Below are 72,089 nucleotides of genomic sequence, written 5' to 3' on the forward strand. Positions count from 1 at the left end.
TAGGGATAACGTTTCTATTAACAATATCTTTCAGGACCCTTTCCTCCGTTTTATGAGCTGTGGAAAAGAAGTTCCTGTAAAATAGTCTAATAGAGGGTTCAGGTGTTGTGTTAGTTGTCTCTTCAGAGGTTGCATGGCGTTTGACTCCTTCTGAAGATTAATATACGAAAGTACTTAAGGATATTCCTGTTTCAATTTTCCTCCGTGGTCTGACACTGTCCCACTTTTAATCACGTGTTTATTTTCGTGATATATACACATACACACACACACATATACATATGTATATATATATATATATATATATATATATATATATATATATATATATATATATATATATATATATATACCCACATATATAAATTTGTGGGGGTACCACCTCTGGTGCCAATGTGGGGACCCATAGCCTCGGAGAAGAAAATAAAAAGTATTCAGAGGAGACCTTGTGGTTTCTCACTGAACACTAATATTATCTATCTATATATATATATATATATATATATATATATATATATATATATATATATATATATATATGTTTATATATATATATATATATATATATATATATATATATATATATATATATATATATACATATATATAAACTGTTGTGAACCAGTTACATATCCATGAACCTCACACCCATCCAATGGGCGAGGGTGTTAAGTTTATAATTTACCTGTAGGTAGACAAAGCGTTCCCATCATTTCCATGGAGCCAAATATGATTGGATGAATGCGTCCAATTTGTAATTTTAATTGCACTATATAGGCGTTTTTCTGAGTGGTCAGAGATGTTCATCCTTGAGGGCGTTATCATATCCCTTCCAAGAGCATCGTTATTTTATTTTATATATTTATACATGCAAGAGTTTTCTTACATTCGTGTCAAGCCACCAACATTCGGACAGGTCCTTACTCGTAATCTTCCCCAGAATACGACCCGCCAAATCGTTTAACAACAAGGTACTCATTCACTGGTGGGTGAACAGAGCCGTATAGTTAAGGATTGGCGCCTAGTCAATCCTCTCCGGTCAGGATACGAACCCAGGCATAATCCCTCGCGAAGCGTGAGGTGAGTGTGTTACCACTGTGCTACAACAACCAATTAGACAGTGATTTCCCGTCTAGTTGACTGCAGCTTAACACAGTTGTGGGGAATGTACTTTAGTACTGTACTAGTCTTAAGCCAAATACAAATATTCTGATTAGTCTGCGGTTAACACACACTCAGAGCCTCAGCACCCTCCCCAAACTGCTCCCCCTCTCCCACCTACATTCCACCCTCCCCCTTCCTCCATTTATATTATAATCCCGTACTCTCACCCACTACCAATTGTACTGCCAATCTGCCCATTGTACTCTCAACTCCTATCCATTGTACTATCCACCTCTCCATTGTACTTTTACCCCCTGTCAATTGTGTTACCTCTCAATCACAAGAACATTCCTTGGGATTCCCGCTGAAAAAATACGGATAGGGTTCCTCGCCATCCATGCCCAACCACTTGGGCTGGACCGTAGAGCGACGGTCTCGCTTCATGCAGGTCGGCGTTCATTCCCCGACTGTCACCATGGTTGGGCACCATTCCTTCCCCCGTCCCATCCCAAATCCTGATCGCTTCCCAGTGCTATATAGTCGTAATGGCTTGGCGCTTTCCCCTGATGCTTCCCTCCCTCCCTAGCGGAGGAAGCTCTGTAGCCCTCATCTGGCACCCACACTTTACGTCTGGTCCTGCTACCCACATTTAATGCACTTACTTTATATAGCAGGTTACTTTGTTTTGCCAGAAACGCTATATGTGTGCTAGTGGCTTTACAAGGCTTTACAAACTTCAAGTCTCTGTACTCTAATACACCCAATGTACCTTCTTGTATATATATAAATAAATAAATAAATTGTACATTATAGTTCCCTATATAGTTCATTATTATCTAATTTATAGCTGGTCGCCGGTGAGAGGAGATTATAGCGTTGTGACAACTATAAAATAGAATAGTCGCTTGCTTTACTCTGGGACAGAGGTGGCGTGGTTTGAGAAACATTTGAAGCTGTAGGAAAATCATCTATTTTATGCGAGTACAGGCAAATTATGGGTGGCAGGAAACTTCTGTTAATTTTTCCGAGATCACTAAGGAATGTTGTATATTACTATAAGATTTTGTTTTGTAATCTTTCATATAGAATAAGGTAGCAGGACAGTGCTGTGTATACCTAGTCTTCTTAATAAAATAATAACCATTATATATATATATATATATATATATATATATATATATATATGTGTGTATATCACGAAAATAAACACGTGATTTAGAATGTGACAATGTCAGACCACGGAGGAAAATTGAAACAGGAAATTTCCTTAAGTACTTTCGTATATTAAATACATCTTCAGAAGGACCTTCTGAAGATGTATTTAATATACGAAAGTACTTAAGGAAATTTCCTGTTTCAATTTTCCTCCGTGGTCTGACATTGTCATATATATATATATATATATTATTAAATATGACCGAAAAAGTAAGATTAATAATTCTAACACGAATTTTCTCAATCTTTCGTACATTACGCTTCACTGTTGGAGGTAAATCAAAAATCACTTCTCCAAAATTCATTTTTATTTCTAGTCTGACGCGACACGGGCGCGTTTCGTAAAACTTATTACATTTTCAAAGACTTCACAAATACACAACTGATTAGAACTTACGTCTCTCTGATATTATATCTACATTTGAGTGAGGTGGGAAGGATGATGTGGCATTAACACAAGACAGAACAGGGGATATTAATAGGGTATTAAAAGTATCAACACAAGACAGAACAGAAACAATGGGTATTGAATAGAAGTGTTTGTAGAAAGCCTATTGGTCCATATTTCTTGATGCTTCTATATTGGAGCGGAGTCTTGAGGTGGGTAGAATATAGTTGTGCAATAATTGGCTGTTGATTGCTGGTGTTGACTTCTTGATGTGTAGTGCCTCGCAAACGTCAAGCCGCCTGCTATCGCTGTATCTATCGATGATTTCTGTGTTGTTTACTAGGATTTCTCTGGCGATGGTTTGGTTATGGGAAGAGATTATATGTTCCTTAATGGAGCCCTGTTGCTTATGCATCGTTAAACGCCTAGAAAGAGATGTTGTTGTCTTGCCTATATACTGGGTTTTTTGGAGCTTACAGTCCCCAAGTGGGCATTTGAAGGCATAGACGACGTTAGTCTCTTTTAAAGCGTTCTGTTTTGTGTCTGGAGAGTTTCTCATGAGTAGGCTGGCCGTTTTTCTGGTTTTATAGTAAATCGTCAGTTGTATCCTCTGATTTTTGTCTGTAGGGATAACGTTTCTATTAACAATATCTTTCAGGACCCTTTCCTCCGTTTTATGAGCTGTGGAAAAGAAGTTCCTGTAAAATAGTCTAATAGGGGGTATAGGTGTTGTGTTAGTTGTCTCTTCAGAGGTTGCATGGCTTTTCACTTTCCTTCTTATGATGTCTTCGATGAAACCATTGGAGAAGCCGTTATTGACTAGAACCTGCCTTACCCTACAGAGTTCTTCGTCGACTTGCTTCCATTCTGAGCTGTGGCTGAGAGCACGGTCGACGTATGCGTTAACAACACTCCTCTTGTACCTGTCGGGGCAGTCGCTGTTGGCATTTAGGCACATTCCTATGTTTGTTTCCTTAGTGTAGACTGCAGTGTGGAAACCTCCGCCCTTTTCCATGACTGTTACATCTAGAAAAGGCAGCTTCCCATCCTTTTCCGTCTCGTAAGTGAAACGCAGCACGGAACTCTGCTCAAATGCCTCCTTCAGCTCCTGCAGATGTCTGACATCAGGTACCTGTGTAAAAATGTCGTCAACATACCTGCAGTATATGGCCGGTTTCAAGTTCATGTCGACTAAGACTTTTTGCTCGATGGTACCCATGTAGAAGTTTGTAAACAGGACACCTAGGGGAGAACCCATGGCGACCCCATCTACTTGCTTATACATGTGCCCATCCGGGCTCAAGAAGGGTGCCTCTTTAGTACAAGCTTGGAGTAGTTTCCTCAGAATACTTTCTGGCATGTCAAGAGGAGTACAGGCTGGATCACGATACACTCTGTCGGCTATCATTCCGATTGTCTCGTCCACAGGTACGTTGGTAAACAGCGATTCTACGTCCAACGAGGCTCTTATCCCTGTGGCCCGTGTGCCCCGCAGTAAGTCCACAAATTCCTTTGGAGACTTCAGGCTGAAGGCGCAAGGAACATAAGGAGTCAGCAGGCCGTTGAGTCGCTTCGCCAGTCTGGCCAATCATTAGCCAGATACCCACACCCACGTACAGACTGGCGAAGCGACTCAACGGCCTGCTGACTCCTTATGTTCCTTGCGCCTTCAGCCTGAAGTCTCCAAAGGAATTTGTGGACTTACTGCGGGGCACACGGGCCACAGGGATAAGAGCCTCGTTGGACGTAGAATCGCTGTTTACCAACGTACCTGTGGACGAGACAATCGGAATGATAGCCGACAGAGTGTATCGTGATCCAGCCTGTACTCCTCTTGACATGCCAGAAAGTATTCTGAGGAAACTACTCCAAGCTTGTACTAAAGAGGCACCCTTCTTGAGCCCGGATGGGCACATGTATAAGCAAGTAGATGGGGTCGCCATGGGTTCTCCCCTAGGTGTCCTGTTTACAAACTTCTACATGGGTACCATCGAGCAAAAAGTCTTAGTCGACATGAACTTGAAACCGGCCATATACTGCAGGTATGTTGACGACATTTTTACACAGGTACCTGATGTCAGACATCTGCAGGAGCTGAAGGAGGCATTTGAGCAGAGTTCCGTGCTGCGTTTCACTTACGAGACGGAAAAGGATGGGAAGCTGCCTTTTCTAGATGTAACAGTCATGGAAAAGGGCGGAGGTTTCCACACTGCAGTCTACACTAAGGAAACAAACATAGGAATGTGCCTAAATGCCAACAGCGACTGCCCCGACAGGTACAAGAGGAGTGTTGTTAACGCATACGTCGACCGTGCTCTCAGCCACAGCTCAGAATGGAAGCAAGTCGACGAAGAACTCTGTAGGGTAAGGCAGGTTCTAGTCAATAACGGCTTCTCCAATGGTTTCATCGAAGACATCATAAGAAGGAAAGTGAAAAGCCATGCAACCTCTGAAGAGACAACTAACACAACACCTATACCCCCTATTAGACTATTTTACAGGAACTTCTTTTCCACAGCTCATAAAACGGAGGAAAGGGTCCTGAAAGATATTGTTAATAGAAACGTTATCCCTACAGACAAAAATCAGAGGATACAACTGACGATTTACTATAAAACCAGAAAAACGGCCAGCCTACTCATGAGAAACTCTCCAGACACAAAACAGAACGCTTTAAAAGAGACTAACGTCGTCTATGCCTTCAAATGCCCACTTGGGGACTGTAAGCTCCAAAAAACCCAGTATATAGGCAAGACAACAACATGAGTTGCGAAAGACAGGGGCCTTAAGAAGACTTTGATAAAGCCGCCTTCAAACGCCATAGCAACTTCAAATTCATTTGACGTTTTGGAGGACGAGTGCTGTGGAGAGACTGTGGATCGCGCAAAAGGGAAAGCAACGAAGAGAAAGGAAGCGCAGGCCCCTCAGAAAGTAAAGGAAGTACCTAAGCAAACATTAGTTGTGGGAGATTCCCAGATAAGGTATTTGGATAGAACGTTTTGTGCTAGAGATAGGGGGAACAGGTTAAGGGTTTGCTATCCCGGAGCTGGCATTGGTGATATTATAAACAACATGAATGATATTATGGCTGGTAATGGGAACAATCCCATTATTTGCATTAGCGTGGGAGGAAATGATGTTGGTCGAGTCAGGAGTGAGGAACTGATTCAGAGGTATAAAACAGCCATAGAGTTAGTTAGGAGCAAGGGAGGAATCCCGATCATATGTGGCATTCTTCCAAGAAAGGGAGTGGGAAATGAATGGATATCGAGGGCACTTGGTGTCAATTGCCGGCTGGAAAGATATTGCAAATCAAATGCAATATCTTTCATAGACAACTGGGAACACTTCTATGGAAGAAATGAAATGTATGCTCGTGATGGGGTGCATCTATCGAGAGCTGGGGTTGTTGCTGTTGCGAACTCGCTAGAAGAAGTGGTTAGAGGTGTTTGTTTGGGTTTAAACTGTTAGTAGATAGAGGTATGGGAATTGATTTGGAGGAAGGAGGTAATAAAAGTATGTGTTTGTGGGAGAAAGGAATTGGCAAAACGATCAGGGAAAGAGAAGGTCCGCAAAATAACAATTCACTTAGGGTATATTACACTAACAGTAGAAGTCTAAGAAATAAAATTAACGAATTAAATGCTCTTGTCTGCACAGAAAAAATAGATATTATTGCACTTACCGAAACGTGGATGAATGTAGAAAATAGAGAACTATTAGCTGAATATCAAATATATGGATTTAAACTATTTCACACAGATAGATATATTAGACGAGGAGGTGGAGTAGCCATATATGTTAGGGACAATTTGAAATGTAGTCTCAAAGAGGGAATCAAAACAGAGCCACACACAGAAACTATTTGGATTGAATTAAACGAAAAAGCTAATAATATTATAATAGGAGTAATATATAGGCCACCAAATTTAGACAGAATGGAAGCAAAGCATCTATGGGATGAAATATCTAGAGCATCTAGATCTAACAGTATTTATGTCATGGGTGACTTTAATTTTAGCGGAATAAACTGGTTGAACAAAACAGGGAATAGTGAAGCAGAAGATTTTCTAGAATTAATTGACGATTGCTTTCTTACGCAACACATTAAGGAACCAACACGGGAAAATAATATTTTAGATTTAGTGTTAACTAACAGGGAAACGCAAATTAATGACATCGAAATAGGGAGTGAGCTAGGGAGCAGTGATCACAAAGAAATCAGATTTAGCATAGAATGGAATAGACCAGTAGGAGAAAATTCTGTTAAAGTGCCAGATTTTCGAAAAGCTGATTTTAATAGCCTAAGAAATTTTTTGGGTCAAATTGATTGGAAAGGCTTGGGTATGGGGTGTGGGCCGGTCTTGGAGCGAGACATGAACCCAGCGATAGGTGACTTAAATGGGGATTTCGATGAGGATTCAATATATAACTTATTTAAGAATATTCTAAACAAAGCACAGGAACGTAGTATACCATACAAATTGAATAGATCGTATACTAATGACCCAAAGTGGATAACAAAGAATTTGAAGAACCTTATAGGTAAAAAGAGAGCTTGGTACAAAAGGATTAAAAATGGGGAGGTCACTTTAGAACAGGAATTCGTACAACTGGTTAGAAATGTTAAAAAAGAGATAAGGAAAGCAAAAAGAAACTATGAAGTTCGCATAGCAGGGCAAGCAAAGACAAATCCTAAAGGGTTTTTTCAGTTATATCGTACTAAGACTAGGGAAAGGATAGGTCCATTAAAAACTGAGACAGGTCAAATAACAGATAGTGATGAAGAGATGAGTAGTATTTTTAATAAATATTTTGTATCTGTATTTACTAAAGAGGAACTTAACAATATGCCTTCAGCCGAACAAGTCTATGTGGGTGGGGACGAGGACAGGTTGACGAGTTTAGCAGTTACCAGGGAGGATGTTCTTAAACAAATAGTAAAACTCAAACCAAACAAATCCCCAGGGCCGGATGAAGTGTTTGCTAGGGTGCTTAAAGAATGCAAAGAGGAGCTTTGTGACCCACTGTCAACCATATTTAATAAATCAATAGAGTCAGGCAGAGTGCCAGAGTTTTGGAAAGTTGCTAATGTGATACCAGTTTTTAAGAAAGGAGATAGATCACTTGCGTCTAACTATCGACCAATTAGCCTAACGTCTATTGTGGGAAAGTTACTCGAATCTATAATAGCAAATAAAATTCGTCTTCATCTTGAAAAACATAAATTAATAATTGAGTCGCAACATGGTTTTATAAATGGCCGTTCATGTTTAACAAATTTGTTATCTTTTTATTTTAGCATTGTTGAGGCAGTTGATAGTGGTAAGGATTGCGATGTTGTATACCTTGACTTTAGCAAAGCTTTTGATACAGTGCCACATGAAAGACTGATTAAAAAAATAGAGTCTCATGGTATTGGGGGTGCTATATTAAGCTGGATTAGGGCATGGCTATACCAAAGGAAACAGAGAGTTAGTATAAATGGAATCAAGTCAGAGTGGGAAAATGTTGTAAGTGGAGTGCCTCAAGGCTCTGTCCTGGGACCTCTGTTGTTTATAATATATATAAATGATTTAGATTCAGGTTTGAGTAGCAACATTTGCAAATTTGCCGATGATACGAAAATCGGTAGGGAAATTAATTCGGAGGAGGACTCACTATCACTTCAAGTTGATCTAGATAGGGTTTTGAAATGGTCAAAGGATTGGCAGATGCAGTTTAATGCTGATAAATGTAAAGTTCTAAGGTTAGGTAATGATGATAGAGTTACAAGATACGAGCTAGATGGTGTTACATAAGAACATAAGAACATAAGAACAAAGGTAACTGCAGAAGGCCTATTGGCCCATACGAGGCAGCTCCTATTCTATAACCACCCAATCCCACTCATATACTTGTCCAACCCGTGCTTGAAACAATCGAGGGACCCCACCTCCACAATGTTACGCGGCAATTGGTTCCACAAATCAACAACCCTGTTACTGAACCAATATTTACCCAAGTCTTTCCTAAATCTAAACTTATCCAATTTATATCCATTGTTTCGTGTTCTGTCCTGTGTTGATACTTTTAATACCCTATTAATATCCCCCCGGTTATGTCCATTCATCCACTTGTAAACCTCTATCATGTCACCCCTAACTCTTCGCCTTTCCAGTGAATGCAACTTAAGCTTTGTTAATCTTTCTTCATATGAAAGATTTCTAATTTGGGGAATTAACTTAGTCATCCTACGCTGGACACGTTCAAGTGAATTTATATCCATTCTATAATATGGCGACCAAAACTGAACTGCATAATCTAAATGGGGCCTAACTAGAGCAAGATATAGCTTGAGAACCACACCAGGTGTCTTGTTACTAACGCTGCGATTAATAAATCCAAGTGTCCGATTTGCCTTATTACGAACATTTATGCATTGATCCTTTTGTTTTAAATTCTTACTAATCATAACTCCCAGATCCCTTTCGCAATCCGACTTCGCAATCACAACACCATCTAGCTCGTATCTTGTAACTCTATCATCATTACCTAACCTCAGAACTTTACATTTATCAGCATTAAACTGCATCTTAACAAATTTGTTATCTTTTTATTCTAGCATTGTTGAGGCAGTTGATAGTGGTAAGGATTGCGATGTTGTATACCTTGACTTTAGCAAAGCTTTTGATACAGTGCCACATGAAAGACTGATTAAAAAAATAGAGTCTCATGGTATTGGGGGTGCTATATTAAGCTGGATTAGGGCATGGCTATACCAAAGGAAACAGAGAGTTAGTATAAATGGAATCAAGTCAGAGTGGGAAAATGTTGTAAGTGGAGTGCCTCAAGGCTCTGTCCTGGGACCTCTGTTGTTTATAATATATATAAATGATTTAGATTCAGGTTTGAGTAGCAACATTTGCAAATTTGCCGATGATACGAAAATCGGTAGGGAAATTAATTCGGAGGAGGACTCACTATCACTTCAAGTTGATCTAGATAGGGTTTTGAAATGGTCAAAGGATTGGCAGATGCAGTTTAATGCTGATAAATGTAAAGTTCTGAGGTTAGGTAATGATGATAGAGTTACTAGATACGAGCTAGATGGTGTTGTGATTGCGAAGTCGGATTGCGAAAGGGATCTGGGAGTTATGATTAGTAAGAATTTAAAACAAAAGGATCAATGCATAAATGTTCGTAATAAGGCAAATCGGACACTTGGATTTATTAATCGCAGCGTTAGTAACAAGACACCTGGTGTGGTTCTCAAGCTATATCTTGCTCTAGTTAGGCCCCATTTAGATTATGCAGTTCAGTTTTGGTCGCCATATTATAGAATGGATATAAATTCACTTGAACGTGTCCAGCGTAGGATGACTAAGTTAATTCCCCAAATTAGAAATCTTTCATATGAAGAAAGATTAACAAAGCTTAAGTTGCATTCACTGGAAAGGCGAAGAGTTAGGGGCGACATGATAGAGGTTTACAAGTGGGTGAATGGACATAACAAGGGGGATATTAATAGGGTATTAAAAGTATCAACACAGGACAGAACACGAAACAATGGGTATAAATTGGATAAGTTTAGATTTAGGAAAGACTTGGGTAAATACTGGTTCAGTAACAGGGTTGTAGATTTGTGGAACCAATTGCCGCGTAATGTGGTGGAGGTGGGGTCCCTCGATTGTTTCAAGCGCGGGTTGGACAAGTATATGAGTGGGATTGGGTGGTTATAGAATAGGAGCTGCCTCGTATGGGCCAATAGGCCTTCTGCAGTTACCTTTGTTCTTATGTTCTTATGTTCTTATGTTCATCTGCCAATCCTTTGACCATTTCAAAACCCTATCTAGATCAACTTGAAGTGATAGTGAGTCCTCCTCCGAATTAATTTCCCTACCGATTTTCGTATCATCGGCAAATTTGCAAATGTTGCTACTCAAACCTGAATCTAAATCATTTATATATATTATAAACAACAGAGGTCCCAGGACAGAGCCTTGAGGCACTCCACTTACAACATTTTCCCACTCTGACTTGATTCCATTTATACTAACTCTCTGTTTCCTTTGGTATAGCCATGCCCTAATCCAGCTTAATATAGCACCCCCAATACCATGAGACTCTATTTTTTTAATCAGTCTTTCATGTGGCACTGTATCAAAAGCTTTGCTAAAGTCAAGGTATACAACATCGCAATCCTTACCACTATCAACTGCCTCAACAATGCTAGAATAAAAAGATAACAAATTTGTTAAACATGAACGGCCATTTATAAAACCATGTTGCGACTCAATTATTAATTTATGTTTTTCAAGATGAAGACGAATTTTATTTGCTATTATAGATTCGAGTAACTTTCCCACAATAGACGTTAGGCTAATTGGTCGATAGTTAGACGCAAGTGATCTATCTCCTTTTTTAAAAACTGGTATCACATTAGCAACTTTCCAAAACTCTGGCACTCTGCCTGACTCTATTGATTTATTAAATATGGTTGACAGTGGGTCACAAAGCTCCTCTTTGCATTCTTTAAGCACCCTGGCAAACACTTCATCCGGCCCTGGGGATTTGTTTGGTTTGAGTTTTACTATTTGTTTAAGAACATCCTCCCTGGTAACTGCTAAACTCGTCAACCTGTCCTCGTCCCCACCCACATAGACTTGTTCGGCTGAAGGCATATTGTTAAGTTCCTCTTTAGTAAATACAGATACAAAATATTTATTAAAAATACTACTCATCTCTTCATCACTATCTGTTATTTGACCTGTCACAGTTTTTAATGGACCTATCCTTTCCCTAGTCTTAGTACGATATAACTGAAAAAACCCTTTAGGATTTGTCTTTGCTTGCCCTGCTATGCGGACTTCATAGTTTCTTTTTGCTTTCCTTATCTCTTTTTTAACATTTCTAACCAGTTGTACGAATTCCTGTTCTAAAGTGACCTCCCCATTTTTAATCCTTTTGTACCAAGCTCTCTTTTTACCTATAAGGTTCTTCAAATTCTTTGTTATCCACTTTGGGTCATTAGTATTCGATCTATTCAATTTGTATGGTATACTACGTTCCTGTGCTATGTTTAGAATATTCTTAAATAAGTTATATATTGAATCCACATCGAAATCCCCATTTAAGTCACCTATCGCTGGGTTCATGTCTCGCTCCAAGACCGGCCCACACCCCATACCCAAGACTTTCCAATCAATTTGACCCAAAAAATTTCTTAGGCTATTAAAATCAGCTTTTCGAAAATCTGGCACTTTAACAGAATTTTCTCCTACTGGTCTATTCCATTCTATGCTAAATCTGATTTCTTTGTGATCACTGCTCCCTAGCTCACTCCCTATTTCGATGTCATTAATTTGCGTTTCCCTGTTTGTTAACACTAAATCTAAAATATTATTTTCCCGTGTTGGTTCCTTAATGTGTTGCGTAAGAAAGCAATCGTCAATTAATTCTAGAAAATCTTCTGCTTCACTATTCCCTGTTTTGTTCAACCAGTTTATTCCGCTAAAATTAAAGTCACCCATGACATGATTGCGTTGTGTTGTGATTGCGAAGTCGGATTGCGAAAGGGATCTGGGAGTTATGATTAGTAAGAATTTAAAACAAAAGGATCAATGCATAAATGTTCGTAATAAGGCAAATCGGACACTTGGATTTATTAATCGCAGCGTTAGTAACAAGACACCTGGTGTGGTTCTCAAGCTATATCTTGCTCTAGTTAGGCCCCATTTAGATTATGCAGTTCAGTTTTGGTCGCCATATTATAGAATGGATATAAATTCACTTGAACGTGTCCAGCGTAGGATGACTAAGTTAATTCCCCAAATTAGAAATCTTTCATATGAAGAAAGATTAACAAAGCTTAAGTTGCATTCACTGGAAAGGCGAAGAGTTAGGGGTGACATGATAGAGGTTACAAGTGGATGAATGGACATAACCGGGGGGATATTAATAGGGTATTAAAAGTATCAACACAGGACAGAACACGAAACAATGGATATAAATTGGATAAGTTTAGATTTAGGAAAGACTTGGGTAAATACTGGTTCAGTAACAGGGTTGTTGATTTGTGGAACCAATTGCCGCGTAACATTGTGGAGGTGGGGTCCCTCGATTGTTTCAAGCACGGGTTGGACAAGTATATGAGTGGGATTGGGTGGTTATAGAATAGGAGCTGCCTCGTATGGGCCAATAGGCCTTCTGCAGTTACCTTTGTTCTTATGTTCTTATGTTCTTATGTTCTCTTTCTAGGCGTTTAACGATGCATAAGCAACAGGGCTCCATTAAGGAACATATAATCTCTTCCCATAACCAAACCATCGCCAGAGAAATCCTAGTAAACAACACAGAAATCATCGATAGATACAGCGATAGCAGGCGGCTTGACGTTTGCGAGGCACTACACATCAAGAAGTCAACACCAGCAATCAACAGCCAATTATTGCACAACTATATTCTACCCACCTCAAGACTCCGCTCCAATATAGAAGCATCAAGAAATATGGACCAATAGGCTTTCTACAAACACTTCTATTCAATACCCATTGTTTCTGTTCTGTCTTGTGTTGATACTTTTAATACCCTATTAATATCTCCTCCTGTTCTGTCTTGTGTTAATGCCACATCACCCTTCCCACCTCACTCAAATGTAGATATAAAATCAGAGATACGTTCTAATCAGTTGTGTATTTGTGAAGTCTTTGAAAATGTAATAAGTTTTACGAAACGCGCCCGTGTCGCGTCAGACTAGAAATAAAAATGAATTTTGGAGAAGTGATTTTTGATTTACCTCCAACAGTGAAGCGTAATGTACGAAAGATTGAGAAAATTCGTGTTAGAATTATTAATCTTACTTTTTCGGTCATATTTAATAATATATGTATATATATATATATATATATATATATATATATATATATATATATATATATATATATATATATATATATATATATATACATATATATACATATATATATATATATATACATATATATATATACATATATATATATATATATATATATATATATATATATATATATATATATATATATATATATATATTATCAGTCTCTCTTGTAAACATATGTTGTTAAATATGACCGAAAAGGTAAGATTAATAATTCTAACAAAGGTCTTAGTTGACATGGATTTGAAACCCGTCATATACAGCAGGTATGTTGACATTTTTACACAGGTACGTACCTGATGCCAGACGTCTGCAGGAGCTGAAGCAAGCATTTGAGCAGAATTCTGTGTTGAGTTTCACTTACGAGATATAGAGGGATGGGAAGCTGCCCTTTCTAGACGTAACATTCACGGAAAGTAGCGGAGGCTTCCTCACTGCAGTCTACACTAAGGAAACAAACATAGGAATGTACCTCAATGCCAATAGTGACTGCCCAGACAGGTACAATAGGAGTGTTGTCAACGCTTATGTCGACCGTGCTCTCAGCCACAGCTCCGGATGGAAGCAAGTCGATGAAGAACTCTGTAGGGTGAAGCAGGTTCTAGTCATCAACGACTTTTCTAATAGTTTTGTTGAAGACATCATAAAAAGAAAGGTGAAACGCCATGCAACCTCTGAAGAGTCAACTAACATAACACATGTACCCCCTATTAGACTATTTTACAGGAACTTCTTTTCAACGGCTCATAAAACGGAGGAATGGGGCCTGAAAGATATTGTTGATAGGAACGTTATCCCTACAGTCAAAAATCAGAAAATACAATTGACGATTTACTATAAAAAAAAAAGGTCAACCTTCTTATGAAGAACTCTCCAGACACAAAGCAGAACACTTTAAAAGAGACCAACGTCGTCTTTGCCTTTAAATGCACATTTGGGGACTGTAAGCCCCAAAGAACTAAGTATATAGGCAAGACAACAACATCTCTTTCCAGGCGATTAACAATGCATAAGCAACAGGGCTCCATTAAGGAACATATAATCTCTTCCCACAACTAGACCATCACCAGAGAAGTCTTAACAAACAACACAGAAATCATCGATAGATACAGCGATAGCAGGCGGCTTGACATCTGCGAGGCACTACACATCAAGAAGTCAACACCAGCAATCAACAGCCAATTAATGCACAACTATATTCTACCGACTTCAAGACTCCGTACCAATATAGAAGCATCAAGAGGAAATATGGGCCAATAGGCCCTTTGCAGTTACTTCCATTCTTCCCTTTCATCTATACCCATTGAACCGTGTTCTGTCTTGTGTTGAAAGTTTGTTCATCTCATCCAAAACTGTTGTAACATATCACCTCACCCAAATGCGAGTATATAAGACAAAAGCTGTTTAAATATTAGCATAGTAAAACTCTGTTTAGTGTTTGCAGGTTATAGTTGTGTGTATGTAAACTAAAGTCTTTGAAAATGTAATAAATTATTATGAAATGTGTTCAAATGTCGCATCAGACTAAAAATTAAAATTAATTTTGGAGAATTGATTTTTCAATTACCATCAGCAGTAAAAAGAAACATAAGAAATATTGAGAAAATTTGTGTTAGAATTATTAATCTTACTTTTTCGGCCATATTTAACATGTGTTTACAGGAAAGACTGCTACCAAAATATACTAATATATATATATATATGTAAATATATGTTGTTGAATATGACCGAAAGGGTAAGATTAATAATTCTAACACGAATCTTCTTAAAAAATTTTTGTTTTCCTCACTGTCGAGAGTAGTTGAAAAATTAACTCTCCAAAGTTCATTTTCACACTTTATGGTCTGACACGTAGAAGCATTTTGCAAGATACTTCTTACATTTTCAAAAACAATTTTACATACTCCGTTAATGTTTATATTCGTTTTTGGAGTGAGGTGATAGGACATGAATCAATGGGTACATTGCGTGTTTTATCTTCTTGCTTCTGTGTTGGTTCGACTATCTTGAAATTGGATATGAAAACATAAGTAACTCTGCAGTTACTTCCGTTCTTATGTTTTCATATCCAATTTATACCCAATGTTTCGTGTTTTGTCTTGTGTTTGTCACCTCACCCAAAACTTTTGTACCATATCACCTAACCCAAAACGAGCATAAGTACAATGAATTTTTATGCGTAAACTAAGTCTTTGAAAATGTAATAAGAATTACGAAACGCGTTCAGGCGTCAGACCATAAATAAAAATGAATTTTGGAGAATTGATATTTCAATTACCATCGACAGTGAAGAAAACATAAGAAATAATGAGAAATTTCGTGTTAGCATTATTAATCTTACCTTCTCGGTCATATAGATATATATATAAAGCCAGCTCTTTAGTCCTACCTCTGAACCTTATGTATATATATATTTATTATAATTATTAGTTGAGATGATAGGTGGTGGAGGAGGGCGTGGGTAGGATGAGGAGCGTGCGTGTGTGCGCGCGTGTGCGCGGGGAGCGGCCGGGGCCACCATCGCCACATAAACAGATGGTTGCTCCTGAGAGCCAGGGACCTGCGACGCTACCTCCTGTTGAAGGAACCACGCCCTTACTGACGGTGAGACATGGCCTGTCCCTGGCGGTGGGCAGGGACCGCTGGTGGGCCTGGCAGGCCCCGTGGTCACCCTCAGGTGCGGGGCCGGCCTGCCAGCACACGCAAAACTGGGGAAGGAACGAGTCCCTGGAGGTGGGCTGACCTGGCCTGCTAGGTGACTGCTCGCAGGAGAGACCAGGCACTAACGGTGGTTGGCTGTCAGGTTTTCAGCAACTGCTGGCACTAATATTCGATGCTTGTCAAATTGTGAGGACGTGTAGGGGATCAGAACCACTCCCTCTTAGTTGTCTGACCTGACCTCAAGGACTACTGAGGTTTGTTTGTTACACGTTTTGGTGTGTGACCTCGACCCCCTCTCCCAGAGGCTAAGACAAGCGGGTCATACACACTCTGGCTCCACATTACTGACGTAACCACCTCCAAACTACTACTTGGGAAGGATTACCCACACCTGGTGGTATCTGACCTGACCTCCAAAGTATTACTAGGGAACAGACACCCACATCTGGTGGTGGTCTGGCCTGACCTCCCAAGGACAATTAGGGAAGGGTCGTTCATACCAGGTGGTGGGTATGATAGGTTAACTGTGTCTCAAGACTGTATGGAGGCAAGGTTAACTTCCACCTTCCCTGCTCAGGGCTGTGCATTATTTGGTTTGGCTGCTTAACCTAGTAGACAATGCTCTAGTGTTGAACTCTCAACATAGTTATTTGATTGTGCATTAGAAACTATGGAATAAATTTATTATAATGTTTATTCAGGTAAAAGTACATTAGTACATTCAAAATTAGTTACAAACATAGTATTGAATTTCTAGATAGAGCTAGTACATACTATGCCTAAAGCCACTAATATGCACAGTGTTTTGGGCAAGATGTGGGGAAAACATTTAGAGGTGGGACTGAAACTTGAATCTAATTGAGATCAAAAGTATAAATTTAATTGGAAAAAGAGGAAAAAGAATGATAATTACATGTAGAAGTAATTTTAACTAAATAAACAGAACACTACAATTTTCTTTAAGTTTATATCACCTGTTATACAAGTTGGTCAATCAATATTGTTTGAAAATAGCAAGACTGGTTGACATTTAGGAGCTAAGCTAGATTACATGAAGTTTACAGTATTAGGTTGTACAGTAATTAGCTCTTCTATACACACAGAAATCACAATAGTGTGATATATATTTATTTATTTATTTATTTATTTATTTATTTATTTATTTATTTATTTATTTATTTATATACAAGAAGGTACATTGGGTTTATGAGAGTACAGAGCATTGAGGTCTTACTTTCTTGTAAAGCCACTAGCATGCATAGCGTTTTAGGCAATATATATATATCAATAATAATGAGAAAATCCACCAAGACTATAGGTGGGCGCAAATCTACGATCCCAGCATTGCCAGCCACGTACTCTACCACTAGATCACTATTGACTTGTTAAAAGTCATACAACCGGATTCCTACTGAAATCACAGGAAGTCTGGAGGCCTCTACTGAAGCCAGTTCAAGTTTTACATATGACCCACAACCACTCGGGTGGAAAGACAGAGTGGTCCTAGAGTGATTTCAGTAGGAATCTGGTCGTATGACTTTTTCTAGTCGGCAGTGATCTAGTGGTAGAGTAAGCGGCTTGGCAATGCCAAGGTCATAGGATCACACCCACCTCATTTCCCTAGTAGATTTTCTCATTGATATATATCAGGTTAATGTGATTTCTGTGTGTTAATGAAGTTGGCGCATAAGGTGTAGGACCACTCTGCCTTTCCACCTGAGTGCTTTAGAGCTCTGTACAGAGATCTAAAGCATTGAGAATCAATGACACCATTTTGGACAGGCTTCTACATATTCAAGATATTAATCATTTGTGGACTACAAAATATCAGTATCTTGGAGTGTGGTTAGATTCTGAAATGACTTTCAACAAGCAAATTCAGTATGTGAAGGGAAAAGGAGAATCTTGATGGAAAAATTGAGACAAATCACAGGGCCACATCTAGGAGTTGAACATAAGGGTGTTAAGAATGTTTTACATACATGCCATTCATTCTCTAGTTGATTATGCAGTGCCTGCCTTACCCACTCTTTTCTTAGTGGGCAAAAGTTAAGGATATTCAAAATGAGTCAATAAGTCATAATGGGTCGTTGATAATGGGACATTATTATTAGGCATTATTTTTTCATTATTTACCTACTTTTGCTATTTACCCATTCACCCTCGTACTGTTTATCCTCACATTTTCATAGTTTACTGACTGACTTCCACTATTTACTTGAAAACAATAACATAAATTCATTTGGATTACTTAGATATTTGGGCTACAGTACTGTATTACTTAGATATTTGGGGACAGTATTTGGATTATTGAGCTCATACAGTATATGATAGTATTATTTGTTGACTTTCAAAAGGGCTTTGACATTGTTAATCATAATAACCTTCACTTTAAATTTCATCACTACAGGTATAGAGTTGGGGAACTCTTCAATACATCCGTTTTGCCTCAGTAACAGGCACCAGTGTGTTTTTGTAAACAATGCTGCTTCTCTCATAATGCCAATTATTATTGTCATTCCACTGGGTTTGCTCCTTTCTCTCATATATATCAATGATTTATCAAATGCCATGTAATGCCTCGAGCCAATGCTATTTGCCAATGACATGACCTTCCTTTTCTCAAACACTAACCTAGAATATATTTATACCGGTCTGGAGTCCACTCCGAGACCGACAACCAGAGCGCAACTCCATAGTCTCCTGAGACTGATGGATGCCTACTACTACTACTAACCCAGTTAGCCTAATTAATACAGTAAATACTGGACTAAAAAAAAGTCTACATGAGGTTGACTATTAACAAACTCACTCATAACATTGAAAAGATATTGCACATTTCTTGGAAATCAACCAGTCTAACAGATCTATGAATAAACAAGAGCCGAAGGAAAATTCTTGGCATACACATAAGTGCCAAATTGAATTGCCATATACAAAAATCTAACAACAAATTATCTAAAACTATAGGCATTCTCTCTAAAACGTATAATACATATCTCACTCAGCCCTGATAATATTATATTATTCAATTTCTCCACATTTTGCCTATGAATTACCACATTGACGTGTCAGTAGGATGACGTCTTTGCTTCTTGCTGGGTCAATGTTCAATCCCCTATGGTCCAAGTAGTTGGGTACCATTCCTTCATCCCTTCTTCATATCCCATTTCCTTGTGTCGCTTCCAAGTGCTATATAGTCATGTTGGCTTAACTCTGTCTCATCATAATATTTTCCCTTTCTTTCACCTAGGAAATATTTGCCTGGGGGATCTACTGCTCAAAACTACTTCAGGTACAATTACTCGACAAAAAATCTTCAATTAGTATCAACAAACTCCATCTCCATTTAGAATGCAGCACCTTTATTTAAATCCTTGAACATGCTAAATTTAAAAATGCAAAACACATTTGTATTTTATATCTTCATGCTCAGAAAGTGTAATAGCAATTTTTACCACATAACTCAAATGGTTCTTGGAAGGGTGTAACAGAATCCATAAACACCACACTAGAAACAAATATCTACTGTACTTTATTTGAATTTTCAAGAATCCAACTTGACCAAAGCAGAAATACCATTCAAATCAAGGGTCCTAAATTGTAGAATGACCTCTTAAATAGAAATATGCAACGATTTCTTTAACCAACTTAAAATTGCTAAGAAGTTCCGGTGACATGTAGTTTATATATATCTACAACACTAGTTAGTATATAAAGTATTTTGGTTCTTCATCCTAATTACGCCAATTGTTTCTACTGTTGTTTTTAGTATATTAAATATTATAAATGTACTATTGCCATATTTACCCTAAAACTAGAATCTAAAGTAATCTGTACTATTTAGCATTAAGTATCACTAGTAAACTGTATGTTGTTTGCTTAATTAGTTAGTTTATTTAACTTTCACATATGCTCAGGTACTGTATATGTTAACTTACATCACATAGTACACACACTAATCTTAAGGGAATGCCCAAAATGCTGTGCATGATTAGTGGCCTATAAGAAATATAAATGTCTGCTATGTAATCACTGTAATCAGATCCTGTCATTTATTAGAAATACAGGTATAATATTTTTATTACTGTACTGAATATGCACTATCCACAGCAGGAAAACTTGAAATTTGAATTATATATCATCATAGATTATATAAATACTTAAACATTTCCTGGATAATGAAATACTTAAACATTTACTGGATAATTAACATTTGTGATTGAATTGCCTCAAAATTCTTGAATTTTTTGCATTTAAATACATAGGGATGTAGAGTATGTGAGTACTGTACTGTATAATAATAAAATAATTACTGTACTATGTAATACTTTAGTATTTTTAATAAAATAATTACTGTACTATGTAATACTTTAGTATTTTTTATTTTGTGCTTTTTATAAAATTATTTGTTTCCTTGTGTATGCGTATGATATTTTAACAAAGTCTTCACTCCTAGATGAGGCGTGGTGCCTGAAAATGACTGCCTTATATGCTTGGGGAGCCAATAGCCATGGGCAGCTTGGCCTGGGCTTTGTCAGTGAGCAGGTTAGTCAAGGTCTCTTCTACATTTTCAATATTTATCAGTAGTAATTAAAGTACTGTACTCTGTTTAATTTCTTTTTGCACCACATACTGATGTCGGATTAACTTTGATTTTACTCAAATAGCTATCGGTACTATATAAATTTGTATTACTGTACTATTGAATATTTTGCAACTTTGCATGGGTTCCTCTAGGCTACTACATAGGAAATTATTATAGTATCTAAACTGTCTAAACCACAATACCATGGATAATACCTATCTAAACCACAATACCCTATCTAAACCACAATACCATGGATAATACCTATCTAAACCACAATACCCTATCTAAACCACAATACCATGGATAATACCTATCTAAACCACAATACCATGGATAATACCTATCTAAACCACAATACCATGGATAATACCTATCTAAACCACAATACCCTATCTAAACCACAATACCATGGATAATACCTATCTAAACCACAATACCATGGATAATACCTATCTAAACCACAATACCATGGATAATAATTATGATGTATATTCTGCTGTCTATGAATTTTAATATAATCATGGCTATTTTTTCTTTTCAGCCTTTTTAAAGAAAGGGCTGAAAGGGCAGATGATACTGACTCCATTCCATTCACCTGGGCTGTGAATTTGATACTGATTCATAGTCTGCACATGACAGACTATTAGTTACCTTTGTTCATTTATTATGCACCCCCACACCCATCTTGAGGTTATCTTGAGATGATTTCGGGGCTTAGTGTCCCCCGCAACCCGGTCCTCGACCAGACCTCCACCCCCAGGAAGCAGCCCATGACAGCTGACTAACTCCCAGGTACCTATTTACTGCTAGGTAACAGGGAGCATCAGGGTAAAAGAAACTCTGCCTATTGTTTCTCGCCGGCGCCCGGGATCGAACCCGGGACCACAGGATCATGCGTCCAGTGTTCTGTCCGCTCTGCCACCGGCTCCCTGAAAGCTCTCCTGGCTCCCTCCCATCCTGTGGGTGGTGCAGTAAAAGGTTACAAAACCACATAATGGGCTCAGAAACTGAACCTCACGATACAATGTAAAAGAAAAGCTAGGGGAGAAATATAAGAGTCATCCCAGGAATTTAGAATTATATATACAGTACATGTTTCTACTTGGATTGTATCTGGATGGGGTTCTGGTGAACTGCTAGGAAGAATAAAAGATCTAGGAGGTGACTGTCAATTTGACGAAAGACCTTGATAAAGTAAGTACATGGAGTAACAAATGAACAGTGAAATTTAATATGAACAAGTGTCAAGTACAGTACTGGAGTGTGGAAAGTTAAAAAAAAAAGCCTTTCAAACCTATCAATTATTGTTAAAAAATGTTAAAGAACTCAGGTTGAGCAAAATCTAGGGGTGCTTTTGGATAGTAAACTATCACCAGAAGATAACACCAAGGGCATAGCAAGTTTAGCTCATGCTTTGCTGAGTAATTTTATAATTGCTTTTAAATTCATGGACAGAGAAATGCTAAAGTATAAAGCTTGACATGTGAGCCTCAAATTAACCATACAGTACTGTACAGTGCAGCAGTTATGTGGTGTCCATATCTCCAGAGCACAAAATATCACTAATTTACAAAAGGTGTACATATATTCTATTAAGTGGTCCCCAGAACTAAAACACAAGAGCTATGAAAAGTCTTGAAGTATTAAACATACCAAAACTTGTAGACAGAATAAAGAGGCAATGTGATTGCCTCACATAAAATTGTGACTGAAATAGACAAAGTTGATAAGGAGGCATATTTTAATTTGCAACTTAAATAAAGAGGCCTTAGATTAAAGCTAAAAGAACAAAGGTTCCCCCGAAATATATGAAAATACTCATTTGTGTACAGAGTGGTAGATGGATTAAATTAAATACCAAAACCAGTAGAAGTTTTAAAACAAATAGCAAAAATGATTGGTAATCAAGACACAACAAGCATAGATCATATCCTGTCATTTCACTTAGGTGATTGTACACTTGCATGCACTCTTGGTATTTTTTTTTGGTAATCAAAATATATTGTTTAATACACAGGTGACTATGCCTACCCGCGTAGAGGACCTCCCTGACAATATAAGTGAACACTGCATATGCACTGCTGTTGGTGGTGGTGGCCACACCTTCCTGCTTACCGCTCAGGGAAGACTATTTGGTGCTGGATGGAACACCAGTGGACAGGTAAAATCTTTAAGCTGACATTGCAAGATTCCTAGTAAATGCTGCTATTATGTTTATTCATCTCATACTATAAACCTATCTCCATTTATCCCCTCAACACAACTGTTATTATGTAGATATATATAATGAGTTATTATTTCAGATCAGTTTAAACAGTGTGGTAATACCTATAACCAGAAAGTAAGACTGCCACTGTTTATATTTTATGATGGATGGTTTAGTACTAAATGATTTTTCATATTTGTGGTCTTCTGATAAATATTTTGGGAGTTATTTTTCTAATCTCTGGTAATTATACAACAATTAGGAGAAATTGTTGTATAATTTTCTATCTTCCTAATGTGCCTACCTTCCTCACCTAATTGTACTCGCCTAATTGTGCTTGCGGGGGGTTGAGCTTTGGCTCTTTGGTCCCCCCTCTCAACCGTCATTCAACTGGTGTACAGATTCCTGAGCCTACTGGGCTCTATCATATCTGCATTTAAAACTGTGTATGGAGTCGGCTTCCACCACATCACTGCCTAATGCATTCCACCTTTTAACTACTCTGACACTGAAAAAGTTCTTTCTAACATCCCTGTGGCTCATTTGGGTACTCGGTTTCCACCTATGTCCCCTTGTTCGCATACCACCAGTGTTGAATAGTTTATCCTTGTCTACCCTGTCAATACCCCTGAGGATTTTATAGGTAGTGATTATGTCTCCTCTTACTCTTGTGTCTTCCAGTATTGTAAGGTGCATCTCTCTCAGCCTTTCCTTGTAACTCATGCCTCTTAGCTCCGGGACTAGTCTAGTGGCATACCTCTGAACTTTTTCCAGCTTCGTCTTGTGCTTGACAAGGTATGGGCTCCATGCTGGGACTGCATACTCTAGGATTGGTCTTACATATGTGGTATACAAGATTCTGAATGATTCCTTACACAGGTTCCTGAATGCTGTTCTGATGTTAGCCAGTCTCGCATATGCCGCAGACATAATTCTTTTTATGTGGGGTTCAGGAGACAGGTTTGTTGTGATATCAACCTCTAGATCTTTCTCTCTGTCCGTTTCATGAAATACTTCATCTCCCATTCTGTATCTTGTGACTGGCCTTCTGTTTCCACCGCCTAGTTTCATTACTTTGCATTTACTCAGGTTGAACTTGAGCAGCCATTTGTTGGACCATTCATTCAATCTGTCCAGGTCGTCTTGTAGCCTCCTACTATCATCCTCTGTTTCAGTCCTCCTCATAATTTTTGCGTCATCAGCAAACATTGAGAGAAACGAATCTATACCCTCTGGGAGATCATTTACATATATCAGAAACAGTATAGGTCCAAGGACTGACCCCTGCGGGACTCCACTTATGACGTCTCGTCAGTCTGAGACCTCACTCCTCATAGTGACTCGCTGTCTTCTGTTGCTTAGGTTCTCCCTTATCCAATGGAGTACCTTCCCTTTCACTCCAACTTTTTCACTAGCCTCTTGTGTGGTACTGTGTCGAGGCTTTCTGGCAATCCAAAAATATGCAGTCTGCCCATCCCTCTCATTCTTGCCTGATTTTTGTTGCCTGGTCGTAGAATTCAATTAGCCCTGTGAGGCAGGACTTGAACCTTGAACCCATGTTGATGCTGTGTTACAAAGTTCCTTTGTTCCAGATGTTCCACTAGCTTTCTTCGCACAATCTTCTCCATCAGCTTGCTTGGTATGCAAGTTAGGGATACTGGCCTGTAGTTCAGTGCCTCCTGTCTATCCCCTTTCTTAAATATCGGGACTACGTTAGCTGCTTTCCAAATTTCTGGCAGTTCTCCTGTTGCCAGTGATTTGTTATACACTATGGATTATACACCTACCTTTGTGTGTGTGTTGCTGTGCAGCCCTAAGGTGCATATTACTATTTGATGTAGGTGGAAGGTGGGTTACTTGTATTTTGTGTTCTGGCTCACCTTTGTGGCTTCTGCTCTCCATGTTTTTGGCTTGGAATTGTTCATTTTTGGTTACTGTAGTTTGCATAATTTTGTTGTCAGGTGCTGACTGGGGGAATATCCCCTGAACCTCAAATCAGAAATATGGTGTTAAGCACGGTGAAACCACTACTTTCTGATCTGATCTTTTGGATGTTTTCATTCCCTTCCATTTTGTGCTTACCTGTCAGTGACTATGAGGGAGTGAGATCTAGCTCTGTGCTCACCTCCTAGCTGTTTATACCTGACACTAATTACTTCTCTATATATTAACATTTTCATCATTTTTTTTAAATTGTGGATGGAATTAGCACAAACTAACTTCAATGTATTCTTTGTATATACAGAGATGTATATACATCTCTTAGTTAATTGCATATCTGGCTTCCAATGATGTCCCCTTGTTCTACCATGTTTTACTTTAAATAGACTTCCTTTGTCCACTTTGTTTCCCCTCAGAAGTTTGTATTTGTTATATTTCCTGTTTCTTCCATCCTCTAAGGTTGTGAGGGGTGAGTTCTCTCGACCTGTCCACATAGCTGAGGCCTCAAAAATTCTGGAAAGAAAAGAAAGAAGAAAGATTTCTACTTTTCCTTGATTCTATCGTCTTCTGCCTTTTCTTTCCGCTTCCCCTTATTTATTTTGCATTTTACTTTTTCTCCTTTAAAACATTTTCAACTTGTTTCTTCTGCAGTGTTATTCTTTTTTGTATAAATGTTAAACCTTGATGCCTGCCTGTTTACAGGTTGGTGATGGAACTCAAGGACGAGCTGTGTCAGGTTTCCAACTTATTCGAGGACTGGAGGGCCATCACATGATTGGAGTTGCATGTGGATGGGCTCACTCTATTGCCCTCAGTCAGTCTGGACAAGTCTGGGTATGGGGGTCAAATAGTCATGGCCAACTGGGGCTTCCAAAGGATGAGGTGAGTTTCAAAGTTTCCATTATGATTCAACTCAAATATTCTTTCCTTGTAAGTAATGTATTGTCAATTTGGCAAAATTGTAATAATAAACAAATAATGACATTCTTTTTACAGGTGCCTTTCACAAGCCTTCCAATCTGCCTGGAACTGACTAATGTGGTGAGTGTATCTGCCGGTTTGCGCCACACTGCAGTGGCCACTCGGGATGGAAGAGTTTACACCTGGGGACATGGTCACCGTGGACAACTTGGCCACATAGACAGTGAAGGCCAATTAGTTAAACTACAACCAACCCCAAGAGTTGTGGATCATATTGAGGGCAAGGTAAGTCAATATCAACCAAGAATTTAGAGTAATCTATAAATGCTAATAACACTATTTTCTGTGGAGAGCCCCTTCGGCTTCCCGGAGCTATACTGGGCTGATGTGCAAATATTAGATCGTAGCAACAATCGAAGGAGTTCTAGGCCTACCGGGGACCAGAGCCAGAACCTGGCCCCCTCAAGAAGAGGCACGAGGAGCAATGGCCTAAAGACACCCCCGTGTAATTGGAAGCAGTCTTTGTCTGCCATCTACCAGGTCAGGCACCCAGAAAGGTAGGCATTCCAAAACAAACTACTACTAGTCAAAAATTGCAAATCGAAAGCCGAACTAGCAAACAGAACTCCCCAATCAAAAACAAGGAAACAAACGTGACGTCACCACAACCGCCGCGCATCCGTCTGAGTAACCTCCCCCTCACCGGGAGGGCAATGGGGGGGGGGGCAGTCCCAGACCTCCACGCTGGCCATTCTCCCCAGTTCATGAGGCTGTTGTGCCGGTGGTGGTCGATCAACTCTGGCTCCATCCTTTGAGCAGTGTTGCAGAGCGTTGTTGTTGTTCAGTGTTGGTGGTGTGCGAGCTTGGAGTAACACAAAAGTACTGGGGTTGCATGCACCTAGGGGCTACCTTCCCTAGAGGCTACCTTCCCTAGGTGTCCTGTAAGTACTGCCCCTGCTGTCCAGGGTTATCTTCCTTGAGTCGTTTGGGAACTATCTCTGCATGGTTCTGTTGCTGTTTGGTGATTGACCACCCATAGGGTTCAGCTGGGGTGGTTCTTACTCCTGTTTGGCCTTGGGTAGGAGGTAGTTTCATTGCTGGCTTGGGCGCGAGGTACTGTGCAGCTGTCTGATAAACACATAGTGACAGGTTCTGTTCACCTGGAGACATTGTACTGTTGTGGAGGTTTTTCTTTTGTTTTTCTTTTGTTTTGCCTGGTGGCGGGGTCTGCCTGGTGTGGTGGTAGGACCACTTGTAGGATTTTGATGGCCCTCCACTAGGTCCCCGTGCTTGCACACGTTGCAGGGGTTCAGCTTTTAGTTTGTTTGCTTGGTATCGCTGGGATAACTGGTTAGCGGTACCTCGCCTGGGCTTCCCTTAGCAGTCAGCCTAAGGGCCCTGGGAACCCCCATTGGGGCTCACTAGTCTGATGGAGGAGACCTTTGAGTGAAACCTTGCTTTGTGCGAGTTTGAAGGATGCTCTGTCGCCTTGACTCAGGGTGACACTCACTGTCTTTGCCTCTGCCATGCTGCTTGTTGGGTCAGTGACACCTTTAACCCGGAGTCCTGCGAGCGGTGTTCCTTGCTTGTACTCCAATTCACCCAGTCCACCGAGATTGATATTCGGTGGACTGAATAGACTTCCCCGCTCTATAGCGGGCAAAATATGCCACTTACGATTTTTTTATTATTTTCCTGTGATCAGGGAACGCAAATTAACAGGTTTAGAAGAATTTTTTTTTTGTTATACACCTGTGAGTGACAATGGCCAAATAGCCCTTAGCAACACAAGGGTTAAGGGGGCTAGGTTCTGGCTCTGGTCCCCGGTAGGCCTAGAACTCCTTCGATTGACTGTTGTCACGGTCTAATAAATACACATCAGCCTGATATAGTTCCGGGGAGCCTCCGGGTCTCACCCAGAAAATGGCATTTAATCACATTCAATGCTGGTTTTTTACTCTTGTATATCACCACTTGTATGGTGATCAGGTGGCTTCTTTGATGGTGTCCCACCTGTGAGCTTCATCTCGGTGACAATACTGTATAAGGTTTCCTGGTGTTCTTTTCGCCATTTTCTCTTTCTTCGTAGGTTGTCTTCTATTTCTGATCAGGTTGTTTAGTCCTTTCTTGGCGTTTTTAGGACCGTCATTTGATGCTAATACTGTCTCCTCTTATCATGTGGCACTGATAGAGCCACTCCTGCTTGCGTTTGGGGAAGATATCACTTCGGCCCCATTTCTCATGCTTTCTCGTGTTTTGTTTCACCTCCGGCCTGCTCATGTGCTACCTGAGCTGCCCTGGTCCTTGGACCAGGTCCTCTCTTCTCCTCGGTTTGTGGTGGCCTCTTCGGTTCAAGATTGTTTTTCCAAGGCTCTGTGTCTGTTCCATTGGCCTCTGGGGGTCGGGTTTGTGAGCTTCATGCTCTCCTCCGGCAAAGGGGTTTCTGCTCTTTCGTTCCTGGTGGTCAGTTTGTTCGTTTGCAGCCGCCTCATTCTTTTCTGGCAAAGACCAAGATGGTGGCCTTTCGGAGGGGCCCTTGGTTCATTGATGCTTGGTTGGTCAGACCAGGGGAGCATCATGTGTTGTGTTCGGTTGTGGCTCTTCGCCGTTACTGCGTACCTCGGCTTCTGTGGCCTGGGACACGCTTTTGGGTTGATCCGGTTTCTCTCATTTTCTGGTCCAGGGCTCAGGTCTCCCAGGTCATCTGCAGGTTTGCGGATGACCATCCGCAGGTCATCCTCCCAGGTTTGCGGCATGCACGCCGCAAACTTTGAGATCATGTCCCTGGCGGTGCGGGTAAGCGCACAGCAACACCGAAATGTGTATACTCGTTTCAGTTTTTTCACCTTAATTCTCGTGCTACATCGTTCGTTTTGATATCATTGCGTTCATAATAGAATTCCCTGCAGGTGTATATGCATATAATGTCCAAAAGCCTGGCCTGACTCCCTGCAGTAAAGCCTAAAGTTACCCATAAACGAGCACCAATTTGCATACCGCAACCTAATGTATATACTCGTTCAGTTTGATAACATCAATTTTTGTGTTATGTCTTTCATTTTGGATTCAAATTGTTCACAATATAAAGGCGCATATTTTAAAACTAGTCCCATAACAATAGATCAATAAATAGAATTTTAACAAATATTTTAAATTTTAGATGCTCATCATCACAAAATTATTTATATCTTTCCAGTGTTCTGACATCAATTTTCGTATTACATCTTTCAATTTGGTATCGAATTGTTCGCAATCTAAAGGCGCACATTTTAAAACTAGTCCCATAATAATAACACAATAAATGGAATTTTAACATATTTTAAATTTTGGATGCAAAAAGTATTTACTTGTATAATCTTTCCAGTGTTCTGACATCAACTTCCGTGCTATATCTTTCATTTTGGTATCAAATTGTGCGCAATCTAAAGGCGCACATTTTAAAACTACTCTCAGATTGATCGGATAAAATTAAAATTTTTAATAAATATCATAAAATTTGGACGCCGCTCTTGTCACCGGCTCAGACACAAGAGAAAAATTGAGGACGCCAGGGCCGTTTCGAGGGTGCGAAAGTGTTAACCAAATTAAGAAATCTTTAACTCTACTTATACAGTTATATTTAAAGTTTCTAATGCCTGGGAGTAACTTTGTCATCCTTTGCTGAACATGTTCAAGTGAATTTACGTCCATTCTATAGTATGGAAACCAAAACTGAACTTCATAATCAAAATGGGACCTAACAAGATCAAGATACAGCTGAGGAATGACATTAATTGTTTTATTGCTAACACTTCTAGAAATGAATAAAGTATCCTATTTGCCTTGTGCCATACATTTATGCATTGATTTTATGGTTTTAAATTTATACTAATCACAACCTCCCCATAGATTTTTTTCACAATCAGACTTTGCAATTTCCAGCCAATATCTGCTAAGTCTTATCATTACTTAGATGTGGAACCTCACATTTGTCAGCATTAAACTGCATCTGCCAATCTTTTGTATATTTCAAAAGATTATCTAGATCATCTTGAAGCACTTTTGAGTCTTCTGAATCTATTTCATTACAGTCAATGGTGTATTTTTTTTAGAATATTGAGTAAAGGCATTTAATTTGAGAACAGTGTAAGGCACTTGCAAATAAGAGAAAATATTGTACATTTATAATATTAAACCATTACCAGATTTGAGTTAAAGGTTTCAAACCAAAAGATTGCAGAAGTGGATCAAGATTTATTTTAATGTATATTTATGTATTATGAATGACATTGCAATGTACAGTTATTTTGTGCTGACTGATTGTACATAGAAATTTCATTAATTAATTCTTTATAAGTAAAATTTCATGTGGAATACAAGTCAAACAATAAATTATATTTAATTTTCGTACTATTAGAAATTTACTCAGAAATACGTCTACTCAGGTTTTAAGCGTTGCCTGCGGACAGAGCACAACATATGCTCTTGCTGCCGAGGGCCACGTTTTGGCCTGGGGAGATAACAAATGGGGACAACTCGCACACGACCCAAGGTGAGCACTCTTTATTCCATATTGTGTCTGGTGGAGCAGTAGGATGACTTGACCTAACATTGCAAAAGTTGTTGCCACACATTGTTGCCACACATTGTTGACACACACTGTTGCCCCACACTGTTGCCACACAAGCATAACATTGACCAAACATGCATTGTTGTTGCCACACAGTTCATTGTTTGCTTTAGTTTTAATCTGTTGCACTTGTACCAACATTGTTTGTTTACTGTGGGGTCATGTTTACTGTGCTACTGTATGGATCATGTTTACTGTTTTGGCATATTTTTTTGTGTTTTCTACTTCAGTTTTTTAACTTTATCATAAGAACTTGTCTGTAGGATGTATTAATATGCTGTTGTGTATCCCACTGGTTGTGAGGAGTCTAGATGTAATGGTCTTCTTAATACATACATTTTGTCTGGGGTTTCTGGCTGGTTAAGTATTGGCTATGTACTCCATAAATGGATATTCCTGGAAGGATTTTTTTTATGTGACTCACAGGCTTATTATTATTTTAATTGTTGTTATATCTGGTGAATACCTTTGCCTATTTACTTAATAATTTCAGTACTTAAATACAGTATAATTATACAATGAAGGTCATCACTATTGTTATTGTGCCATTTTGGCCTTTGGTACTACTGTGTTTCTGTTTGAATACAATTTACTGTGTTAAATTGAACACACAAGTACGTCTGCATATTTGAACACAACATAAACCCCTGCACTGCACATGGTGCCTTAAGGCGCTAGACTGTTGGTGCGCATAGAGCCTTATGGTGCTTGAAGGTATATTGTAGGATTCAAAAATCCTTCACAGTCACTTGGTTACAAGATGTGGAGGCCTGAGGCTCCAGTGAGTGTCCGCCGTCGTCAAAAAACTTCAGTGCATGCCCCATGGCCATGGGTAGTCTCAGGTTGAAGGTAGCAATCATGATGGACACATCTACATCTAGCTCCAAGTCACCAGTTGGTCGCGTCGTTGAGAAAACGCCCGCAGATGATGAAATACAAGTCAGGTTGTTTGAAGATGACCATGCTAGTGATATTGATGACCCAAATCCAGAAAAAGACCTGACACAGGTGTTGAATAAGAGTGATACTGACATAGATGTGAACAGTGCAGGGAGCATGTACAGTACACAGCTTTTATATTGTTATCTTGAGGTTATCTTGAGATGATTTCGGGGCTTAGTGTCCCTGCGGCCCGGTCCTCGACCAGGCCTCCACCCCCCCAGGAAGCAGCCCGTGACAGCTGACTAACTCCCAGGTACCTATTTACTGCTAGGTAACAGAGGCATCAGGGTGAAAGAAACTCTGCCCATTGTTTCTCGCCGGCGCCCGGGATCGACCCCAGGACCACAGGATCACGCGCCAGTGTTCTGTCCACTCAGCCACCGGCTCCTACATGCAATACTGCACTCATTACCCCCCACTTGGGTAATAACATGGATCACGTTATTATCTAAGTGGGTAATAATGTGATCCAGGATTACTGGAACAAAGACAGCATTATTTCAACCCACTGTTCAGCAAGTACTTGGCTCTCGATACGTTCCTGCCACTTCTCAGGTGCCTACACTTCGAGAATGAGAATAATGAAGATGAAGGAAAGACCTAATTTTATGTTTGTGTATTAAAAACCAAATTTTTAGATGTGACCAACATCCTTTCTCGAGGTACTGAATGCAATGTTCCGAACAAGATTCTAGGAGTTTGTACTTATATGTCTGGCAGAGTTTGGTGGTGTTTGGCACAACAACAAACCACCTCACAATAATACACCTCCCATACTTCTGTCATGACAGTCTTGATATTACATAGCCTAAACTCATTATATTGCCTGTATTGCACTCATTATATTGCCTGTATTGCACTCATTATATTGTTGTACAGTACTTACTACACTATCCTAGAATCTTTGTTGTATAATTTTTATTGGTAATAGTTCCTCCTCAGTATTGTAGTCTTAAGGTACACTATAGAGTACTGTAATTAAAATTTATTAGTGAAATTTTGCTACATAGTATTTGTAATGCATTTTTACATCAGATTTGTGTAATTTTATAATATTAATACATTCCCTCAAACAAACAGAAATGTAGCGTACTTCACATGCCCCTTGACAATCCCACACAACTACTTCGGTGGTGAGCGAGTAACCTGGCTGCGAGCTGGCTGGACTCACTGTGTTGTGGGTGTTACATCTGGTGCTGTCTATGTTTGGGGCCGGGCAGATTATGGCCAAATTGGACCGTCGGAAGATGAGAAAGAGGATTCTAGCTCAGATACTACAGCAAGTGAAGTTCTTCAAAAACGTTGCAGGTAACCGTTTTTTTATCCTGAAGAGTTTTTAGGATATTTCCTTTACTGGATTAACTAGGCAAGGTTCTAGTAATATAAAACAGGAGATTTACTGTTACTAACCTTACAATTCCATTTAAACATTTTTAAAATCTGTGCCAAAATTAAGATGTTGCACTTGGGTCAAATTATATCAGTAATATATTTGCAATCATAAAAAATTATATTATTTTTCACACATTTCACATGAGTGATGAGCCTGTTTTAGACTGGATCACTAAGATAGGACGAGAAAAAGAAAGCCGGATAAACTGTCAGAAAGCATTTTACTGATCCCCATAAAAAAAGATGATGAATGGCAAGTTGGCAAGATGCTGAACTGGGTAAGGGAGTAGCAGACACAGGAAAGAGGGTCGTAGTCAGAGAACTCAGGTTAAAGGGATGTAACAGGCGGGGGACTCTCCTAGGAACTTGAGCACTTCTAGGCACACAGAAATCTCAATAGTGTGATGCATCAAATGAATAAATTCACAAGGGCCGTGATGAGGGTTCGAACTCACACCTGGGATGATTCCAGACGCTGCCTTAGTCAACTAGGCCATCACTTGGTCAAAAGAATTGCAACCGGGAATTCCACTGAATTTACACGGATCCTGCAGCCTCTCCGAGATACAAACCAGGGTTTTACACAATTCCCCCATGCACTCGGGCTCTGCCAACAAGCTGTTCTACCTCTTCGTCCTCACTTCAATACAATGAAGAGGTAGAACAGCTTGTTGGCAGAGCCCGAGTGCATGGGAGAATTGTATAGAACCCTAGTTTGTGTCTCGGAGAGGCTGCAGGATCCGTGTGAATTTAGTGGAATTCCCGGTTGCAATTCATTTCACCATGTGGTGGCCTAGTCGACTAAGGCGGCATCTGGGATCATCCCGGGCTTGAGTTTGAAGCCTCATCACGGTCCTTGTGGATTTATTCGCTCCTAGGCTTTCTATTTCTAATTATTGTGAATGACCTACCTAAGGAAGTACATTCTTGCATGTTTGTGTTTAAAGGTAACATAATACTAATAAAGAAGGCAGAAACTGAGGATGAATGTAAAGTTTTGGAAGTAAGCCTTGATAAAGTTCAACAGTGGGGAGGCGCAGTGCTGTTAAAAGTTCAGCCTCAACATTCGCAAGGTAATGACGGTGGAAAAAGGTGAAAGAAGAGCAAAACAAAATTATACCATTTGGGGAAGAGGACTAAAGAAATTAGCAAGAAAAAGACTGTAGTGGACATGTTCCAGAACATGGGCAATGGGAAAACAATGAATAATTCAAGACAATTTATTCAACCTATATTAGACCAATACTAGAGTATATAATACCATTATGGAATATGTACCTTGTGAAACACACAAGGAATTCATCAAAGTACACAGCTGTACCAAAGGGAAGTACCTGCATTAAGAGGACAGGGCTGTGAAGATAGGTTAAGAGAGCTTAACCTAACAACCATGGAGGAGAGAAGGAGCAGAGAATATGATCAAGGTGTACAAGATACCAAAGGTAATAGACAAGGTGGACAGCTTCTCTGAATAGAGAAAAGGGAATACTGGTATGAATATGAAATGCAAACAACTTATAGAAAGGTCAGGAAGTACATGTACTATACTTGGTATGGATAATCACCAAATGGAATGTATTTAAAATTTATATTCTTGCCACTTTGGTTCACAAGTTTAAAAAGAGAACTTAAACATCGTGAAATTTTAAAGTTGTCTAGGCAAAAAACCAGCGTTGAATTTTGAGGTTATCTTGAAATGGTTATCTTGAGATGATTTCGGGGCTTTAGTGTCCCCGCGGCCCGGTCCTCGACCAGGCCTCCACCCCCAGGAAGCAGCCCGTGACAGCTGGCTAACACCCAGGTACCTATTTTACTGCTAGGTAACAGGGGCATAGGGTGAAAGAAACTCTGCCCATTGTTTCTCGCCGGCACCCGGGATCGAACCCGGGACCACAGGATCACAGTCCAGCGTGCTGTCCGCTCGGCCGACCGGCTGAATGTAATGAAATGCCATTTTCTGGGTGAGACCCAGAGGCTTCCTAGAGCTTATCCAGGCTGATATGGAACTGTTAGACTTTGGTATTAGTCACTGTGAATGGAGTTCTTAGGCCTACCGGGGACCACGAGCCAGAACCTGGGCCCCCTCTAGAGAGAATCGAGGAGCAACGGCCCAGAAAATTGCCCGTGTGATTTGGATCATTCTATGTCTGCCATCATGCTTGTTTGCTTGTTTTTCTTTGGAGAGTTCTGTCCACTCGTTTGACTTTTAGTAGTAGTTTCAAACAGAATAGGGGTTTGTTTTAGGATGCTTACCTTTCTGGGTGCCTGACCTGGTTGATGGCAGACATAGAATCTCCAAATCACATGTGCAATTCTATAGGCCATTGCTCCTCGTGCTTCTCTGAGGGGAAGGCCATGTTCTGGCTCGTGGTTCCTGGTAGGCCTAAGAACTCCATTCACAGTGACTAATGCCAATGTCTAATTGTTCCATATCAGCCTGGGGCCAGGTTCACGAAACAGTTAAGCAAGTACTTACGAACGTGTGCATCTTTCCCCAATCTTTGATGGCTTTGGTTACATTTATTAAACAGTTTACAAGCATTAAAACTTCCCAATCAACTGTTGTTATTGTTATAAATAGCCTCCTGGTTATTCGGAGCTCATTAACTGTTTAATAATTGTAAACAAAGCCGCCAAAGATTGAGAAAAGATGTACAGGTTCGTAAGTGCTTGTGTAACTGCTTCGTGAATCTGAACCCTGGATAAGCTCCGGGGAGCCGAAGGGGCTTCCCCCAGAAAAGCTAGCAATTGTTGCATAAAACTCAAGACTTCATTCCCCTGTAGTCATCAATTGGAGAGTGCAGAAAAAGGAAAATGATGGAACAATAACAAAACATGAATAATTTTACCAAATAAAGTAATTGAAAGTAATAGAATAAATACAATTCAGAATAGATTAGGCAAATATTGCTCCTCAAATCCATGCCTTACATTGTTCATATTACCATATGCTTCCCATAAACAAACAGCCCAAATTGGATCTAATAGACTGTTGCTGTTGGAATTCCTTTGTAATACTGTACTTTAGAGAGTATTAGATTAAAAAAAAAAGGGATCTATGACTATAGTAGAATGGCTTCAATATTAACACTTTAGAGGATTAGGATTATAGAAGTTAGTAAATATTAAGTAGTGTATGTAGTAGCTAATTGCCAGTCATAAATCACTGAATTGCTTAAAACTAAATTGGTATTTAAATTAATTTTCTCATATACAATACTGCAAAGATTTAAAAGTAAAAGAATAAGGTATTCTTCCTTGAACAGTTTCACTGCCATTTCTGTTCTACTGCTTTGCTCATAGAGGGGGGTCAAAGTCTTCCAGAGATGAGTCATTTTTCTGTAAAACTGAGATTCTGTATGCTCTACGACTTATATTTTATGTGTCATCAATTTGTTTTCTTGCAGTCGAGTCTCCAAGTGATCTCATAACCTTGGTGTCTTTTAACCCTTTTTACCCTGTAGTGATCGAGATTCATTATTGGTTGTACCTCATCTTTAGCAAAGTAAGACAGTTTAGCTTTGTTAGGCTCCCAGCCAGATTGATGCTGCTTCTAATGACCTTGTGGATGCTGCCGCTGCTGTAGAGGTCTTTTGTGGCTGTCCCATCTTCCTGAATTAATTTCTTCACTCTGATTTCTACCCCCGTCATTCATAATGCAAATAGCAACCATTTGAAGGAGAGAAAAAATTACATACTGTACTCGTGCGATCATAACATTAAGTAGGAAATGTCTCTGGCTAGGTAACATTGGCCACACAAGATTAACCCTTGAAATGCAGATTCCATCCCCCAGATGTTTGACTTATGGTGCTCATACACTCTTCAGATGTTTTAGGTATTTGGCAACATTGAAACCCCCTGCTAGAACACGGCATTCTCAATTGGTATTTGAGGCCTCCTTTTAACATCTACCATCTTGAAAAGTGACTTACAATTTTTGGGATATTGTTCATATTCTTACATCAGGGTTTTTAACAATGTAAGATACAAAAACCTTGTTTTACATTCTATTTTTCTGTGAGGATGTGGTGCCCACATGCCCGTGTCATGCAAGGTTATGTAACCCTTGCTCAGTACAAGGGCTAACTATTGTTACACTGCAACAGACCTGCGGCTGTCTGCCAAAGTGCCTTATTTTGCCAAGTTGTGCACCTCATTACATGCCCCAATTTTCTAAATGATCAATAATTTTTCTTTCCCACTGTTCCTCGATAAATTTCTTGGTGAATCACATACTCTTAATATATTTTTTTCCTTTCGTATTGGCTTCCTGAATGATGTCTAGGAGCTTTCGTATATTGTGACAGGTGGTGCTATAGAGATTTCCTGGCTTAGCTCTATGTTTTGATAATTATCGGTGCTTGTTTAGGAGGTTCTAGGCATTGTTCTGCATAATGGGTTAGTGCCAGTACTTGGTTTTGAACTTTAATATCATCTACATAACTACTTGAGTAGATTCTTTTAACAATTTTCTTTTAGACTTGTAGTTGTTTCTATTTAAATCAATATGGATTTTACTATTATATGTTTTCTATTAATATACTATTATATATTTAAATGAATATGGATTTTACTATTATATGAACAGAAGTTGGTTTTAGGGAGTTAGCCATCTGTCACAAGTACAGTAACAGCTTTCTTAGTACAAGAGAAAAGGAGTTATTCTGTTCAAGTAAACTATTTTTGTAATGCAATAATTTTGTTTAATTTGAGATATTGTATTTGTTTCACAGATATATTCCAAATTGTTTGAGGCTAAACAACAGTATACGAGGAGTGGCCTGTGGATCGGAGCATAATCTTGCCATAACTGGAAGTGCTGGTGAAGTTACTTCACTCTATGCTTGGGGATGGAATGAACATGGCAACTGTGGGGATGGGACAACACGCAACATTCATCGTCCCACAAGGGTGCCACTCCCGGGAAACCTACAGATCATAGGAGCTGGTTCGGGCCACTCATTTGCACTTGTAAAACTATTTTAGTATTTCTCTCTTGCTGCAAGAAGAGATGTAGAAGATAAATTTGGGTGATAGTGTATTTTTAGTGAGGAGTGTGTCGTGTTGATTATGAGGCTTTATTGCAAACTATTAAACATTGTGGGTTCTTGTTTGCTATAAATCCCACAATTGGAAAATAGTGGTTAGGATTTGTGTGTTGTAAGAGTGTTATGCTAACATTAGAGTGAATATTGACTGTTTTGGATGGTCAGTTCATGATGAATCATAATATTCATAGTTGGCTTTCTCTCACCAACAATTATTACTCTTTTTTTAAATAAAATATTTTTTGTACGATCATTATTAAAGACACCTTTTTTACTGTATAAGAGTGTTTTATGATTATTTTGATTATTATGGATTTGATCAACCAGGTTGTGGTTGAGTGACTTGTATTAGAGTGAGCTACATGTGTATATAACCAGACGTCTTTCTCACAGTATTTAAACAATGGCAATGGAGGTACATTTCTGCATTATTCATAAAGTTTGTTTATCATTTGTACATATTGTTCATCGCTTAACAATTTGTGATTTTAATCCATATAATGAAATGCCCTGAAAATGGCAAATTGTGTACACAAGATTAAGAAAAGTATGCTATTATTTTCAGGCCTTGATTTATGAATTGATAATATAACACAGGACATTCAGTTTTTTGTTTGAACCTTATACTTTTCTTCACATACATGTTGAATAATTGTAAACTTGCTCAGGACTTCAAAAAGACACTACGTATATGTTTTCATCAAAATCAGCAAATAGTAGGTAAAGTAGTGTGCTTGTTGGGAGTTTATGGTAAACAGTCACCTTAACAGTCTAGCTAGTGTAGTCTACCATAAGTCAGCTAGTTTTATAAGCTCGAAAAGAGCACCTAATAAATTGTAGTCTAAAAATATAGCTGCATCTGTTTGTTTATAAATGATTTTGGCAAATGGTTTATGTAAATTTTGCTTGTAGCATCTTTCTTGTTCTCAGTGCTGTGTTCTCAGTGCTGTGTTCTCAATGCTGTGTTCTCAATGCTGTGTTCTCAGTGTTGTGTTCTCAATGCTGTGCTCTCAGTGCTGTGCTCTCAGTGCTGTGTTCTCAATGCTGTGTTCTCAGTGCTGTGTTCTCAGTGCTGTGCTCTCAGTGCTGTGTTCTCATTGCTGTGCTCTCAGTGCTGTGCTCTCATTGCTGTGCTCTCAATGCTGTGCTCTCAGTGCTGTGTTCTCAGTACTGTGTTCTCAGTGCTGTGTTCTCAGTGCTGTGCTCTCAGTGCTGTGTTCTCAGTACTGTGTTCTTAGTGCTGTGTTCTCAGTGCTGTGTTCTCAGTGCTGTGCTCTCAGTGCTGTGTTCTCAGTACTGTGTTCTTAGTGCTGTGTTCTCAGTGCTGTGCTCTCAGTACTGTGTTCTTAGTGCTGTGTTCTCAGTGCTGTGTTCTCAGTGCTGTGCTCTCAGTGCTGTGTTCTCAGTACTGTGTTCTCAGTGCTGTGCTCTCAATGCTGTGTTCTCAGTACTTGCCTAGTTGTGCTTGCAGTGGTTGAGCTTTGACTCTTTGGTCCCGCCTCTCAACTGTCAATCAACTGGTGTGTAGCAGTGCTGTGCTCTCAGTGCTGTACTCTGTGCTGGAAGCCTATTTGTAAAGACAGGCTAAACCAAAATTTTTCCATTCACTCTCAACAATGTTTTTCACGTGTTTCTGTTAAGTGGCTCGTGCAGAATCCAATTCCAATGCTCATTGACACTCCAGATATCTATTGGGTATATATGATATTTTCTCCATTTTGGCATCAATGAAAAGTTCTGAACATTATTATTTTAATGTTACATCAGTCATTTGTTTACTTCTGTGGTCATAGCAGGTGATGCATGTAGGATGTTCCCCCACATTGTGGGTGATGCTTGCAGAATCTTCCCCACATTGTGGGTGATGCTTGCAGAACCTTCCCCATATTGTGGGTGATGCTTGCAGAACCTTCCCCACATTGTGGGTGATGCTTGCAGAACCTTCCCCACATTGTGGGTGATGCTTGCAGAACCTTCCCCACATTGTGGGTGATGCTTGCAGAACCTTCCCCACATTGTGGGTGATGCTTGCAGAACCTTCCCCACATTGTGGGTGATGCTTGCAGAATCTTCCCCACATTGTGGGTGATGCTTGCAGAACCTTCCCCACATTGTGGGTGATGCTTGCAGAATCTTCCCCACATTGTGGGTGATGCTTGCAGAACCTTCCCCACATTGTGGGTGATGCTTGCAGAACCTTCCCCACATTGTGGGTGATGCTTGCAGAACCTTCCCCACATTCCTCAGTTGTTGGTTTACCTTCATGTGCCACAAAACTCTAATAAGATTACATCAAAGTATACTGTGAAGAGTTGATGATGACTGAACCCAGTAAGTAAGTTACAGCTATTTTAGAGATGCTAATGTAGATATAAGGAATGTTTAATATTTTCTACTTTAGTATGATGGAGTGTAATTTACTTTTGTTTTTAAATTACTCCTATTGTAAATGCTGTTTCTCTGAAGAAGTACCTCTGTTCCCATTCTCATTCCTTATTGAAGTCGACTGCAAATTGTGTGTGTTGATAATTAAAACAGGGTAGTGTGCCATATGCTGGATAAAAGACTAAAATTTGACAAAATATCATAAGTATGTAATTTTTGCATCCATTTTCTCATGGATGCCACTGCTAAAGAGGCTGTTGGTACCTGTCCCATCTCCCAGAACTGAATTCCTTACTCTGATATCTACAATGTCATTAATAATGCCATCCAAAACTATTGCAGAGATGGGTAAATAGCTATTATGAAAATCAAATTACATAGTGAAATGTGATCTGTTCTCATAGCCTTCCTTCAGCTACTGAAATAGGAAGTGGAAACATTTCTGGCTAGGTTAAATATTAGCCATCCACGATTAACTCCTGAATACTTTTTGAAACTGACCTACACCTTTCTCTTGGGACTGTATCGTCGTGCACCTTGTAGAATATTCTCATTTTCAGGGACTTAAATTTTTCTTTCTCACTATTCATTCATCTCTATAAAATCCTCGGCGAATTCAATTCTTTTGACATCGCTTGTTATATATTTCTGCTCTTATATTGGTACTGTATCCTGAATGATATGTGGGAACTTTTGAACGTTCTGTGATACAGACGGTGCTATACAGCTTTCTGGGTTTGGAACTTTCTTTTTATAATTAAATTCTTGCACATATTTTTCATAACATGTTTAAACTGCAAGAAGACAATCAGAAAATATCTATGCATAGTTGAATTATCAGGAGTTATCATGCTCAAAGTGACAAAAAATAGATTAGTCACTACAGTATGTGTTGTACATCAAACTCCCGATACTGTATCTAGTCGAAGCTGTCATTTATATATACATTTGTTTAGCTGAGGTTAACACACACACATTTTGAGAGGTGCTTCAATTTACATCAGATGTCTAAAATCTGCTTTCATTAAAAAAAAAAAATTGACTGTCGGTGTTACAGTAATTTACTGAAATTGTTGGTCTTTTAACTGGCATGTGTCACTGTCAGTACTGTTCTATATTAAGGTACAAGTTAAATGGGATAAGAATAATTAGATGAATAACATTGTAAAAGCATAGGATATATGACAAAGAGTATAAGTGGAGAAAATATTTAGATTTTAAATAAGGAAATGGTTAAATTCTGAAGGAAATCATAGCTAATGGTTTGACTGTGTATGGTTTGTAGGTAAAGTCTTACAAAGATGATGGGGAATGATTGATCTATAATATGTCTATAGGCTTCCCATTGTTGGGGCCACAAGGCATTCAAAAGTTGCTCCTAACCAAGAATGAGGCTGTCCACTCGACCAATTACTAGCTAGTCCAAGCAATGTTTAGGTGAGTGACATGCACATTATCCATTTCACCACCACTGTATCTAACACCTTATTGTTTGGTAACATTCCTTATGAGGTGGGAGTTATCAAAAGGTTGTTTATCCCTATGTAAACATAAGTTAGGGGTTTATAGTACATTTTATTAAATCTTCTGATGGAGACATACTACCAAATGTGACCATTCAGTTATTCTTGTCACTGAAACAGGAAGGGAAAATTTCTCTGGCTAGGTTACGTCTTGGCCACCCAAGATTCTCATAGGCACTTCTTGAAACGTATGCACTATTGTCAGTACAACATTGTTCTACTAACAGTCTCCTCGTAGAATCTCCTATTTTGGGATGCTTGAAAATTTTGTTTTTTCAAAGTCTGTTGTTCTTTGATAAAATCCTCAGTGAATCTCCCTTATTTGACATTGCTTGACTTTCAGTTCTCATACTGGAATCCTGAATTATATCTAGCAACTTGAATATTCTGTAACAGTACTCAATAGTCAACTTAGCTTAGTGCTTTCTTGTGATAATTACCTTTCCTGCAGAAAGAACTTATGATACCTGCACTTTGTGTAATTTTATACCTCCCAAAGAGATTTTACAAATTCAATCATTGTTTAATATTTTAACATTTATTCTTCATTTTTATAAGCACAAGGTTGCTAAATATGAAGAAAACAAAGGTAAAATTTTTAACACATAAGGAGAATGACTTACGAGAATTGTTTAATAATTTTTTCTGGGGGGGGTGGGGAGCCCCTTCTGGCTCCCTGAAGCCATCTTACTGAGATGGCTCTGAACTACTAGGTCATATTAGCCATGGAGTTCTCCTTGGCCTACTGGGGAACAGAGTTGGATCCCCTTATAGAGGTGCAGATTTGTGGGCTTTTTGGGTCGTTTTGCATGGCCTGTGGCTCCTCCTGCCCTCCTGGGGGTCGGGGCTTTCAGAGCAGACCTCTTGCCCTCGGTTTCATTGGGTCATTGTGGAGTGGGTTGCTTCCAGCATGGTTGAAATGCTGGCAGCATCTTATATACAAATGCATTGTATGTGTAGATAATATAGCAACCAGTTTGTTAATGTGAATACAGTATATAGTATACTTTTTAGATAAAAAGATTCACCAGTAATGATGATTTGAATAAGTCCCACTTTCTCAGCAGGACTGATAGTATGAAATTAATTTGTACATAATGGTGGTTATGGCCAATGTACTATAATATATATGGGCATGTTGGCAGTATTTTTGGCATTATGTAATGCATCGTATAGTATTCATAATGGGGAAAATTTTGTAGGTAAAGTTGTATCTTCCGTACACAAAGCATTGTGTAATAGCTTCTTTGACAAGGATAATTATTACAAACAGTGAATGGGTAAATTAGGCGCATTTCTTGAAATATTTGTTTATATTTTGAGGTAAATTGTTTTATGAAAAAGCACTTTGGGGATAATTGAGAACTGGCAATGGCTAACCAGGTAAAAATATTTTGCCTTTGATAGAATTGAAGGTCATTAACCTTAAAGATTAATTTATAGTTTTCTCTGGCAGTTCTTTCCTGCAGTAGTGAGTGAGAGCCACAGTGTAAGGAGGTGTGTCAAGTGTTGTTTGCTTTCAACAGTGACATTTTCTGCTTTTGACTGTGTGTGATATTTATTATTATTATTCAATTGTTTACAGTCATAAAGCTTCAGGGAAGTATTTTTTATCAAGATGTAAATCTTGCATTGCTCATACCAAATCTGAAAGCTTTTCTAATTTTGTAGCAATTCTTTGTACAGATTCTTTTCTAACTAGTGATGTGTGTTAATGATTTATGCTTATATAGTATTAAGACCAAGACAGACACTTAATAAAACATGTTTCAGCTTTGTAGGTTAAGAATATGAAGACAAGTTTATTACTAATTGCATAAATAATTTTAGTTTGACCAGATAAAATAATAATAGTGGACAAATTGTTTAGCAATAGCAGATTTGAAGTGTTTCGAATATACCGTATATCCAAAAGGTAGTTTTATATTTTAAAAAATTAATCCCAATTGTGTAGACAAAACTGAATCCAGTTGCCTTGTTGGCTGTAACTCAAATGACTCAAAAACCGTTGGAATACAAGAACCCTTATTAACAAAATGTATTCTGCAGATGGTATGGCATTTTGGCCATTTCCGAGCTAAGGCCTCTTAGATGCTTCCAGAGTAAGCCTTATGGTCCACTCGGGAATCTAATTTCCATCCAGCCTCTTATTATAATCTTTCTTCTCACCTTATACATTGCATATTTAGCAGAATTGACCAATTAATCAAAATTACAGGGTTTTAGTAAAAATTAAAGCATTGGCCTTATTAGGAGGGTTGCTTAGGTTCGTACATTTTTTTATTAGGTAAAACAATTGCATTTCTTTTTATGGAGTGTCAGATGACGAGGAAAGCACTGCTCATTGACCTTGTTCTCCATAGTGATAAGGATTTTCTGCAAATTGTCTTGACAAGAAAATTAGGAAAGACACTCATGAGTAACTCAGATCAGGAGTCACAATGAAATCACATTAAGACTATGTATCAGTGACAAAGTCAGTAGGAGCCGAGAGGAGGGTTTGAACCCGCACACCATAAGATCAGCTAGTTGTGATACAAAAGAATGAGTAATTCCCTCAACTTCCCCTGGAAATGATAACCCATGTGCTGGAATCTAGCAATCGCCTTGCTTACACCTTGGAATGTAGTCCTCAGTGCTATTCACATTTGGGGGTCTCAGCTGTGCTTGTGGACCACCTGTTGCTTTCCTCTGAGTTCAAAAGAAACATGGGTGATAGTTTCTATGTATATGTAACATATTTTGTTTTCTGTTATTGAAGCTCAACTTTTTTTTCTCTTTTTTTTTTTTTGCATGGAATTGCAGGCTCCACTCTACTGGGTCAATTTGAAATGTTTTAATTCTTTACGTTAAAACGTTAGTGATAAAATGTTTACGTTTACGTACAAATGTTAGTGATAATTCTGTAAAAATTTAGAATCATCATTCTTTTAGCTCCCATGTGGCTGATCCAACCCTATTCCATTCTTGGCTCCTTATTTCTCCTATCACATTGACCGCAGGAACTAAATCTCCTCATGGCTCTCTACTGACCTATGCATGTTGAGTTTTTATGTTTGGTGTACCATCAGTTGTATAAAAGGATGGTGGCAGTCTTTGCAACCCATCCTCACACTAGGCTGTTTAAACCAGCAGCCATCCTCCCTAGACACATTCATCAATTTTAACAGTATTAAAAATTGGTTTGTTCTCATATATAAATTATTATTATACATCAAAATTATATGTATAGTTAGGCATAGGTTAGGTTAGGTGTGTATAGGTTCTGTTGCTGATTACATATATTTGTATTTGAAGTACGTAGGTGAAGCACTTATAGAATTGTGGTTCGAACAGAGGATGTGAGCGAAGCACTTGTTCCGGAGTGTTCGGACGTCATCAGTTGTGAGTCGTGTGTAAACAGCTTTTCATTCATAAACAGGGTTTGGCCGCTGGATTAATGAGCTTGGATCTTTGTATGCGAGGACAGGCTGGTCTTTGTTAAATACCTACTTGCCACCACTCATCATCAGCATGTGGTGGCTTGATGGGCACTTTATCACTGTACACCAAAACTCGCCAGTCATCGCCCATCTCTGTGGCAGTGTTCTCGTCTTTTTATACATGGTTGTTCCTTGAATACCTATATAGTAGCTTCATATTGGTTTGTACTTTCAGAGCATTTATGCTTCAGTTTCAATTTGATATGCATCTTTTTTCAAGTTGGGAAAGGCTTTCTTTCACCTTCCTTTACATGCTTTTTCAGAACCTCTGTTTCTTCTCTTGTTTACGGCAGTAAGGTCCAGTTCCCTCAACCTGTCCTCATAGCTGAGCTCAATTCTGGTACTATTCTCTTGCAAACCTCTGAACTTTCTCAAGCTTCTTAATGTGCTTTACAAGGTGTGTATTCCTTGTTGATGCTGCATACTCGAGTAATGGTCTCGCATATGCAGAGAGCCTATGTCCTTGGGAGCCGGTCAGCCGAGCGGACAGCACACTGGACTTGTGATCCTGTGGTCCCGGGTTCGATCCCGGGCGCCGGCGAGAAACAATGGGCAGAGTTTCTTTCACCCTATGCCCGTTACCTAGCAGTAAAATAGGTATCTGGGTGTTAGTCAGCTGTCACGGGCTGCTTCCTGGGGGCGGAGGCCTGGTCGAGGACCGGGTCGCGGGGACACTAAAGCCCCAAAATCATCTCAAGATAACCTCAAGATGTGAACCTACTCGTTTAGATTCTTATTGATGTTCTTATGTTTGCTAACTTCCCAAATGCTGCTGCTGATGATGAAGTTTGCGATATGTGCAGTTGGCATGAAGGGTTTTTCCTCCTGATGACTGCACAAGTGGTGGTAGTGTTGAAAGATGCATAACTCACCGTGGCACATCAATGTTCATAATTTGGCAGAGTTTAAAAGTTATCGAGGTAGTCTATTTATGTGAGGATAACGACAAAAACGAACACGAGAGAAACTCAACTTAGGCTGGCAAAGGTGAGCCATGTTGTTGGTGGTAGCCGAGTGTTGCTGTGCTATGGAAAGTGTGTGGATTAGTCAAGAGACTGAGTTTGTGAGTTAAAGTATGTTTGGAAGTTATCTTGAGATGATTTCTGGGCTTTAGTGTCCCCGCGGCCCGGTCCTCGACCAGGCCTCCACCCCCAGGAAGCAGCCCGTGACAGCTGACTAACACCCAGGTACCTATTTTACTGCTAGGTAACAGGGGCATAGGGTGAAAGAAATTCTGCCCATTGTTTCTCGCCGGCGCCCGGGATCGAACCCGGGACCACAGGATCACAAGTCCAGCGTGCTGTCCGCTCGGCCGACCGGCTCCCTTAGTTAGTCACAATTCAAAAAAGGTTAGGGTAAGGTAGGCTTGATTATGTTAAGTAATGTGTGATTAGTGTGTGTAAGATTGTGTTAGGTTGATGTAGGTTTGGTTGTCGTATTGCGGATCTTTTCATTTGAGATGTAATTGCATCGGTCTTCCTTGATGAGCATGAGAATCTGGTGTAAATGTTGGGATTATGTCTACGTCCAGAACTTTTTCTCTTAGTGTTTTTTGCAATTGCCTTCCCCCTTATGGTGTAGTTAAATACCGATCTCTTATCTCCCTTACCCATTTTCATTACTTTACACTTGTTTGGATTAAATTTTGGAAGTGATTTATATGTCCATTCCTGAAGTTTGACAAGATCTTGCAGCATCCTACAGTCCTTTTCAGTTCTTACTTTCCTTGTTAACTTTACACTATCTACAAACATCAGCATGTACAAGTTCACTCCCTCTGCGAGATCATTTACATAACTAAAAAGAGCAATTGGCCTTGGACAGAGCCCTGTAGCACACCACTTTCCACTCCTCACTAACCTGACAAGTACACTATGACACTTTGTTTCCTATTCGTCAAGTATTCCAGTGTCCAGTGCAGTGCCATTCCTGCTTGTCTCTATCTTGTATATTAGTCCTTTGTGATTAACTATCAAAAGTTTTTTGGTGGTCTAGGAAGACGCAATCTGGCCATCTTTCCTACTCTCGTCTTATTTTGATGACCCTATCATAGAATTCAATCAAGTTTAAGCTTGATTTCGCACTCTGAAACCATGTTGGGCGTCTTACAAAATTTACTCTCCCTGTGTGCTTTACAATCTTTTTTTTAATCATTTTTTTTCTAGAATCTTGCATGAAATGCATGTTAATAACACTGGTCTATTGTTTAGTGCATCATGTCTATCCCCTTTCTTAAATATTGGAACCACATTTGCATTTTCCAGATTTTGGTAGGTCTCCCATCTCTAGTGTAATGTTGAACACTAGTTAATGGGTAACGAGTTCCCTGCAGCTTCCTTCAGTACCCATGATGATAGGTCTGGTCCAGTTGCTTTTACTTTACTACATCCAGTTCCTCCAGGTATCTTAACTTTTTCTATATTACTTCAATTCTGCCTGTTGTTGTTTCTGGTTTGTAGACCTTCAGGATCCTGTTGAGATTTTCATACGATTCTTTGTCATTCTCCAAGATTGTTCCTTCCTGTTATCAGTCTTAATTTATTTTACTGAACAATTTTTCAAAATCCCTGTTAAGGTGGAAGAGAAGGTCGGCGAGAGCCTGGCTGGGCAATTAGGTTGTGGATCAAGGAGCATCTGAGGGACTAGCTTGGAAAGGATTGTTTAACTGCACTCAACACCCTACTTTTAATTTTCAGGGTCGACTATATTGTGGCATTTGTTCACACTATATTGTATGAAGTTCACATTGTATTGTGTACCAGTGGTTTGCATTTTAGTACTGTAACTGATAATGCAGTCGAGGTGATCACAAATTGAATCTAGTTGTTCAGTGTAATGAGCATAAATAAATAGTACCATTATTCAAGTATGCATATAACTGTTATCACAGGAATTTTTTTTCCCCATTTTGCTCATATATATTATTTGTTACATTGAATTGGGTTCCGTTCAAGTGAGAAAGCAAACAAAAAAAAAAAAACTGAATGCACTGGAAGGAATATGATCTGGTTTGGGTCAGATCAGATAAAGCATGTCTTGTTTAAAGCTATCTGTTGCATAATTAGCTGAATCTACTGTATTTAATTCTCCTTGCACTGTCCACCTGAGACTTTCACTTTGTACATTCAAATAGACGTTCACTTCGTGCTGTCCACCCAAGGCTTTCATCTAGTACAGCCTAATAGGAGACTTTCAAATTTTGTTGTCTGCCAAAGTCTTTAACTTTGTTGCCCACTGGAGCTTTTCATCTTGTGTTGTTCACTGGAGACTTTCACCTTGTACTGTTCACCAGTGACATTTTGCTTTTGTACTACTGATATAACCGATGTAACCATTACTAACTTAGATGAGATATACTGTACTGTATTTCCTTGTTTATCCAGTATTTTCTGGCAACGGGAATTGTATTTGCAGTATCAAGTCGCTGAAGATAGCAATTTAACATTACAGGTGCTGTTCAATAATTTATTAGTATAATTTCCCCTAATTATATGTTAGCATTTTACAAAAATATATATTTAAACTATTATGATTCTCCAATGCTGTATCTTTTTAAACATTGTATTATATGCTCTCTTATGAAAAAATAGGTGCTGAAGTTTGTTTTATTTTTGTAATACAATGCATATTCACAATTTTGAGTTTGTTAACCTTTCTTATGTAGTATGAAGGGATGTATAGTTTGAGGTATGCTCTAGGATTCAATCTGAGTATTTTTGTATGAATATATTGGAAGGGCTCCATAAGTGGCCTGGGGTGCTGCTTATGGAGTTAATGATGAACAGACCATCTAGTAGAAAGTGCAGTATCCACTGAATTTAATTACAGCGCACCTACATGAGGCCCATGCCCTACTCCTTAAATAAGGACAGTTGCTACATCCAAAGATATTAAATGTCTAATATTTTGAGTAATTCATTGGCCCAAAAAATATTTTCTAATGAAAATTATACAACTCACACACACTCATCTTTCCATCCAATGCACCAACACTCATCTCAAAACACTTATCCCTAACACAAGGCACTTTTTCCCCCTCACCCACTCATCCCTGTCTCTCACAACTGTGCTTACCTCCATAAGAACATTGTTGGAGAAAGCACTGGTGTAGCAAGGGCAAAGCTATGCTACAACAAAGCCAATAATGGCTCCCTGTTTGCCCAGTGGAAAGCTTGAATATCAATGATAATCCACCTTTATTGGATGTTGACTCTGTAAATAGGTATCGAAGTACTGTACTAGTACTGGTTTTATATGCATCTTACCCCCGTACAACATATTAGTTATACAACCTGGGATTCCACTGAATCCACAACAAGTTTAGAGACTTCTACTGAAGCCAGTCCAAGTTTTACATATAACTCACAAGCACTGGTGTAGGTAAAGTAATTCATCTACTGTATGCTCCAGCTTCAGAAGCACTGGGACCCACCATGAGTGATGGCGAGCATGGAGAACTACTGTGATGTACAAGGCACCACATCAACAGCAGAACTGAGTGATGTGCTGGCAGAGGACCTAGTTCTGGGTCGTCTGTTGGTGGTGATCAGTTCAGTACAGTACTAACAGGTTTGAGCTAGTTTTGAGTAAATTATTTAATTTTTGGTTGAATCTTTTAGGGAGTTTGGCAGTTTCACGACTTCAAGTTTTGTGAACCCAGCAGTTGTCTGTGACACTTCACTGACATTTTGGATGCTTTCCCGGCTTAATGTAATTTGATCTCCGTGCCTCTGTGAGGGGGCCGGGTTATAGCTCTAGTCCCTGGTAAGCCAAAGAGAATTCCCTTGACTAATGTGATGTGTAATATGGAGAAGTCTCAACGAGATAGCTACAGTGAGCCACCAAGGACCTCTACCAGAAAAGCTGTAAAATAATTGATCATTCACTATTTTAACCAATAAATATAAATGGTACATTGAACTGTGCAAAGTAGATTATCTAATGTGGGTTTAGGAAATGATTGCTATATTCAAAATGTACAGTACACAAAGTAACTACCAGTACATATGCATGAAATGTGTGAAAATACCCAAATATAAAATTACATTATTCCTTTGTCATTGCTTTAGAATGCTTGCTATTACAATATACAGTACTGATAAACTTCAATAAGTAGCCCCAGCAAAATCAATCCTGTGTCCTCTCATTAATTTAATTTTTTTTTTCACCTTCCTATACTGTATTCACAAGGTCTTGATGTAAACCAATTAAACAAATGTCAGTCAGTGCATCATAGGTAAACAATGAAATTGTTTCAATAATCATCAGGTTTCAGATGTAAAGTTCAGATCTTAAAACACAGCTTTTGTTTACTTGATGTCTAATGTAACAGTAAACACAATTAGTGAAAGTTTTATTTTATATTCTTATGCTCATCAAAGCCGACATATTTCTCGGGTCTAACACGTAGAAGAGCTGAATGGGGGGAAACTTGACTAAATACTATATAGAATTAAACATTTATTACTGAGATACAGAAGTATTGAAAAAGGTGATAACAGATTACTTAAAAATTATTATACACCCTGTTTAGGAAGTGAAATAGATGAGAAATATCCTTGAAAATTTGTAGAATAATTACATTACAGGTAAATAGCAAAATCTATGAAGTCCCAATGACATACAAAAGGTTTGACTTGTGCAAGAGGAAGGCACACTCAAGCAAGAGTAGGCAAGCGTATGTTGTTTAGAGTCTTTGTCAGTGACAGACAAACACCGGAGGTAAAACATTTACACTGTTAACATTCATTGAGATCCTGGTATAATATCAACAAGTAACAAATTATGTGTTATAAATGAAATGCACAGGAACGAAATGTATGATATAACGAAATATAAATGAAATGCACAGGGAAATTTTTTTTTGTACAGATTGAAAAATTCTTCACGTGGTTTTTCAGTATAAACATTATGGTACATAAAAAACTAATATTTAAAATACACAAACTAAAAGTATCTTATTTTTGGCTTCCTTATCTGTCACAAGTTGTAATATCTGAACAAAAGACTACTTTAAACCTCTACCCAAAACTAAAGATATCTTTATAACTTAAAGTTTAGCTGTTTTTAATTTATAATGTTTTCTTTTTACATTATGTTAGAGAATGATAACATATCAAAAACTCACAATATTAAGCTATTTTACACATTCAACAATAGGAACAATTACTATATTATGCAACTAAATATTTGAAATGTGTGAAATTAAATACAAATTTTCTGACATGAAGATGAGATGAAATTTCTTAAAAGCGAGTTTAATAATGTCATGGAATGTAATAATAAACATTAAATTACATCGGTTATTAAAATCGTAATACATTATTATATATTTCCCGCAGTAAAATAGCATATTTTATACAGAGAAGGTAGGATATGGGAGCAAACTGCATTAATTTTGCAATGAGAATTTTGAATGGACAAATATTCACAATTACAGTACCTGTACTATTAATATGATTATATAAATAACAGAATTGCAGTATATAGCTTCCTGAAATGTATACTTCATTGAGATGATTCCTGCATAAACAAAAATTAGATATACTGTACTGTACAAGCACGACAATTTTAATACTATATAGTATTACGAAGAAAAAAAAAAAAATAGTTGCCTTCTCCTTACGTTTACCTTGCGATGATTTTGGGGCTCAACGTCCCTGCAGCCTGGTTCCTGACCAGGCCTCCAGGTTGCTGGACTGCTCAACCAGGCTGTTGGACATGGCTGCTCACAGCCTGATGTATGAATCATTTCTCTGATAAAAGTGCTGTACCTAGAGGCCAGTATTTGTCTGGCATTACTGAAGCCAATTATTGTATACTGTATGTAAATATAAGCAAGAGACATCACAAGTAGACAAGTACATACTAGTGTCAAATATTAACATAAATAATATATCATAATCACTAAAACAAGGCAGTTGATAATGTATGAAGATCAAAACATGCTAGTTTAAAAATACTGTACATTAATAAAGTAAGTACGTAATCCACGAGAAGTTTTATATCTTTGGTACATAATAATAACCCCAGTATTTAGAGCATACTTGGAAAGTTATGCAAGCTTAGATCAGTGCATATCTTGTTTATATCTAAAGATACCAACTGAATATTTGGATGGCACAATCTTTCAGAGAAACGTTCTGGTACGTAATGGTACGTTCATTAGCCTATAACATGTATTCAAATTTTGTCATGCACACTGATGCTCAGTTAATTGTTACTAAGAATATGTTAATGGTGTATTAACTTCTGCAAATTTAAAGCCAGGATTATGAGAAATACATAATCTAGTACAGTATTGCCTAAACTCTCTGCAATAGCTAAAATAAGCAAGTGTTATAGGAAAGTGCTAAATCAGTTTTGGTATACAGTACTATATAGTGCTATGTCACAAATGATTGAAGAGTTGGTAAACATCATTCATAATGTCAAATCCTCTAGCTTTCTAATGGTTGCAGACCAAATGAGACAAAATGATATACTGTATATATCTATCTGGCTGGATATTTATGAACAGCTGTTGAGGACATGGTTATATTCTGGCAACTAATTTAAACAGAATGAGAAAATTGGTAGGAACCATGACTAGGATTCGAACCCGCCCACTTGATACTCCAAAGTCCATGCCCTAGGCCACTACACCACGACATGGTAAAAGCAATGCAACCTAGCATTCTACTGAATCCTCTAGGCATCCTAAGGCTTCCTCTGAAGCCCAATCATTGTTTCATGCATTGTCCCCATGCACTCTGGCTGTTGTCTGGTAGTTCTACCTCCAATGATTCTCTTTTAATGTGCAATGAAATCACATTAAACAAAACATTAAAGGACAGTGCCTCCTCAATAAGAACCAAATTTAGGACCCCTTGGATACCATAACAATGTGAGGCACCATCATTAAACCTTGTCTCCCTCCTCATATACCTGGATTTATTGTGAAAGATATAAAAACAACCGTCAATATGTGGGCTGAAAATGCAGATAGTGTATCAGTCAAGGCTTTCAGGAGCACCTACTTGATACCTGCTTGATGGGGTTCTGGGAGTTCTTCTACTCCCCAAGCCCGGCCCGAGGCCAGACTTGACTTGTGAGTTTGGTCCACCAGGCTGTTGCTTGGAGCGGCCCGCAGGCCCACATACCCACCACAGCCCGGTTGGTCGGGCACTCTTTCGAGAAAATTATCTAGTTTTCTCTTAAAGATGTTCATGGTTGTTCCGGCAACAGTCATTCAGGGCAGGAGGATTATGTCAGACAGGGCAAGATAATGTCAGACAGGGTAGAATAATGTCAGACAGGGTAGAATAATGTCAGATATGGTAGAATAATGTCAGTCAGGGCAAGATAATGTCAGTCAGGGCAAGATAATGTCAGACAGGGCAAGATAATGTCAGACAGGGCAAGATAATGTCAGACAGGGCAAGATAATGTCAGACAGGGCAAGATAATGTCAGACAGGGTAGAATAATGTCAGACAGGGTAGAATAATGTCAGACAGGGTAGAATAATGTCAGTCAGGGCAAGATAATGTCAGTCAGGGCAAGATAATGTCAGACAGAGTAAGATAATGTCAGACAAAGCAGGATAATATCTGCAGAAGTTTACCGGTTTTGAAGGTGTTCTTGGTGTTGTCTTATTCTGAACATCTATTTTTGTAGCTCCTTGTGGTCTAACTGCATCTTTGTCACCCACTTTCTCCTAAAATTCTAATTCCTAAAGAATATTGTATGCATACAATATTAATATATTTACTCAAATTTTGGTTTTCAAATTGTGAGGTTATCTTGAGGTTATCTTGAGGTGATTTCGGGGCTTTTAGTGTCCCCGAGGCCCGGTCCTCGACCAGGCCTCCACCCCCAGGAAGCAGCCCGTGACAGCTGACTAACACCCAGGTACCTATTTTACTGCTAGGTAACAGGGGCATAGGGTGAAACAAACTCTGCCCATTGTTTCTCGCCGGCACCTGGGATCGAACCCAGGACTACAGGATGACAAGTCCAGCGTGCTGTCCGCTCGGTCGACCAGCTCCCGCTCGAGTTGGTACCTTGTTCCCACTGTAGGGTAACTCTCCGAATGCTCGACAATCTATTCATTAAAATGTCCGTATTTCTAGTTATTTCTTAGCCAAGACAACGCATACATGTTAGATAGTCTTCACTACAAGAGTTCACTATAATTTCATGATTCTACTAGCCACTTAGGTAATTACACTGCCAGGAACATTTCACCATGCAATCTTTAAATTTAAAGTAGACCTATCTAATGAAGTTAACTAATTATTCCATATGAATAAGAAAATTATATCATTGAAATATAAATACAGTACTGTACTTGAAAAAAACAGTTACCGAGATGGCCCGGGGGTCAAGTTTTTTACTAAAAAGTTTTTACAGAAGTGTGAGAATTTTGGACCATAGAGTTTTGGAGTCAACAATAATAATAATAATAATAATAATAATAATAATAATAATAATAATAATAATAATAATAATAATAATAATAATAATAATTTGTTAATTTTCAAAAAAAGTCACAAAAAATTGCAGTATGTACAATATCCAGCATAAAGAATGCAAACCATGTGGTTGCATTTCTAATCAATCAGGGAATAAGTCGAACTGGAAAATAAAAAAACACTTCATTGGGTGCATTAATAATTCTGACTACATCTCTGGAAAGCTTCTGTTTAAGGTGAATTTCGTCAAGAAGTTAGAGCAGGTTAATGCTGGGGTGAATACAGGGATGAAGAGAGGTAGACCGAGTGTTCCTCTGCTAGCTCCAGCATTTACGTTTTTTAGATAATCACAGGCAATCTACCATTCAATTGCAACCAAAGAAAGCTTATATAACGCTGTACTACATTTTATGATTTAGCATTACAGTACAGTACATTTATTTTTACTATATCACTGAATGGCCAAAATTGCTATTCATGTGCTACTCTAATTCTATAAACTGAAAATAACTTATAATGAATGGTTTACCTAACACAGGTAACTACACTGATAAATAATAACTATTGAAAACTACAAAAGAAAAGGATTATATGTTGGTATCGTAGAAGCTGCACAACGCTTGTGACGCAACTGTGACATCCACATCCACGTCCTGCCTTGTAACGTAAGTACAGTATATCTTATGCATTATTGCCTTTTATGCTTGATACCAACCTCATCTGACTTTTAAGTTGAAGTGTATTAAAGTGCAGTACAATATAAGTGAACATAAGCACTTTACATTTCATAAAAAAACATTCAGCGAATTTATGGCTCTTAGGGTTACATTACATAAACATGACTTCATGGAACTTAGTATTACGTGAAGGCTCTTATGCCACGGTGGAACAAATGTTCAAAAGAGAGTAGAGTACGTTCTTCAGAAAGATGTAGATACTAGTTATCGCCACCAATAACATTACTATCTTTACTTACTACAATATTATTTATTTTTTGTAACAGAAGCAAGTCCTTACAGACAATTCTGTTACATATATATACAGTAGTGGTGACTACAATCTTCACATCAAAACTCTCCTAGCTCGTACAAGTGCTCATATTCCAGATATTACTTGTAATTTGATAACTTGGCCTTAGCTGCAGTTCTCCTTGTTCATCTTCACTTTATTCATACTAAAATACTGGTTGCAAATGTGTTACATTTTCAATGAACAAATCCACAAGGGGCGATGACGAGGGTTCAAACCTACATCGGAGAGGATCCCAGACGCACCTTAATTGACTGTGCCACCACATGGAAAAGAACTGCAACCAGGAGTGCTACTGCCCTCACACGGATCCTGCAGTCTCTCCATGACACAAACCAGGGTTTTCCACAATTCCCCCATGCACCCGGGCTCTGTCAACAAGCTGTTCTACTTCTTCTCCCTTACTTCATTACACACAGAAATCTCAACAGCATGATGCATCAAATGAACAAATCCACAAGGGCCGTGACGAAGGAACCTTCATCATGGCCCTTGTGGAGTTTTTTTTTTTTTTGAGATAGAGTATATACAAGAGTTGTTACATTCTTGTACAGCCACTAGTACGCATAGCGTTTCGGGTAGGTCCCTGGAATACGATCCCCGACGCGAAGAATCATTGTTACAACCAAGTACACATTTTACTGTTGAGTTAAACTGAGGCTACAGTTAAGGATTCGCGCCCAATAAATCCTCCCCGGCCAGGATACGAACCCATGACAAAGCGCTCGCAGAATGCCAGGAGAGTGTCTTACCACTACACCTCGGAGACTGGAATTTGACGCATCATGTTCATTTGATGCATCATGCTATTGTGATTTTTCTGTGTTACATTTTTGTTTGCTTTGCCAGAACTTTATTAAAATTCACAGGTAAAATTACTTAATGATTAATACCTTTAAAACGAGCACTTTCAGATTAGGCATAAAAATAAACCACCATTTAGTCACTTATTTGAAATTTGGCACCACTTAAGTCAAAACTGATGTGTAATTGTCAAAACATTTACACACAAACAACAACAAATTTGCTTTACATGCACCAGACAACTCTACTTATTACTGTACAGATGTGAGGTGACACTTGTGTATACACACTAAATGCAATACTGTGCATTACCTATGGTAGAAAATATCTTTACTTCTCAGTCCAATTAATTCACTATCTAGAGTAGTAAGCAACAATTTTTTAATACCCAATCTAAAATGAAGTTTATTAGATCTGAAGAGCAATCAAAATGTACCTTACTATCTATACACTGATACAATTATTTATGTCTACAAAATATATTACATACTTTGTACCACAATCATATGGTTTCACGCACCGGTCGTCCATTCTCAAGTGCAATTATTGCACACAATTAAATTAAAAGTTTCTAACATTGTGCATGAGAAATAAAGATCCAGTATATATTATTATAATTAATACTGCTTTACAAGGAGAAAATATTAAGCAAATACTTTATAATACTAATCTTGCATTACAGGACATTTAATATAAATAATTCAATACATTTGCTCTTACAAGCCTAAACATATCAAACACTGTGTTTCTATGTCGCTCATAAACATCTCATTTACTTATTAACTTCAATAAGCTGATGAGAAGGATGTGGCTGGTGACCTGGCAGTCAGTGGGAGGATGTGGCTGGTGTACTGGCAGTCAGTGGGAGGATGTGGCTGGTGTACTGGCAGTCAGTGGGAGGATGTGGCTGGTGTACTGGCAGTCAGTGGGAGGATGTGGCTGGTGACCTGGCAGTCAGTGGGAGGATGTGGCTGGTGACCTGGCAGTCAGTGGGAGGATGTGGTTGGTGACCTGGCAGTCAGTGGGAGGATGTGGTTGGTGACCTGGCAGTCAGTGGGAGGATGTGGTTGGTGACCTGGCAGTCAGTGGGAGGATGTGGCTGGTGAACTGGCAGTCAGTGGGAGGATGTGGTTGGGGAAGTGGAAAACAATAAACTGTACCAGTGTTATTTCACAGGTCTGGAATCCAGATATTAAATTCCAAAAGTTTAAAAAGGCATTTAGACATGTTATCACTTAAATACACATGCAATTGACGTACTGTATCCCAAGGAAAATTAAAACACTTTTGTCTTTCCAGTTTAGGTCCTCTGAAGCAGTACCAAATACTCATTAGCTGTTGTAGCCTACGCAAGGGATGAGAGGATAAAATGACTTTATGTTCCATCTGACTTCACATAATAATTAAAAGAGGGTTATGACAAAAAATTTTAAGGAAAGATGTAATTATTAAAGCAGATAAATGGGTAGCCAGGAAAGGTGTATAGCATGTCTATAAATAACCATGTAGCACATCAGTCCCTTGAATTTGCACAACGGTTGAGTTCCTGGAAAACGCCGAACAACTCGAAACCACGTTAATCAAACTTAGAGGTACTCTTTATGGGAAAATAAGGTTACATTTCAGAGACTTCCAAAAAGTCAATTTATTTTCCATTTTTTTAAATAAAACTTTTACAATACCTGAATATTATTACTAAATGTTCTTGTCGCTTTCCAGCCACAAATACAGTTCTGCACTGTACCGAATATATTGAAATGTAGAATGCTTGGGAGTTGACCTTATGCAAGCTTGATGCAAAAAGTTTGTAAAACACAAATCTTTGGGAGCCCACCCCCCAAGCTAACTATGTAGTCAACCCACAGACGATTCAATAATCCATGCTGTACCCTGTAAAATGTGAAAAACATCCTATATATTTTGGAAATTGGATAAAACCATCATTGAATGTAATGAACCGCCTTTTTCTGGGTAAGTCTCTGAGGCTTCCCAGAGCTTACCGGGCTTATATGTATGTATTAGACCATGGCATCAGTCAATTCAATTGGAATTCTATGCCTACCGGGGACCACAAGACAGAACCTGGCCCCCTCAGAGAGACACAAGGAGAAATGGCCTATATAAACACCCATGTGGTTAGAAGCATTCCATATCTGCCATCAACCGGGTTAGGCACCCAGAAAGGAAGGTGTCCCAAAACAAACACCACCTGGTTAAAAATTGCTACCGAAAACCGAACTATGAAGCAAAACTCCTAATCTGAAAACATGCAAACAAGCACGACGTCACAATGCTACTGCGCCACTGTTTGCGCAACTCTCCCCTCCCTGGGAGGGGGAAGGGGAAGCCCCAGACCCCTGTGCCGGCCATCCAACCACCAGTTCTGAGGCTTAATATAAAAAAGCGAATACCACCGACCGGAGTGAGGGAGGGTTGCCGGGGAGCCTCCGGGACTCACAGTGTTATGGCCTGCTGTACCCAGTAACCGATTTCATTCCGTGTAATGTGCCTTAGAGCCTCTTCTTCTATGATCCCACCCCCAAATCGATGACAAGTTCTCAAGAATTGGCGATAACAAGTAATAGTGCAAGGAATAAAGGGGGTTAAACAAGATGCAATTACACCTTCACCAATATATTATCTATAGAAGTATAACTATACTAATGTACAGTGTCGCTTTCACACAGGACATTCAATATAACTGCAGTGTTCTTCAAATCCCAGTGAGTCCACTATCTTCAAGTATACGTCGTCCACGTTTAATGGTAATCACCGGCAAGTTCACCTTCCTCAACATGGACCAATCCACATACCGTATCATCACGGTGTCCCAATACCCCACATCTGCTCTCCAGAATCACACTGGCAGAGGGCTTCAGCAGCACGCTGACAGGGGGGGTCACATATAATCACTTCCAGGGGTCTCTAACACCCTGGCAGATGTTTCTAGCAAAACACTAGCAGCACTTCTCAGCAGACAGCTACTACTATCATCTTGTCACTTCTCATGACCAAATCCCGGGTACGTCAGTCCACACAATATCACTGCTCATGTACAACAGCTAACACACTGTCTACTACCAACGACGGCCACTTGTCCTCTCACAGGAACAAGTCAGGAGTTTGGGATTGCCTGAGGTGAACTGATTTCCAGAGTGCAATAGACTCTTTATGTCACCTCTGTGAACATAAAAGTCATTAGCCAGACCGAAAATACACAGGGAACAAGTAGGATGACAATCTTTTACCAGGGAACTGAAATTGTAATTGAATGCACAATCTAGATGGCGTTGATATTGTTACGTCATTCACCAGAGGTCATCAACATCGACCTCACCTTTTAACTGAGGTATGAAACAGGACCCTTTCACCCAAGCCACACTGCCACCAACAAATGGCATTGACTGTCTCACCTAATGTCTTGAAATTGGAGTGCAGGTTCATAGATGGTACCGAAATCACCACTCCACACTCCACCAACTATGTTGATACTGTAACACCCAGAAAATGGCGTTTCATTACATTCAATGCTGGTTTTCTTCGGAGAGAGCCCCTCCGGCTCCCTGGAGATACCTAACCACAGAAAATAAAAGAGGGACTTACCCAGATGGTGGGTTGCCACTCACACCTCAACTCGAAGTCGAGACAACTGGCTGCAACCTGCGACCCAAAGCGACACACGCTTGACGAAGGCTAGGAACATTAAGCACACTATTTGCATTATATTCTTACAACATGATCACTACCAAACATTCTGCATCTTCTGCTACACCCGCAAGACAATGTCTCATGTTGCTGTGAAAATTACCAGTAACTTACCTGTTGTCCAAATACATATACAGTACAGTAAGTAGTATGGCTTCCTTCTCATAGGAATAGGTCAGCATAACAAAGCTTTTAACAAGGGGTATTCCATTCCAAACAACCTTCTTGGCTAATATTTATCATATACTCTACTGTATTTTGTTTGCAATAATTTTTCTTTTCAGTCCTGATGAAAACATAGTGCAAAGCCTTAATGCACAGGAATAAGATAAAGTTAAGATAGTGGGCAAGTATACCCGGGGAGGCACTGCCAACATGTACTATTATCAAGGTTATACACAACAATACAGTATTTACCGATGCTCTTGTTTTATAACTAGACATTTCATTTCCATAGCATTATCTCTGTCACATTTCACCTGAAGTACAGGGGTACCTCAGTTTTCATAGTTAATCCGTTCCCAGAGACGGTACGAAAACCAAAAAATACGAAAACAGAAAAATACGAAAACAGAAACGAATTTTCCCATAAGCAATAAAATAAATTGAATTATTCCGTTCCACACCCCCAAATGTATTAATTAAAAAATACATTTTATACAGAATAATACTCTTAGGTACCTTACCGTTATTGAGAACTCTTGTTGGCGTATGGAAGACAGTGAGGAAGGGGAAAGGAGGAGAGGTGTTAGTGTTTGGAAGAGGAGTCCCCTTTCATTATAACAGCAGTGATGACATTTCTGGGGTACTCTCTCTCTCTTATGTTTTGCAGGCATACCACTAGGACCTGGTTGTGGCTCACTGTTCGCTTGTCTTACTAAGAATCTGTCTATAGACACTTGTCTTTCCCAATGTTTTAACTCTTGTCTGTAGTGAGATATCACATTGTCTCACTATGAATGATCTCTTGTTTTTCCTCTATCATCATCCTTACAACTATTTTCTTAGGTTGAACATTACCACTGACTTTCTTGGAACCCAAGGCATGATATATAATAAGAACTTTTATGTTCAGAAACCAAAAAAGCACAAAAACAATGAAATTCTAAAGTAAGAATTCAAGCGCGATCATCACTAGGCGGGAGACACTGGTAAACTGAAGCGTCACACTTGCGGTGAACCAGTACGTGTATGAATATACTCCGAGCACCGAGGCAAACAACGAGTACCGAATCAAATTTTTTTGGAGAAATTGAGTACGAGTACCGAAAAATATGAGAACAGGGGCATACGAGAACCGAGGTTCCACTGTATCTAGTATGCAAGCTCAAACAATAAGGTTTTACAACAATCCTCCTTATTTCTTGCATGTTATAGTGGGGTAAAATTTCATCTAAACTTTCATGATAACTACACACGTAAAATTGTTTGGCAAGTGCTTCACAAGTTACTGCAGCTTATGTTTCTATTAGATAGTGTACATAATATTGTCAGAGAGACGTATGTAAAGGTTGGCATAAATTTCCTATTATTATGTAATAAATCGATTATGCAACACAAGTAACCTGATGTATTTTAAATTTCAAAAGGCCTAGTATAATAAAACAAATGCTCAATACTCATTCATACTCTTACTACTACAGTAATTCAGTACACTAGTACACTTGTACCATACTTGCATACTTTATACTGTAGTGTAAATAATAAAAATGTCACACAAGTGCTGTTAAAACAAACATCAAATAAGATCACATTTCTGTTATACATTCCAAGGATTGTACACATCCAAGATTGCAAACAGTATTTCTAAGATTGTACATATCTATGACTGTACACATCTATATTATCATACCATACATATCTATTCTAAGATAGTACATATCTATCAACAAGAAAGTGGGATTACATTTCTGCCTGAAACATGAAAAGTTTACTAACTACAGGAATAATTCCCATAAAAAAGTTCAACACCATAGAAAGTTAATGCTATACAAATATTAACACTATAGAAAGATAACACCATCAACAAGGTTCAGGCACGGATCATACAGCATAATTATCAATTATCATGACAATTCTGGCAAATGTCATACTTTTTATGGAAATAAACTGATAAACAAAGCAACTGCACTGGAAGTTTGTTTTATATATATATATATATATATATATATATATATATATATATATATATATATATATATATATATATATATATATATATATATATATATATATATATATATATATATATATATATATATATATATTATATATATATATATACTTATATATAGTGGGACCTCGATTTACGATGGTAATCCATTCCCAGAAACGTATCGTAAGTCGAAATATCGGAAGTCAAAACAATTTTTCCCGTGAGAAATGAAGGGAATTGAGAATTGAATTAATACGTTCCACACCCTCAAAAATATTAACTTAAAAATACATTTTATACTGCACACAATTTTTTTTTCTCTAACTACAATACAGTACATATGTTTATCTTACCTTTATGGAGGACTCTTGATGGCATATGGAAGATGGTGAGGAGGGGGAAAGGATGAGAGGTGTTACTGTTTGGAAGGGGAGTCCCCTTCCATTATAACATCAGGCAGTGAGGTCTTCTCTGGGGTACACACTCTGGCACGTTTTGCCTGCATACCACTAGGACTTGCTTCTGGCTCACTGCTTGATTTTCTCACTAGAAATCGTTCCATTGAAGATTGTTTTTCCCTTCTTTGCAACACTTGTCTGTAGTGAGGCATCACATTGTCATTAAAAAGATCAATGCAATGGGCTGTTACAGCTTTATCTGGGTGATTCTTTTCAGCAAAACTTTGCAGTCCTTCCCATACTGCACACATTTTCTTAATTAATGAGGAAGGGACATCCTCTAATGCCGCCACCTCCTCCTCTTCTGAAGATTTGTGTACTGCCTAGCTAGTTCAACAACACGAGTACCATTTTCATGTTTACGAATGATCTCTTGTTTTTTCCTCTATGGTTATTCTTACATGTGTTTTCCTATGTTGAACCTTACCACTGACTTTCTTGGGACACATGGCATGATATATAATAATCAGTTTTATGTTCAAAAAGCAAAAATCACCACAAAAATGGAATTTCTTATAAGCGTGGCACCTCTGCCCGCGTAACCGGGAACCATGCGTTCGGTCAACCCAAACATGTATCAACGAATATCGTTAGTTGACGACACTTTCGTAAGTCGAGTTGCATTTTTCGATCAAATTTATAGTGTAACTCGAAATTATCTTAAGTTGGGGCAATCGTAAGTCGAGGTGCCACTATACACCTCGAATATGATCGAGGTGTATAGATCGAGTCTTCCTTACGATTGAGGTGTCACAATCGTAAGTCGAGGTGCGATAAACATATATACATACATATATATATACATATATATATATATATATATATATATATATATATTTTATTAAATATGACCGAAAAAGTAAGATTAATAATTCTAACACGAATTTTCTCAATCTTTCGTACATTATGCTTCACTGTTGGAGGTAAATCAAAAATCACTTCTCCAAAATTCATTTTTATTTCTAGTCTGACGCGACACGGGCGCGTTTCGTAAAACTTATTACATTTTCAAAGACTTCACAAATACACAACTGATTAGAACTTGCGTTTCCCTGATTTTATATCTACATTTGAGTGAGGTGGGAAGGGTGATGTGGCATTACATTTGAGTGAGGTGGGAAGGATGATGTGGCATTAGAGGATATTAATAGGGTATTAAAAGTATCAACACAAGACAGAACACGAAACAATGGATATTGAATAGAAGTGTTTGTAGAAAGCCTATTGGTCCATATTTCTTGATGCTTCTATATTGGAGCGGAGTCTTGAGGTGGGTAGAATATAGTTGCACAACTATATTCTACCCACCTCAAGACTCCGCTCCAATATAGAAGCATCAAGAAATATGGACCAATAGGCTTTCTACAAACACTTCTATTCAATATCCATTGTTTCGTGTTCTGTCTTGTGTTGATACTTTTAATACCCTATTAATATCCTCTAATGCCACATCATCCTTCCCACCTCACTCAAATGTAATGCCACATCACCCTTCCCACCTCACTCAAATGTAGATATAAAATCAGGGAAACGCAAGTTCTAATCAGTTGTGTATTTGTGAAGTCTTTGAAAATGTAATAAGTTTTACGAAACGCGCCCGTGTCGCGTCAGACTAGAAATAAAAATGAATTTTGGAGAAGTGATTTTTGATTTACCTCCAACAGTGAAGCATAATGTACGAAAGATTGAGAAAATTCGTGTTAGAATTATTAATCTTACTTTTTCGGTCATATTTAATAAAATATGTCTACAGGAAAGACTGCTACCAAAATATACTAATATATATATATATATATATATATATATATATATATATATAAATATATATATATATATATATATATATATATATATATATATATATATATATATATATATATATATATATTGGCTATATGAATTACAAAAAATACACAACATGCACAGTATGTTGTTAAATAGAAAAATAATTTTAATATTTTTTTATTTTTGTTTTTTAGGAGTATGTAATGGAATGTAATGGAGAGCTATAATACTGTGATGCCTTAAGATAGCCTGGGTGGAAATGGAATGAATCATTATACACGTATTGGCTCAGTCATCAAGGAGGGGTGAGCTAACACCCTAACTTGGGTATGAAAAGGAGTAACAGGAATGTGATACCACAGCATTCATCATAAATCTATCCATACAAGACTATTTTGAAAACTGCTGTATTAATAATGCATATTGTATAAGTTGACCAAACCACACACTAGAAAGTGAAGGGACGACGACGTTTCGGTCCATCCTTGACCATTCTCAAATCGATTGTGAATAGTCCAGGACGGACCGAAACGTCGTCCTCCCTTCACTTTCTAGTGTGTGGTTTGGTCAACATTTCAGCCATGTTATTGTGACCCCTTGTCAGTATATTGTATAATGTGCTTTATCACTCATTGGAAGCCATCTCAAATAGCTTACACTAAACAAAATTAAGTATGTACATTACCTTGCTTCTTCACATTTCTGAAATATTGATACACATTAATAGTGATGAATGAAAATAAGTGAACAATTATTAGTTTGGTAGTATACCCCTCCTGGATGAAAATGATAGCTGCCTTGGTCAGTGGTGGCGACTCAAGCTGTAGCCTGGCTCATGCGACCACACATCATGATCCCATAATGCAAATTGCGTGTCATGGTACCACTCAGATAAAGCAGTGAAACCCCTAAGGGTGTGAATTCTGGACTAATTATTATGAAAATATACCACAGTTCAGCAATACTGGATCATGTATCGTAGCCAAGTAGCGCACGACTACCATTCATAATGTCGGTGTGTACAACCTGTGAGCTGAAGCACAACACCAGTTGCACATCCACTGCTGCATTACACATACATACAAAAGGAACAACATTAAAACAAGATACCACTGATACTATGAGTTAAAGGCAATACTTCCCACCTAAAATTATTCAGGTGTGGAATTTATTATGCAAATTAAGAAATGAAAAGTTTGTCAGTTTTTTTTTCCAGCACAAGCTTTTCAGTTGCATTATAGTGAGAAGTTGATCAACAATGAGAAATACGGAAAATACAAAAATACACAATAAATATTTTGTACACATTCAAAAAATATACAAAATAGATAGCTACAAAAGTTTATGAATATGACTATGTGGTGTTAGATCCAAGTGCTGATTTGTTGAATACAGTACTAGAATTATATCTGCTTAAGCACCTTGAGTATTGATGCTTTTGTCAGCCTAGCTTCCCCTTCTGTCAGTCTACCTTCACCTTCTGTCAGCCTTCCTTCACCTTCTGTCAGCCTACCTTCACCTGTCAGCCTTCCTTCACCTTCTGTCAGCCTACCTTCACCTTCTGTCAGCCTACCTTCACCTTCTGTCAGTCTACCTTCACCTTCTGTCAGCCTACCTTCACCTTCTGTCAGCCTACCTTCACCTTCTGTCAGTCTACCTTCACCTTCTGTCAGCCTACCTTCACCTTCTGTCAGCCTACCTTCACCTTCTGTCAGTCTACCTTCACCTTCTGTCAGCCTACCTTCACCTTCTGTCAGCCTTCCTTCACCTTCTGTCAGCCTTCCTTCACCTTCTGTCAGCCTACCTTCACCTTCTGTCAGTCTACCTTCACCTTCTGTCAGCCTACCTTCACCTTCTGTCAGTCTACCTTCACCTTCTGTCAGCCTTCCTTCACCTTCTGTCAGCCTACCTTCAACTTCTGTCAGTCTACCTTCACCTTCTGTCAGCCTACCTTCACCTTCTGTCAGCCTACCTTCACCTTCTGTCAGCCTACCTTCACCTTCTGTCAGCCTTCAGCTTTCATCAGCATGTCAGTCTTCATGCAGTCATATTCTTAAACTTTTGGATGAAAACACACATCTTTATGCATAAGTATATTCATATCTGTGTGTGTCCTATTCTCAGTCACATATACAGTTCATATATACTGTACATATACAATATATATATATTATATATATATATATATACACACACACATATACAGACATACACATCACACAAATATATGCATTACCTACTTAAATAGATATATTGCAGTTTGTTATGGTTGTAGAGGAAGTAGACTAGTGTAGAGGGAGGCGGAGAGAGGAACATGCAGTAGAGTAAGGTAAAGGAACAAGTCACAGCAAGGAACAACATGTTTGTGACCAACAACACCACCAATACTCAACAAGTACGGCTGGTTCTGCAACAGTACATTACAATGTGTTTTCCAAAGTTCTTGCACCATTTAGCAAGTTAATACATATAAATACAAACAACCTTCAAAATGGGAAAAAAATTAAATTACAATTACTTTAAAATCTATACAGTACCTGATTATTATTATTATTATATTATTATTATTATTATTTTTTATATGTATATGTACATTATTTATAAATTTGTTTTTATTATATATATATATATATATATATATATATATATATATATATATATATATATATATATAAGGTGCTATATAACATTGTCACATTCTTAATCATGTGTTTATTTTCGTGATATACACATATATATATATATACACATATATATATATATATATATATATATATATATATATATATATATATATATATATATATATATATATATATATATATATATATATATATATATATATATATATATAAATAAAATTTTTCTTAAGAGCATCAATAGTATAAGAAAGGGCAGAGGTGTCCATAATACACAAGAAGAGCTCAGCTCTGCGATAATCTAGGCAGCCAGAAACAGGCTAAGGTGCTAACAATTACATTGCACATACAGGGCACTGCCCTTCAACATCCTGCACTGATGACAAATTATGCACGACAGTAACTACAGCACTGTGTAATATTAATACAAATTTAAACTGTGCATTCTAGTAATGCGAGCCAAGGTATCTTTTTTCTAATCCTACTACAAGGAAACATTTTATAACAATTTTAACACTGTTATTTATCTAGACATAAAAGGAAATGTGATGGCTTAATGATAGGTACCCTAGTACCAAATTTGTAGTGAATTTATGCTAAAAAATATTTCGTATAAAAACAATACAATCCATTAAATGTTTCAAGATGACAAGGAAACTCCTTTTCTGCAGCTGGTAACAAGGTGTGGTGTCCCCGAGACAGGTGACTATGATGGGGACACACACATTGATGCACGCGCAACATTCTGTAAACTCAAGACTGCTACATACACAATATGTATGAGGTATGGACATACACCCAAAACGATGGGTAAGGAGCCTTACAACAGGCATACTTAATATTCTGATCCACAGTACACTTATTCAGTACAAATGGTATAATAAAATTACAATTTATTCAAAATGTGATCCCTAATATGAAATTTATAGCCGACAGTATCCATTTGCATAATTGGCTGACACCTTTTATTTAAATACGGAAGGCAACAGTACTATAAAACCATAACTAACCTAGCTTTAGTATTTAACACCTAGAGTATATCAACACTAAGAGATACATAATACAAATACAGTCATTCCATACAAAAGTAACGACCATTTCAGAATAGGACGTATCTGAAATATAACACTGGTTTACGGTGCTAGTATAATACTAGGGTCATGTGATTCAATGCACAAACTACCACTCAGGTGAACATTTTGAAACTGACTTTCTTACTATAAATTATATACCATTTCTATCTAATGCTTACTTCTTAAATAAAGTAAGAATAAAAAGGAAGTCAATAAAAATATTGAACTGTTCAGTTCCATTAAATGTAAAACCTTATTACCTGGAAATGTTTTTGACTAGACATATACATTAATTAATAAGTATCATAAGAAATCCAACAAGATTAAATGCTAAGTGCCTTTCACAGATAGTAATACATGTTCTTACGTAATACTGACATGTTAAACTCCAGTAATGGTAAACAGATAACAAATATATACCATGAGACATCCTTATATGTAGAACTTTTCACTTGGTATTGTGCTCACATATATGGTATCATAAACAAATTAAAATTACACAAATTACTGTCAGTAACATTTGCAAAACTGAGGTACCTTTAAATTTAACCAAGACTGTCATTAATTTATAACATGCATTAATAATCTCAGAACATAAATAGCAAGGGAATATTGCTACTACAATTCAAGACATTAACATAAGTATTATGCTTTATATGATAATTAATTTCACTTTAATTTAACATAATCATCTCTGGTCTCTTTATACAGAGACTACATCTAATTAATATGGCAAACATTATATTTTTAATACCTGTAGTATATAATAAAATATAAATAATTATTATGTATACAACAAAAGATTATCTGCAATTAAACTATTAAATTGAATTAACCCAACACAGAATGTGTTTACTTCTAATATAATTAAAAATTAAACTTCTACATAAAATTATTTGATAAATTAACCAATTCACGTTCTAACAGTAGGCAGGTGCTTAGTAGTATTTGTTTATACAATGCTTTATTATGACATAATAATGGAACGTCTTGAAAGATATTTCTTTATAAAAAGTCAACTAAACATTTAAGATAATTATTTGGTTTCTTTCCCCCTACAAAACCTTCAGTATTGCAGCATTAGGTACCCAAAGCATCACACTACTTCTGTGTTGTACACTTACAATTTGGCTTTAAATATATTTACACGTCTTCATTCCACTGCAATAGTAAATGTTTTCTTAACTATGTGATTTGCTGTCTTTGATCTCCCTGATGCCCTGCTGAATGCGTTTGATGTGGCCAATTTTAGTTATACCTAATTCCTTCAAATCTCTGAAAGGAAAATACATATTAGATTGTATTACTCATCAATAATTTTTTCATAAGTAAAAAGATTTTATATGAGCTAATGATTCAAGCTGTGTTTTATGTTTTTTTTCATTCTTGGGGAATGGAACCCCACACCTTATGAAGCATAAATAGAAACTTGAATAAGTTCAGAGGTTTGCACCTAGATTAGTACCAGAATTGAGAGGCCTCAGCTATGAGGACAGATTGAAAGATCTCACCCTCACAACCTTAGAGGTAAGAAGAAACAGAGGGGGGGCGGGGGATATCAAAACTACATACAAGATCTTGAGGGAATAAATAAAGTGCTATTAAAATTGCAAACAGGTAGAGCAAGTGGACATCGGTAGAAGCTGGACGTGCAGTTGAGTCCTAAGAGATTTAAGAAAGTTCCCTGTACAGTGGTAGGCAAGTAGAATGCATTGAAGAAAGAGCTTGATGAAGCTAACTCCATCCACAACTTTAAAAAGAAATACAGTATGATAATGTTAATGTTGAGAGGGTAATTAGTGCATCAGGTATGGATAGCTAGAGGGCAGGGCATAAAGAGCTAATCTCACTCCCCCGTAGTCACTATGAGGCAAGCACAGGATACCTTTGCTTGCCCTGGCTTATCGAGGTCCACCTCCATCAATGACTGACCTATAGGCAAAGTTTAGACACTCGCACAGCTGCTCAAGCAAATAACAGGTGACCCAGGGACACTATACCACCAGCTGTTGATGTGCATTTAAGTGGAAAAGGGACACAGGCAGAGGGGAGAGGAAAGCTGACAGAATCCCAGACTAGGCTTAACTCGATACAAACTTACAATGGAACCAAATGGGACTTTTGTTAAATTCACCATAAATCTGAACCTGGAGAGATGGTAAAGAACCAGATCCCTGGTTTACAGACATGCAGACTGGCTAGGAGACCAAACCAGCCAAGAATGTGCCAAAGGTCTGGCAAGTCCTGTTTGAGGACCAGGAACTGGGACACCTACCACAAAGAAGGGGTTAACCTGACCATTCCAGCATCCAACCACTCCATTTTGATTAAAGAGGAGCTGCAAAGTAGACTGCTGTGGGGTTTAAGATTTGGCAAAAGAGGCTTCACAGTTCACTCCACAGCACTATCAAAGGGGTGAACTGCAAAGGGCTGGCATCAAGATTGACATAACTATATATGCATGTGAAAACAAATATTTACCTTCTCTCTAAATTCAGGAGTTCCGAGCCTCGAATATCATGACGAATGAAAGATTCTTGGTATTCAGTCAGTTGTAGGGTATCAAGCCAAACTGCAACCTCTTCTGGGCCCCATTCTCTCACTTCTCTCTCAAATCCTCCTCGTCGGCCATCTCGTTTGAGCTTCAGTTTAAATATTCCCTTGGAATGGACTCTTTTCCGATCACCCTATTTATAAGAAAAATAAAGTTAACTATGACTCGGCACCATAGAAAATTGGAGTTTAAAGATTTAACATAACACTAAATTCAAATAAAAGCCAATTACTCTTATTAATAAATTACTCAGGTCTTCAAGATAAATTATTACATAATACATAAATCAAAACCTTTCTCCTTGTTAATTATTTACCATTCAAATACTATCAGTGTTAAATGTTAAATACAGTGAGAGCTACATATATGACAACTTCTTCCCACTACTATACGTATCCAGTTGCAATTATATAAAATAATCATAAATACAAACTACTGTACCATAATTATTATTTATGAAACCTACTTTCAGGAAAGCAAAGCTCATGAGCATGCCACAAGAAATGAATATGGTTTCTTTTTGTCCTTGTATATTGTTTAAAACATGACACATTAGGTTGAAAACATGAACCTAATTCAAACAAAGGTATAAGAATATGTGAACATAGGAATAAAGAAACTGCAGTTACCCTCCTCCTCAGGTAACTCAATCTTATGTATATCCAGTCACACTTAAAGGGCATCATGCTAATGTGTGTGCGAAATAAATTTGGCAAAATCCTCTCAAATTTATCCTGCCTTTCTGCTGCAAATAACATGCAGCAGAGAGGATGTCCCTAACACATTGTCATAACATGCAGCAGACATGAAAGTCCCTCACACGCAGACGAGGAGTCACAATAACGTGGCTGAAATATGTTGACCAAACCACACACTAGAAAGTGAAGGGGCGATGATGTTTCGGTCCGTCCTGGAGCATTCTCAAGACGATTGTGTCACACATTGTCATGACATGCAGCAGACATGAAGGTCTCTCACTCATTGTCATGACATGCAGCAGCCATGAAGGTCCCTCACTCATTGTCTTGACATGCAGCAGACATTAAGGTCTCTCACTCATTGTCTTGACATGCAGCAGACATAAAGGTCCCTCACTCATTGTCATGACATGCAGCAGACATT

At 38.3% G+C, this 72,089-nt stretch overlaps 3 protein-coding genes and 1 long non-coding RNA gene across 10 annotated transcripts in view; 2 read left to right on the plus strand and 2 right to left on the minus strand.

Moving 5' to 3' along the window:
• Nucleotides 1–16,077: 16,077 nt before the first annotated feature.
• On the plus strand, nt 16,078–40,371 carry LOC123774173 (secretion-regulating guanine nucleotide exchange factor). Of its 3 annotated transcripts, XM_045768323.2 has the most exons (9): nt 16,107–16,211; nt 19,522–19,563; nt 20,728–20,816; nt 22,877–23,020; nt 25,709–25,888; nt 26,003–26,212; nt 30,352–30,458; nt 32,559–32,786; nt 37,607–40,371. In XM_045768323.2, exons 3-9 carry the CDS (start codon nt 20,748–20,750, stop codon nt 37,857–37,859), a joined length of 1,191 nt encoding a protein of 396 aa, XP_045624279.1. In that variant the 5' UTR covers nt 16,107–16,211; nt 19,522–19,563; nt 20,728–20,747; the 3' UTR covers nt 37,860–40,371. The 3 variants fall into 3 exon arrangements, with proteins under 3 accessions (XP_045624270.1, XP_045624279.1, XP_069178124.1); XM_045768314.2 differs by lacking the exon at nt 19,522–19,563 and having other exon boundaries at nt 16,078–16,211; XM_069322023.1 differs by lacking the exons at nt 16,107–16,211; nt 19,522–19,563 and adding an exon at nt 16,284–16,522.
• On the plus strand, nt 38,808–39,380 carry LOC123773484 (keratin-associated protein 10-6-like). Its single transcript, XM_045767301.2, has one exon. It carries the CDS (start codon nt 38,808–38,810, stop codon nt 39,378–39,380), a length of 573 nt encoding a protein of 190 aa, XP_045623257.2.
• A 25,455-nt stretch (nt 40,372–65,826) lies between the features above and the next one.
• On the minus strand, nt 65,827–67,283 carry LOC138363081 (uncharacterized). Its single transcript, XR_011228016.1, has 2 exons — nt 66,221–67,283; nt 65,827–66,181 (listed from the first exon to the last, which is right to left on the minus strand). It is a non-coding gene; the product is annotated as an uncharacterized lncRNA (long non-coding RNA).
• A 208-nt stretch (nt 67,284–67,491) lies between these two features.
• The window catches only part of LOC123774185 (diacylglycerol kinase delta), a 252,562-nt gene continuing 247,964 nt past the window's right edge, over nt 67,492–72,089 (minus strand). For all 5 annotated transcript variants that reach the window (XM_045768342.2, XM_045768335.2, XM_045768355.2 and 2 more), the window contains 2 exons: nt 70,895–71,100; nt 67,492–69,688 (listed from right to left, as the gene is read on the minus strand). In XM_045768342.2, coding sequence (XP_045624298.2) covers nt 69,595–69,688; nt 70,895–71,100 — 300 coding nt within the window. In that variant the 3' untranslated portion in view covers nt 67,492–69,594. The remainder of the gene's footprint in view (nt 69,689–70,894; nt 71,101–72,089) is intronic.

The sequence above is a fragment of the Procambarus clarkii genome, chromosome 10, assembly GCF_040958095.1.
Source record: "Procambarus clarkii isolate CNS0578487 chromosome 10, FALCON_Pclarkii_2.0, whole genome shotgun sequence".
In the NCBI taxonomy this organism is placed as follows: Eukaryota; Metazoa; Arthropoda; class Malacostraca; order Decapoda; family Cambaridae; genus Procambarus; species Procambarus clarkii.

Bases quoted from the DNA above. Each gene is read 5' to 3' on its own strand.
- LOC123774173 (XM_045768314.2), top strand. From the start codon at position 20,748: ATGACTGCCTTATATGCTTGGGGAGCCAATAGCCATGGGCAGCTTGGC. The intron at 20,817-22,876 runs GTTAGTCAAGGT...TTTAATACACAG, and splicing joins TGGGCTTTGTCAGTGAGCAG to GTGACTATGCCTACCCGCGT. The intron at 26,213-30,351 runs GTAAGTCAATAT...ACGTCTACTCAG, and splicing joins TGGATCATATTGAGGGCAAG to GTTTTAAGCGTTGCCTGCGG.
- LOC123773484 (XM_045767301.2), top strand. From the start codon at position 38,808: ATGGTTTATGTAAATTTTGCTTGTAGCATCTTTCTTGTTCTCAGTGCT.